Below are 72,089 nucleotides of genomic sequence, written 5' to 3' on the forward strand. Positions count from 1 at the left end.
ATTTTTTTTAACTTCCTTATTTTATTAATTTACAACATTAACCTTATTAAAATCTTATAATTTAATAAATTAAAAGACCTTTAACCATCCATTTACAATTAATATGGTCAAATTTCTATATAAGTCCTCCTTCTTTTAATAATTAAACCACTTAATCATTGTAATTCAATAGTGACTATATTTTACACCTTTTACGATTTAGTCCTTTTTATTTAATTAACTATCTAAACATTAAAATTTCTTAACGAAACTTTAATACAACCTTAATAACACTCGTAAATATTTATAAAAATATTTACGACTCGATTATAAACGAGGTCCCGATACCTCATTTTTTAAAACCACTTGACTTTAAAGTCATACCACTTGAACCTAACTATTTATTCAAATAGCATAACTTGTCAATTCAAAGTTAATTTTAATACCATATATGACTCGTAAATATTAAATAATAATTTTTTCAAACTTACTCGTCAGATTTTTGGCCTCGAACCCACTATTTCCGACACCACTGAAAAACGGATTGTTACATATAATTACCATGTTTTGCATCTTTTACAATTTAGTCATTTTTCTTTAATTAACTATCTAAACGTTAAAATTTCCTAACAAAACTTTTAATACTACACTAATTACTATAAATATTCTAAAATAATATTTACGAGTCGACACGACAGAACTTTGTGGTCTTGAAACCACTATTCTGTCACCACTGAAAATCAGACTGTTACAAAAGTTCAAATAGATAAGGGATTGAAATTTGATACATTGGGTATACGACTTCTGTAGTATGTAGTATCATTCCACAATAGTGGAATTCATTGCCAAACTAAAGGGAAAATAATATCCCTTCATTGACATTACATGATGAATGAAAAATAAAACATAGTCATGGGTCATTTGTCTTTTTGATAAATGATATAATTACTATTTAATAGTAATTGTCTTTTCATGAAGGAAGATGTAATGGTTACCATGCGATAAAATAGGATCATATTGAGAGAATGGATTTATCCCAAAGAGATTAAGGATATCTTATGAGGGTAAAACACTTATGATAAGGTTATTGGAGAAGCACTCATTAAGTAACTTTCGTAATGGTATATATTAAGGGAGAGCTTAGTCACGATACTTTAGTGGAATGACTTCTTAACTAAATAATGTTATAATTAATAGACAAAAGATGGAATTTAACTATAAATAGTTTGATCTCTAATTGTACATGTTCAATTTATCTCTCCGCTAGCTCGAGATAATTGGAAACGATTTGCATGTAGAACCAATGAATAGAAATGAAAGGAAAACGATAAAGTAAGAGAAATAAATTACATGTATCACTATTCACATTGAATGCATTTTCTCGATAAGTACAAGAAATGACTTGTAATTAGTTTAAATTTCTTTGAATTATTATTTAATTAAAATTAATCCATTATGAATTTATTGAATAAGGAAATTAAATATATTTCCTCATAGATTCTATCACGGTAAAGTTGTTATGGCTTTAACAGAATTAGAATTGAGTTGAGAAAATTATTAAATTGAGAAATTAATTTAATTAATTGATTGAATAATATTTATTGGGTGATAGAAAATAAATATTGGGTTGGATAAATTATAAGTATTTGATCAAAAGTTTAGGAAACACATATAATTGGACTTAATACATGAGAGGCTCAAACTAGGCCTTATGTAACATTTGAGGGATGACAACCTTAGTATTATGCAAGGAGATGTCGCCAGCCCCTCAACTCTATTTAGTGTAGAATTGTATATTCTATTAAAATAATATTATTTATTTAGGACTTATTCAAGCAAAACTCTTGGACTTTTCTCTATAAATAGGGACCACTAGTTAAGCTATTTACACATCTTTTCATATGACGTTATTCTACCAGAAAGTAATGGTAATTTATTTACAAAGAATAAATTCTATTTTCCAGAAATATCGAATAATTGTTGATTTATAGAGAGAATTTACTTTCCTATTGAAAGTAAATAAATCATTTTCATACTGTGACTTGGTTTGTGTTGCTTGAGTCCATACTTGAGATAATTTGTGGTTCAAGAATAGCGGAGAAGGCCATTTGGTTGAAAGTTAAGATCATTGATTCACCCCCTCTTGGTGTTTATTAATCTTGACACATATCTAAAAATAAAAGAAAAAGATAAAAAATTCTTTAATATATACTACTATTAAGAATTTGACTGAATTGGTGTCACGTAACAATCGAGTCCTAATTCAATTATGAAGTTACCAAATGAGTCCTTTTACAAAGCAACAAATATTATTTTGAGGGTATTTATGTCTTTTTATATTTTAATAAATCTAGAAAAACACATACACATGTTAGGAATTAGAGGTGATCGGTCTGCCCGGCCCAATGGCCCGCCCAAAAAATGGGAGGGTTTGAGTAAAAATATAGGCTCGAAATATAGGTTTGGGTAAAACATGAGGCCCGTTTAAAAAACGGGCCGGGACTCAGGCAAAAATTTTTTTGCCCTAGCTTGGCCTGAATATATATTAAATATATAAATATATTTTATAGTTTTTAAAATATGCTACTTTTAAGTTTTAAGTTAAATGTTTTAAATTTTGTTTCACTCCCGTCTTCTACCAATCTTCCAAAATCCCTAACCTATCGTGCCCTTCTCCCTTTTTTTCCCAATTCCAAAATACCGATCCACCTCCGATCCTCCACCCAATTTAAGGTAAATGGAGCTCTATTTTGAAAATAATTTTGTCAAAATAAATCATTCACAATCGTTGTATTTTGCTTAATTTTTGCATCTGAATCTTTTAAGAAATCATTAACAATGGATCCCTCGATGATTCCCTTCCATTTTCTGTTTGTTTGTTTGTTTCTGGTTAATTCGGGTCATTTTCTGTTTGGCTGTTTGTTTCTGGTTAATCCGGGTAACTTCATTTTCTTCTTCTTCTTCTTCTTCTTCCATTTTCTGTTTGTTTATGTTTGTATTTTGCTTAATGTTTACTAATTAGTAATTACATTGATCTCTTTTACTGGAATTTGGTGCGAGTACCAGATGCGGGTATTTTGCCGAATTCTTTTTTTAAGTTTCTGTTTCTGTCTGTATTTTTGCGAGTACCACATTTCTACTTAATGTTTGTTTCTGACTTTCTATGTGTTTCTTTTTTTAACATAGACTTCAATAATTAATGAATTTGGCAACATGTGGTAGTGTTTTTCTTATGATGTTGATTTGGTATTTCATTTCCTATATATATAAAATCATTCATTATGTAAAGAAAATAATTGATAGAAATATGTAGGAAATTCTTATCTAATATTGTTGAAAAAGTAACTTAGTTAATTTCGAATAAATTGAATAGTTTAATTCTTATACTATTTAAAAATAAGCGGCATAAGAGTGATTGATGATAATGTTAACTATTTGCATTATATGTTAACTATAGCACTATTTAGTTGTTAGAGACTTGTTTGAAAAGTCGTTCCTTTCACACTTTGCATTGATTAATATATAAAATGTCTTTGGCCAAAACTTATATACAAAAATTGTTCTTAATTTTTTAAGTAAACAAACAATAAAGACTATTTTTTAGTGATACACTTAACACCTAGATTTATTTAAGAGTTAATTGGTATAACTTGTTAATCCGGTAACTACATTTTCATCATCTTCTTCTTCTTCCATTTTATGTTTGTTTCATGCGTATTTTGCTTAATGTTTACTAATTACATTGATCTCTTTTTTGGAATTTGGTGCGAGTACCGATACGGATATTTTGCTAAATTCTTTTTAAGTTTCATGCGTATTTTGCTTAATGTTTGTTCCTGTCATTTTTTTTAACATAGACTTCAATAGTGACATTAAGCTAGATTGTTTTAGATGATCTGTTATGTATGTTACTTGTAGTTTCTAGTTATTTTTAATTGAAAAGAGTTTAGTTGAGGAGTAGGAAGTAGGCATCACTTATTTGATCAGTGGTGTTAAAATACTTGAGTCATATTATGACAGTATACTTGTGCAAGCTCCAATATAGTGGCTGGAGTTGATATTGTCATATCACAATGAAGTTCTCAGAATTTTGAAATTGCATGGGATTCGAGTTTAATGAATTTATTATAATGTTTACTGAGATCACAAGCTTAGTTTCTTCATTTAATCTTATCTTTTTTCTTTTTGCTTTGTTTTATTGTAGAAACAAGCGACATTGAAATCGATTTGGCTTACCTTAGCTTCCTTTCCCGTAAGCTTTCATTTACATTTTCCTTTTAGAATTTAATTTAATTTGATTTTCTTTTATGTTACTTTGTACAACATTTTGGATTTAAATGCAGCATTAGCAGATTTTCTAGATGATAATTTGTGTCCTTATCTCAAAAGATTGTTATGATTATTGATTCCTCTGAAAAAAAGTGAACTTCAAAAATATTAGAGGAAAGAAAAATTTTATTTAATTATGGTAATGTTACTAGTAGGAAAATAATGGGATTGAGAAATAGAGATGCTTCTATTTATGAATTTGGATTGGATTTATGCGATTCGGATTGGAAAATAATTGTTCTTAGCAGATGAATGATCATAGAAATATTTTTTTGATTAAAATTGATTTATTTTTTATAGAGCATGTACTTTGTATTTAATTGAAGTCTATATGAAATTGATTTATTTTTTATGTACCACCTTTTATTAAAAAATGCCCATAATATATTTTTATATTTTTTGTGTACCATATTTTATTTAAAAATGGGTCGGGCCGGGCCAGGCTCGAGCTTAGTATTTTTTTCCCTAGACAGGGCCTGGACAAAATTTTAGGCCCATATTTCGGGCCGGACCCGGGCCTAGGAAGCGGGTCGAAATTTTTTTCTGGGCCCGGCCCGGCCCCGCCCATGAGCACCTCTATTAGGAATCATGGAATTTGAACCAAAATATCATACTTTTTAAGGTAAACTACTTGGATTATCGCTTGAGTTTTAGGGTCACTCAAATTTTTTTATTTCAGTCACTCTTGTTAGATTAATTGCACTTTTTAGTCAGTCCACCGTTCAAATTTATTTGACCATCAAATGGAATGGCAGTAGAATAACAAATTTCGGCCTCAACATTCACACATTTTGTTAATTAGTTCTAATTTTTTAAAAAATCAACAAATTTAACTGTCAACATTTATACATGTTGTCAAATTTATCTGATACTAAAAATTCAAAATTTATATAAATAAAGAATTTAAAATAAATATAAAAATTGAAAGTTATTAAAATTTATAAAAATAAAAATATTATAAAATATTCAAATAATCACTAAAATTACATTAAAAGTTTTAAATTTTAATATATTATTTTCAAAATATATAATTCCATTAAAATTTAAGAGATATTTAAAGTTTTTTTCATTTTTACTTTTATTTTTCTTTTCAAATTTTTGGACAATGTCCTTGCTCCTTTCTCATTGTCATTTCACATAATTGCTTCCAACTTGTAATAAGTCCATTGGAGGACTTGCATTTTCTAATGTAGTTTACCCACTTTATGTATATTTCATATTTATTTCTAAATTGTGCTAATTAATTTAATTATTCATAAACTTTTAGCCAAGATTCCAAAATCACATCAATTAACAATTATTCACTTATTATTTTATCAATTCGTTTAAACATTCTCATATGTATTAATCATTCCATCACTTATAACCAGTGGTATAGCAAGGGGGTTGGCAGGGGGACTGTCCCCCTTAAAATGGAAAATTTTTCATAACCCTTAAATTGTTTAAAATTGTAAATTAGTAAAGGTAAAAATGCACTTTGGCCCCCGTAAAAATGATAAAAATTGATTTAATCCTTTAAAATTTATAAAGATATAGGCTATTAAAATGGTGAAATTGCATTTTTACTATCATAAAAATTACAATTCAATTTCGGCCCCCTAAAAATATTTTATGGCTTCGCCCCTGCTTATAACCATTTCGTAACATTTCAAATTCATCTACTATTTTTTTTCTCCTCCTCTCCATTCCACATCCTTTATATATATATGTTAGAATCATTAGTGTTAAACCAAGCTTTATTAGATAAAATGTTTTGATATAAAAAATTGAAGTGTTTTTGAATAAAAGTTAAAATGAACAAAATTGACAAAATGATTTGTTAAAATTGAAGCCTAAGAGTTAAAACCTTGAATATCCACTTTGAACTCTTAGAAAAAATTTAAACATCTTTAAAATCAAATTAAAATGCTTTTCATTTAGTAAAATGACTTTTAACAAATCAAATAATTTTCAAACAAATCAAAATTGCTCCAGGCCAAAAATATAGATACCTTTTTGGTCAAGTATCGATATTTTATGAATTATCGATACCCTTCTTAAAAGCGATACCAAAATGGCATTCTATTATTCACAAACCCTATTAAGTATCGATATCTTTTAGTCAAGTATCAATATTTTTTGAAATACCGATACACCTTAAAAGTGATACTAAAATAGTACTATGTTTCTTACAAAACTTACAAAGGATTGATACGGTATCGATAGCTTTTTATAAAGTATCAATAAAACTGTTTTGGTATCGATAACAAATATCCAATGGTCACTGAATTTAACATTTATTGCGAAAATTATTGATACCCTTTTATATGGTATTGATACTCAATGTTACATGTGAATTAAATGCTCTAGTTTCTACATCCCAACGACTCTATTCATGACACCAACAACCTCAACGGTTGGAAATCAATTAAGGGGTATAAATACCAACTTTTAAAGTTCCTACAACAAGAAGAAAGCACTTTCAAGCTAAAATCATCAATTAAACGACCTTTGAGCTTACTATTTCCATATTCTTCTTACATACACTTGTGAGCTTTAGTTTTATTCTTTTTTCTCAAGCGTATTTCATTGTATTTGAGCTTGATTTGCAAACACTTTGATCTTGTAAGGGTCATTTCTTTGTTTGCTTATTTGTGTTTCCTTGAGAGGGTTTGTGTCTTAAGATTAGGGATAGAAATCTTAAAGGAGTTGTAAGGTTAAACCTTGTCCTCAAAGGTTATCAAATTAGTGAATTTGGGAAAATCCTTAGTTGTGGAAAGCTAAGGTAGTGGAGCAGGCAATTAGGGTCGAACCACTCTAAATCATGGTGTTCTTCTTTCAATTTTCCTTCTAGCTTTCACAAAATTTTTAAAAATTCAATTCACTCTGTCTTGGCAATTTTTGTTTGATTTATCGAGCTAACAATTGGTATTAGAGCTAGTCTCTAAAAACAGTTAACAACTAAGAGAAGATCCTCGAGGTAGCTCAAATCTCATCTCTTCAAACTGCACAAGATGACATCTTCTTCCAGCTCCATTTTGGTTGGTGAGTCTCAATCTATCTCCAAACCTCCTTCTTTCAATGGTACAAATTATTCATATTGGAAAACTAGAATGATGTTGTTCATCCAAGCCAATGATCTTGCCGTGTGGGATGTCATCATGGATGGTCCATCCATTCCTCAAAAGCAAGAAGAAGATAAATTAGTTCCAAAGAGCAAGAATAAATGGAATGAGGAAGATAGGAGAAACGTTCAACTCAACACAAAGGCCATGCACACTCTCTTTTGTGCACTTGGTTCAGATGAATATAGTTGAGTTACTTCATTTTCCAATGCCAAGGAAATTTGGGACAAATTGGAGGTCACTTATGAGGGTATCGATCAAGTTAAGAAATCAAATGTAGGAATTCTTACTTTCAATTATGAGAATTTCATGATGAAGCCCGTGGAGGACAACAAAGCTATGTTCGATAGATTCACCATCATCATCAATGAACTCAAATCATATGGGAAGACCTATCCCAATGAAGAAGTAATATGGAAGATGCTTAGAAGCTTACCTATGTCTTGAGATGCTAAAGTTACAACTATAGAGGAAGCTAAAAACCTAGAGACTCTTTCATTAGATGAGCTAATTTGTTTCTTGCTCACTCATGAAATTAGACTTAAGGGAATGAAAAAAGGAGAACAAAAATTTGAAAAGAAAAAGGTTGGTGTTGCTCTCAAGTCCACAATAGTAGAGAGTAATTCTAATGAAGATGTGGATGAGGATGAAGATATGGTCATGTTTGCAAGAAGATTCAAGAGATTTATGAGGTCCAACAAAGGAAGAATAATTCTAAAGAAGGAATGACTCAAAGTTGAATCAACCAAGGAGAAAGATCACATTTTTTGTTATGAGTACAAGAAATTGGGACACATCAAGTTTGACTGTCGTCAATGGAATAAGAAGGGGTCTAGCAAACAAAAACACAAGGCCAAGGTTGCTACTTGGAGTAATGAGGATTCATCCAATGAAGAAAATCAAGAAGTAGTCAAGCTATGTCTCGTGGTCATCAATGATTATAAGGTAACTTCTAACTCATTTATTTCAATTTATTATTCTTTTGATGAGTTGCAAGATGCCTATGATGAATTGGGTTTGGAATTTGAAGTCATGAATTCAAAATGAAAATGATTTGCTTTCCAAAACCAATCATGAACTTGAAGAGAAAGTAAACAAAATGTAAGAAATTGTTAATGATTTTGATAAGAAGAATTTAGATTTATATAATTTACTTTCTAAAGTTCATGATGATGACATACCCTTGTAACCCTAGGTATAAATGTTAATTTTACACAAAATAATTAGCTTTTATTCCATTTTTACTTACCCTAGTTGTTCCTCCCCTCCCCTCTCATCTCTTCCTTTCACTCTCTTTGGTTTTACTTTTTTTCCCTTTATCCATTGTTATCGTCGCCTACACCTAGTTTTACCATTTCTTTCTTTTTCTTTTTGCCTCAAGATTTGTTAACATATTCTCCACCATATTGTTGTCATTTTCTTTTTCATGGTTCTTTGCACCATCTTTCATTCAATCATGCATAATCATCATAATTTTGATTACTGTTCAATTTAATCACTTATGTTTATGTGTAGATTATATATTCATTTCTTAATCTTAGTACTTTTCACAATACAAATCATATTTTCTCTTACTTACTAATTTAGTGTTTTAAATCTCTATACTTCGTCAAATACTTTTTATTCCTAGTATTTATATTAAAATACATGTTTCATACATCTCATTCACAACATATTTAACTCAATCTATTGAAATACAAGTAAGGTTAGTATGGAACTTACCCCTTTTGTCAAGAATTTCTTCATTTCTTCTTCATTTCCCTTCCTTCCTCATCTTCACCACTTTCCTTCCCTTTTCTTCTCATTTTCTTTACTTTCATCTACTATTTTCTTGCTTTTAAATTGATGAACATTGAAAATTGATGTTAATGGTTCAGCAGTGGGTAGTGTCGTAGTGGTTGGTTCTGACCCTAGTGACGGAAGATTTGGAGCATAAAAACAAAATGAAGATGACTATGAGACCTAACAATGGAGGATCTTGTAACGCCCCAAAAAAATCCCTTGTATATCTATTTTTGTATGTTTGTGACATAAATACATGTCTGCTTCAGTGGTTAAGTGTTTTGGGAAGTGTCTAAGAGGTCCCAAGTTCTAGCCTTAGCTTGGGAAAAAAATTGTTTTTAATTGAATAAACCCCTATCATTAGCCAGTAGGTTTATAAATAAATGTTAGTGAAATATGTCAGAATGGGCCTGCTGGTCTAGTGGATAAGTAGAGTGGCAAAGTGCTGGTGGTCTTAAGTTTGAGTACTGGTATGCGCAGGGAGTGTTTTATTTTGCTGCTAGTGTCGTGTGGGTGTTTTAGTCTAATCGAACTACTGAAGAGTTAGAGTGGAATTTGAATTAGGTGGTTGAGAGAGGGGTGGACAGTTTTTGGGGAGTGGATTGAGGGATTTTGGGAGAAAAGTAAGGAGTAGAGGCGTTTGAGTTGGACTGGGATGCTGAGTGTTTGGAATGGATGTGGTTTAGTGGAGTAAATCAAGGAGTTTGGGGAGTTACCCTTTGACTCTGAAAATCTCTGCCGAACTCTCCTCTACCATCTCTCATTTTTTATTTTTTTATTTCGAGTGTTTTCCCTCTACCTGTCGAATTTTTCCCTCTCCACCTTTTCTTTTTCTTTTGTTTTCAGCCAAAATCCCCTATTGCTGCCATTTTCCCCTTCAATTCTCTTTCTTTTTTGTTTTGTTTTGTTGCCGAAATTTCAAGTGTTTCTCCTTATCTTTCATTTCGGTCTATCTGGCTCCTCGACTTTTGTTTCCATGCAATAGTGGTAAGTAGTGTTGTTGTGTTCTTTTAGTTTTGGTTTCGGAAGATTTTGATTCTGTTATTTGTATATAGGGGACGATCGTGAAGTGGTTTTTCTTCCCAACGAATTGATTAGCGCGAGTAGTCGGGGGTGATTGCGGTAAGTGAGTGCATTTCACTCGTTTTGGTATTTATTAATTTTTGTTTTAGTTGTTAAATTCGAGATTGGGTATGCTGCTTGCAGGTTGCAGAAGGTTAGGAAGTGCTTAAGCATCGAGAACGACTCAAGTGTGTAAAAATGACTTTGAAAACGGGAATCGATGAAAACCCAAAAATGTGATTGTTGATGCCACACCGGCATGCGGTCGCCCGTGTGGTAGGCCGTGTGACCGAACATGGGCGTGTGATCGATGAGGTCGGCCATGCGCGATACATGGGCCGAGCTGAATTGGACTCGTGGGCCCTACACGTGCATGTGGTAAGATTGGGCCAGGCTGTGAGATCCATACGGCCAAGGCCATTTTGGGTCGTGTGGGCCACACAGGTGTCTGGGCCCACATGGGCATACAACAAGGGCCTGTGGGCCCATTTTCACTGTTTGACTACTAAGGTTGCACGAGTTGCCTGAGTCGACTGTGGACCTACTATAGGGTCGGTAAGTTTACCTAGACCCCTTATTAATTGAAATAACTGAAAGACTGTTATATGCCTATATGAGATAGATATGTATGTTTGTATGTTGAGCATGTTATTCGCACTATACTGATTATACATGGTACCATGACATGACTGTATGATGCATTGCAGTGGGTTGGGGATTGATATTGATTAGAGGAAGTGTACTGAAAGGCCTCGAGCCTAACTTACTAGCAACTCAGCTGTAACTACTGCCTAGTGTCGCATTCGGTACTTTTTGGAGTGTAGAGATGGGTGGGTTAATTATATCCCCACATGGAGTGTAGGGTTGGACGGAGATGGGTGGGCTGGTTAGGTAGGACCTGTATACTGTATAATCTATTACTATACTAATTATTGTTACTGTAATGGGCCAAGGCCCAAACACATGATTGCTTTTGTGCTGAGATGGACTAAAGCCCAAACTGATATTGTCTCTGACACTGAAAAGGGCCTAGGCCCAGACCATGATTGCTTTCTGTTTGTTTGCTTTATATGGGATTACACACTGAGTTTTTGTAAATTCACCCTTCTGATTTGACTATACAGGAAATCCCTAAACATAGGCAAATTGGTGCGACGGAGGACTCAGCGGTGGCCACACGACCTATTTAATTCGATTTAGTACTTAATTATAATTTTAGTTTTATTTTGGGGGTATTTTACTGTAATAATGGTCTTTCTGGATTTTTATGTTTAATTTGGGGTTTCTAATGTTTTGACTTACAATTACTAGTAGTAGGGATAATCGAGTTTTCAAAACGAAACAAACATTTTAACAAAATACATACAAATTGGCAAACTGTTTTAAAAAGTTTCCGCGATAAATAACGTTTTGAAAATTTATAACGTTTTGAAAAAGAATAACTTATGAATATGAATCACGTTTGAAATTGATCGACACGCCTTGGTATTAAGTAAAAGAGAGTGTAAAGAAGTGATAAAGAAATGAGGTTTTTAACGACAACTCACTTTACGAAAAACACTTCCATGTGACACTGCCAGATTCAACCATAACTTCTGGGCTGGGTTTGGGTGTTACAAATCTAATTTCAGTATTGTGAAAACATGTGATGAATTCTTAATAAAAAAACATCTAATTTAAATTTGAATGAGGTCTAACTTGAGACGATTGATTAATTTATTTATACCTAATTTGAATCTAAGAATTGCAAAAAATTAAACGAAAGCCTATAATGATAGAAGAAAATATTATATAAAAGTTCATATGATTCCCATGTAAATATTAATCAAAACTAGGGGTGCTCAGTCAGTTAACCGATCGGTTAACTGACCCAAAATAATATTAATCGAATTAACCGACCTTTCAAAATTTTTAACTGTTAACCGAACTGAATTTTTTCAAAAATTAACGAACGAAATTTTTGATTAATTGATTGATTAACCGAATTAACGAAAATTATATTTTTTTATTTTGGTTAAAATTAACTAAATTAACCGAATTAACGAATTGAATCACTACATAATTAAAAACATTACATAAGTCTTTGAATCACTAACATAAGTCTTGAAATTAACACATAATTGAAATGTAAGTCTTTAATATTCTCCATTTGTATCCTTTTCTTCTCTCCAAAAGATCTCTATTTGCATTAAACCTACAAAAAAAACATGTGCAAAAATTTAGCATATAATAGAAATATACGCATTTAAAAAAATCAAATAATATAAACAAACAAATAGATTATAAGTTAACAAGAATAAGATAGTAATCATATCCTTCAACTCACGAAAGCTCATGAATTTAGGGTAGGCTCTGATGCATTCCAAGAAAAGTCTAAACATTGAATCAATTAAATAAGTAGGAGTGATATGGTAAAAAAATTGAAACCATTAAAATAAAACAATAAATATACCCTTTTCAATCTTGTCAAGCTCTTGGATTTGTTCTTCAATCTTTTTGATGTCTTCTTGTGATGATGATTTTCGAATCCAATCTTGAGTACACATAAGAGCTTGGACAATTTTAGGAGTTAAATAACTTCTATATTGATCAAGCACACATCCCCCGGTGCTAAATGCAGACTCTGAAGAAACCGTAAAAATCAGCATAGCTAACACATCTCTGGCCATTTTTGGAAGAGTGGGAAATCTAGGGCTGCTCTGTAACACCCCGAATTTTGGGCCTAGAAGAAATATGTTTTGAACAAGGGAATAGTTAGGAGATTGCACATAAAAATTTAGTTGTGCAAGGAAGAGACATATATGAATGTCTACTTCAGTGGTTAAGTGATTTAGGAGTGTTTGGAAGTGTCTGAGAAGTCAAGGGTTCAAGCTTAGCTTATGCAAAATTTTTATTTTAAGTGAATAAAATCCTTGGATCTAGATAGTAGGTTCTTAAATTATTGTGGTTAAAATATGATACAAAGGAGTTGTTGGTCTAGTGGTAAGGGGCGTGTGGAATGTACATGGGGTCTAAGGTTCGAGTGGTGGCGCATCAAAAAGGGAGTATTTATTTTGCTACCTAATTCATTTGAGTGGTAGAGTTGGATCGAAATACTGCTAAATGGAGTTTGAATTGGTCATAGAGAGAATTGAGGAGGGATATTTGGAGAGATTTGAGGAGAGAATATTGGGATTTGGGGAGGTTGTTGTTGTGGAGAGATATATATCATCTCATTTGTTCCTTGTTCTGGAGGGGAGAACAACAAGGTTTTCAAGGTTTTCGTCACTTTCTCCAACTTGCATTGCTTCCATTCCTAACTGGTGGTGGTTGAGGTTGATTGGCACATTGCCTGGGAACCAAGGGTGCGGTGATCATTGATTTTCGGAATAAGAGTGTTCGAAACAAAGGGAATCCGCAAATCGCATCAGGTGTGTAACCACCCTACTGTAACTGTAGAACGATAAAAGTCGAAAAGCCAAAATACTGTGTTGAGACCACATGAGTGTGCGATTGCTCGTGTGGAAAGGCAAACCTGCGAATCATGGGCGATAAACTGTAGAGGCCTCTATGAGCATTTCCATGGGCTTAGGCTGTAATGGGCCACGTTGGGTCGTGTGGGCTCAATGGTCTTGTGGGCCCCCACGGATGAAATCCACGATTTGTGGAAAATTCTAGACTGGGCTATGTGGATCCCATAACCGTGGCAAAATCTGGGCTGAACGGGCCGCACGAGCATGTAGACCCACTTGGGCCGAGTATTGAGCCTTGGGCCCATTTACACGGTTATAACCATTTAGGTTACTTGAGTCGCTCGAGGAAATTGTGGACCTTTCGAGAGGTTAATAAAATGATCGAAATACCCCCCATAGGGTAAAATGACCAAAATACCCCCATAGGGTAAAATGACCGAAATACCCCCATAGGGTAAAATAACCGAAATACCCCCATAAGGTAAAATGATCGAAATACCCCTATAGGGTAAAATGACTGAAATACCCCCATAGGCTAGAATGACCGAAATACCCTCATAGGGTAAAATGACCAAATACCCCTATTGGGTAAAATGACTGTTATACCCCTGGGAGATAAAATGATTATTATGGCTTTATATTATGTATGTCTGATTTGCTCTATGATATGTATGACTATGATTGAGCATGACATTTTGCATACATGTATGATATTATACCACGATATATTACATGGGGATGTGTTGTTATATTTGGAGGAAGTGTACCGTACTGATAAGGTTGCACGGGTCACCCAAGACGACTGTGGACCTACTGATGGCTATATGCCGTTTAATTTACTGGCAGTTTTACTACAATATTGTTTAGTGCCGCAACCGGTGCTAATCTTGGTGTGTCTGGCTGGATGGGTCGATTTTATCACAACATGGTGTGTTTGGCGGGACGGAGTGGTGTGTAGAGGCTGGATTGGGTAGGATTTCTAATCGCATATCGCTGCGATTAATGATTTTGTCTTTATTACCGCATCGATTAATGATATTACATACTGTTCACTACATGACTGATATTTGTTACAGTTATGGGCCAAGGCCCCACTGATAATATTACTGAAGTTGGGCAAAAGCCTTACTGATTACTGGCATTGTGATGGGTTCAATCCCAATCTTTTACTGTTACGAGAAAGGGCTTAGGCCTACCCGAATCGGATCATTCATGTGAAGGCTCAGCCCAAAGCGCATTTATCTACTACTTAATTGATTGTTTCCTTGTTAGGGGATTACACACTGAGTTTTTGTAAACTCACCCTTTCCTTTTAACTGTACAGGTAGTTTTCAGCCATAAGCGATTTGGTGCTGCGAGGGACTCGATGATGGTCACACAACCATATCAGCTTTTTTCTTTTAGCTTCTAATTTATAAGTAACTGAATTTGGGTATTTTTATGTAAAAAGGCCTCTTTAAAGTTATAAACTTTAAATTGGGGTTTTTATTTATTTAGTTTGATATAAACTGCTAGTTTACCAGAAGACGAATTTTTAAAATAATTATTGTTTTCAAAGACACGAAATTTAAACATTAGAGTTTTCAAAAGCTTCCGCGATTTAGATAAACCTTTTATAACAATAGAAGATAACAAGGTAAACGTTTTTGACTAGATGATTTGTTAAATAATAATAAAGGGGTTTTTAAACCTAGAAACAAATGTTTACAACGAGTTCAATTTTAGCTAAACACCTCAATATGATACCGCCAGATTCGGCCATAACTCCTAGGCTGGGTTTGGGGTGTTACATGTTCACTTTCCACCACAATAAATATCAAAATCTTCAACAAATTCCTTATTAGCCTCAGCTAGATATTTATCCAACTCAGATGTTTTATCCTCACTACAAATTTCCAACTCACGCTTTTTATACAAAGCTTGTATTCGCCTTTTCATTTTTTGTTATGGTTCACCAAGGGAAACATGTGTTGGCACACTCGATTGGCTAAAGTACTATGAAGTGGAGGCTTATACTCATCAAACAATTCATACAAAGATTCCTTCAATTTTTGCATCATTTCACAAGCTTTTTCAGAACTAGACATTTCACTAAGGGCATTTTCAAGATACTTTAGTTTTTGTCTAGGATCTAAAATACAAGCAACAAACATAAGCAAATTCATCTTATCAATATCACCCCAATACTTATCATACTTATCTTTCATCTTGGTGACCATAATATTGAAATCAACATTACTATTTAACTGAACATCTCGTAAAAGAATATCAATTTTAGAAAGCTCATCAAAAAAATTATTGGATGTGACATATGAAGTGCCAGATATACGTAAAATGACTTCATAAAAGTGTTCCAAGAAATCCCTCAAGTTTCTAACATTATCCCAATCATCCACACTTGGCCAACCCTCTCCCCTTTCAAGTTCAGCCCTAAAGTTTGTATCTTGCTCCTCAAATCTATCAAAAGCTCCCTCAAAGTCCTGAGCAGTGTCCAACATTAAGTAGGTCGAGCTCCACGTAGTACAAACATCAAGACACAACATCTTCTTGCACTCTATCTTTTCCATCACAACACACTCCTTAAACTTTTGTAATCTAGTTGGAGATTGTCTCACATATCTAACAGCCCCCTAACACGTTCAACAGATTTATTCATTCTCTTTAAGCCTTCAACAACAATCAAATTCACAATGTGTGTCATGCATCTTATATGAAGATATTTACCATTTTGAACTAAACCCCCTCGATGGTTAAATTTCTTTCTCAAATAACCAATAACAACATCATTTGAACTTGCATTATCAACAGTAACAATAAACAACTTATTAAACCCCCAACTCAACAAGCATTTCTCAATCACCATCCCAATGGACTCATCCTTATGACTAGAAATTAGACATAAGTTTAAAATCTTTTTATTCAATTTCCAATCGTTATCAATAAAGTGAGCAGTGATACACAAATAATTAACTCCTTACAAAGAAGTCCATGTGTCAGTAATTAAGTAAACTCTAGAACAAGAACTTCTCAAAAGTTTTTTTATCTTGACCCTTTCATCTAAATATAATTGATAAACATCCCTAGTCACAGTAGTTCGTGAAGGAATATGAAACCTAAGACATGCCACAAACATAAATTTCTTAAAACCTTCACTTTCAACAAACTTGAAAGGTAATTCATTAATCACAGTCATTTGTGCTAATCCTTTCCTACATGCTTCTTGATCAAATCTCCAAGTTGAAAGATTCCCTTCCCCCCTTCAACTCCCTTTCTAGGTAAAACTAGTTATCCTTGACTAGTGTCAATAATATTACTAGGATTTTTCTTACATGAACCAATATGATATTTCAATGACCCTGTACCATTTTTTTCATATCACAACAAAATTCCTTTTGACAATAATTACATTTAGCCTTACTTGCACCCTCACTATTAATAATCTTAGTGATGTGAGACCAAACTTCTGACCTTTGAGGAGTGGCTTTTCTTTTCCTGGTAGTCCCCTTTGTTTGGCTTGAAGCTCCAACTCCCGAATTTTCAGAATCTATCAAAGTAGGAGGTGTAACACTACCCTCAATAGATGTTGGGTCGGTTGACAGTCTGCAAGAAAAAAAGTATATAATAAATTAAAGTACATTTATAATATTAAACATATTTTGATGTTGAGTTTTAGAAAAAACATAGTTGAGTTGGATTATGTTAAAAATGTGAGAGATTAATATAATCTTTTGAACCGCCATAGTTTGCACACTTTAAAACACAGTTAAACAGAATATTTACACATTTTAAACAACATAACATGAGCAATATATGACATTAATTAAGGCGGTAAATATACTTAAATTTTGGAATGAAATGAAATATCCTTTACAAGTAGCATCATTAACAATTTTTCAATAGCATAATAATGCTTACTTTGAGACACTGAAGCAACACTTTAATTTAATTTAGGACAGCATAATAATACTCAATTTGAAACATTAAATAGCAGCTTAATTTAATTTAAGACAGCATGAAAATGGTCAATTTGATAAACTAAAACACCAGCTTTAATTCAATTTATGACAACATGAAAATGCTCAATTTGAAACACTAAAACAACAGCTTGATTCAATTTAAGACAGTATGAAAATGCTAAATTTGAAACACTTAAACAACAACTTTAATTCAATCTATGACAGCATGCAAACAGTAACAACACATAGCATTAAAATCAATAAACAACAACTCAAGGCTTTTTAAACAAGGGAGTATGTATGCTAATTTTCCAGCATTTGGTCAACATATAAACTTTATAAATAGTAGCCAAATTGTAAAAAAAAAATGTCAACCAAATTTCCCTTCATTTAAAAGAACAGTTTATGGCTTTTAAATCAAGGAATTTATATGCTGAATTTTCAACATTTGGACAACGACTCCTAGCCATAACTATGAGAATCATTTATTTTTTCAATTAAAATATTCAATAAAAATCATTTATTTTCATTTTTTGGTTTATTAATTATGTTTTTTTTGGACAGTTTGCAAATCTCAACCATGCAAGAAAAGAACACTGCTATTACATGAAGCAATCAAAGGGTTGTTACATAAGGATGAAACAGGTTCGGGTTCAAGTGCGGAGATGAAAATGAAGCAGTTCGTAAATACAAATACTAGCTGATATCTATTGGGATTATGAATATCGAGCTAGTTTCATTCTTAAAAAAGAATTTGCAAAAATGGAGGCTTTAGTTGGTGAAAGGACTCTTGAGCTAGTAAAAGCCTACCACAACTCGCCGGTGATGGATGGTGACCTGGTAGACGCCGGAGTGCCGGACGGAAGGTGGCTAGCCTGGTAGAGATTTTGGGAGTTTTCAATTAGGGATTTGAAGTTGAAGGTTAGGTTTTTTTTTTGTCATCTGTTCACTGTTGAGTTTAGACTTTTAGACTTTAGTTTTACTTTTACTTTTAGAATTTTATTTTTATTTATTAAATTATTTGTAATTTTTATGATTGGGTTGGGTAATTGGGTTTGGTTGGATACTTGGGTTTAGGTGAATAGTGGGCCTATTTATATTACAATTTTATTTATTAGTTTTTTCGGTTAAACTAAAAAAATTCGATTAACTAACCGGTTTCGAACTGAATTAACCGTTAATCAAAAAATCAAAAAATAATTAATCGACCCCAGACCAAAAAAATTTGGTTAACCGACCGATTAACCGAATTCGGTCGATTAACCAATTTTTTTCAGTTTTACCCGAATTTCGCACACCCCTAATCAAAACTACGTTGACATTATATATATTTTGAATTATCTCTTGAATTTTAATGGCATTATGTATTTTTAAATAATATATTAAAATTTAAAAATTATGTATTTTTTTGAATTTTTAATAAATTTTAATAACTTTTGATTTTTATTTAGAATTAGGACCAAATTGATAGAATGTATAAATGCTCAAGGTTAAATTTGCTGAATTTTAAAAAGGAATAATGATAAATTAGTCCTTAAAGCTTTTATCTTTTGTCAATTTCGCCCTTGTTCTTTTTTGGAGCTAAATTTGATACTCAATCTTTTACAAAGAGTCGAATTGTTGTTTTCTTATCATCAAAATTGATTAAAACATTTAATTTTTAAACATGGCAACTCACATGGTAATCCACGTATACTTCATATTATCTATTTATATTTTTTTAATTTTAATTTTTTATTCTTTAAATATTTTTATAATTTTAAATTATTTATTGACATGACACATATAAAACAAATAATGTCATATTAGCATGAAGTACAAGTAAATTGTCACACGGGTTGCCACATCAATATCATTAAAATTAATATTTTAGTTAGCATTTTCAAGAAAAAAATAATTTTACTCTTTTAAAAGGTTAATGGTCAAATTTATTTAAAAATAATAAGGGCCAAATTGAGAAAAGATGCAAACATTGAGAGTTAAAATTGTCATCATGCCTTTTAAAATCTAGACTAAATTAATAAAAGGTTAAATTTATTATAATACCAACATTCCATCCGGTGACCAAAAATCTTTTAACATTGGAGTGACTACAAGTTGCAATGAGTGATTAAAATAACCAAAAAAATAAAATAACATTGGTGACCAAAACAAGAATGCCCTAAAACTTCGGTGATTATTGGGTAGTTTACCTTAATCTTTATTATTTTAACTTTATCATTTCAACCAAAGCTATATTTGGATGAAAATGAAAATTTTCATCATTTTAACATTTAAAATGTGTTTCATAATCAATTTAACTTTTACTTAATATAAAATCTTCAACAAAAAGTGTTGAATAGGATAAGTAGGTAGCTGGCTACTTGTCACTTAATGTAAAAATATTAAGTTGATTATATTTTATTAAAATTTGAAATAAATTATCCTTTTGTTAAAGAAAATAGATATTCAAATTACCATATTTATTTTTCATCCAAAATTATCCAAAATAATATAAAATATTATATTAATAAGAATAAAATTAAAAATAAATAATCTTTTAAAATCAATATTTACTTTTATCAAATAACATAATTATATTCAATACTTTCTTTTAATATAAATCCAACACTTATAAAATTTAGCAATAAAATTTAACATTTAAAATTTCAGTTTATCAAACACACCTAAATTTATATATATATATATATATATATATGCACCCATGAATAGAGAAATAATTATATGAAACAGGGATATTACTCATTTCCAAATAGTTTAATACCACATCAATAATTTCATCGTGAATTTAATATTTTCATTTGGATTTGATTTTTTTCAAGTTAAAATAGTAATGTAACATTAAACTATTGAAAAAATACAGATTATGTGAGATTGTTGTTTCATATAATCATTTCCCATCTAATTCAAATTAAAAGTTTTAATAGACAATTCATAAATAAGGGATTATTTAATTACAAGACAAGAATAAGCATTTATATAAATATGAAATAGTTTGAGCTTTGACGTTTTGACTATTATATTTCAAAATCCTTATAAGGATGTTACTCTTTTTAACAAATCAAATGATGAATATTAAATTAGAGCAATGATAAATGACCAAATCAAAGAGGCTGAACATCAGAGTAGATCAGAACACAAATAAATAATACAAGATAAAATCATGAAATTTATAGAGAAATGTTACAAAATTTATATTATATAATTATTTCATGCCTCATTATTTACTTCTTGAAAGAATACTCGCTGAAGAAAATATAAGTGCAAATACTAGTGAAAAGTGAAACCAGGAAACACGGGAAAAAAAAACTTTAGATTTTAGAAATTAAAAAAGAAAATGAAAAACAGAAAGTGACAAAAACATACACACAGAAAATGAGAAGGAAATAAAAGAGGAGCAGCTTTTTCCTTTTTCTTTTTTCCAATTTTTCTTCATTTTAGAGCTTAAAAGCCTTCTTTCTTCTAGCTTTCTCCGAATTCCCAGAAATAAATTGCAGTTTGAGAAAAATAACCCCTTTAGCTTAAAAATCCCCTCAGAACAGATCCCTTTGTCTTTGAAAAGAAATTACTGTTTTTGTTTTGTTTTGGAAGAGAGAAGTTCTTGGTTGACTAAAGTTTAAAGCTTTTATGGGGTCCATAAAGATTTCTGGGACATCTTTATTTGCCTCTCTCTCATGTTCTTTTCTCTGATACAACAAGCTAAAAAGCTTCTAGTTTTGGCTCTTCTTTTTTTCTTTTTTCTTTTTGTTTCTTCAAAGGTTGTATTTTGCTCAAACCCAAATCTTTTGGCGTTTTGTTGTGTTCTAGATTTTCCTTTTCCCTTGTTGCTAGCTGTTTCAATTGGTTTTATTACAAAGGAGATGCAATCGGGTCGGCCACAATCCGTGGTAAGTCCGATTCCCCAGCGGATTCACTCTTTTCAAGCAGCTGATACCAGAGGGAAGCATAGGATACAAGCTGAACTCAAAAGGCTAGAGCAAGAAGCTAGATTCTTAGAGGTTTGTAAAACATCATCGTTTTTAGTTCTTTTAGCTTCTAAAATGTGTCCTTTTCTTGTTTGGAGTGTTGATTTTCATTTGTTTTCAAGGATTGGGTTTGGATTATCTGATTGTCTCTTTGAATTTCAAATTATAAGTCTCCTGAATTTTGGCCCTTGATTTGATGAAGCACCTTGAATTATTTCCACTTTATTTGTTCTAGACAGGCAGGGATACCCTGGATTTAGTTATTAGTTTATTAATGAAGGGTGTTAAATAAATCTGGAAAAACTGGAAGTACTTAGTATTGATTTACATCACCTTCACTGGATAAGGGCTAGTTTTTTCTTTTTTTTTTCTTTTCTTTTCTTATTGTTCAATAGGACTAAGGTTAGTTTACCGTTGAAGATGAAAAGTGTGCTGTGAAAAAGAGTTTTTAAAAAGTGCTTTTCAAAAGTTTAGACATGATATTGTACTTAAACATGATTATGTAAAGTAGAAGATTTAACGGAGATAAAATGTTTAACTTCATTGAAAAAAACTTTTTCAAAAGTTCAAAGCTAAAAATTTGATATTTTAGCTTGGGTTAAAATTGAAAGTATAAAATCAAGGTTTGAGTTGAAAAGTGCTTTTCAACCCCAATTATTAACAAAGCCTAGGTAGGTTGGCATTGTGCTATCAAAAGAATGTCTGTTAACTGCAGTAGCTCTTTTCTTCATTTGCTTCTATTCAACTTGGTCCATTGGCTCTGTATCGACTAATCCGGTCTTGCTATCTTTGGTATTGTCCTCAGCGGCAAAGTCATATGTGTCCTGATGTCTAAAGCATCTTTGTGATGACACCTAATTTGGACTTAAAGAACTTGCTGTTCATCTTTTTTATGCTCACTTTCAATTATTTATTTATACCTCATCCCCTTTCAGATTTTGTTTGTTCTATTCGGATACATGCTGACTGTATGTCATAAATTGTTACATTTGATTTGTCAAAATCTCTTCCATTACAGTGTTTACTTCTTAAGAATTCTTTTTGGACCAAACAATGGTACTGCACTTGTAATCTAATAGGATAAATTATTCATTCAGCTGCGAGCTTACCTCATTGTCGATATTGTAATATGAATGTTATTGTTTCATCTGTGAAGCTTAATAATATATATGCTATTCACCAAAATGGTGGAGAGGCTATTTCCAAAAGTTGTTATCTGTTTACTTGTTAGTTTCTGTCCATTTGCAGGAGGGAGAGAATTTATTTATACTGGGTTAGAATTGGGAATCAAATAGACTACACATCCCATTAAGTGCACATCTTATGATTACTGAAAGATAGAGTGTGTGTTAATGTTGTAATCACAAGTTTAAGTTTAAGTTTGCTTACCAGAAGATTTTGTCATTATAAAGCAGCTCCTGAAAATTGCAGTAGACATTGTTTGGTTGGTTCAAATCCATGGAAACTTGTGTGGTAAAATATTTTCCAAGGAAGCTGCTTCTAAAATATAAAGTTGCTCTCGATTCCTGTCTTTTATATTCCCTATATACAAGTTCTTTGTTTGCCTACTCCTAGCGTGTTGGGAATGAAGTGCAATTGTACTAATTGTTTTTCATGTTTTGTGTGAACTTAATTAGTTGTAATTTTCCTAGTTTATCGCAAATGTAATCACTGCCACTTCTTTCTATGACTTGTGTTCCTTTAGCTGTACCTCGCATCTTTCCTTCTGCTGTCTATGTGCCTCCTCTTTTCTTTTATAACTGCTGTCTTTTACTTCTGTTGGAAATTGTATGTTCTGTAAGTTGGAGCGAGGACAGAATGATTTTGACTGCAACAAGTGAAACCATCTCTTTCAGTTAGTTTTAACTACTAAATTCTCTGTTTTCATGCTTTATGCGGAGAACCAGTTCCAAAAGCTGCAACTTTATGCAGTCTTGTATGTTGAATACGAAGGTGGGAAATGGTGATGCAGCCATCAATTTGAGAAGGTCCTTCAGTTGATGTCTCATAGATGCTCAAGATTCTAACACAAAATGTTAATTTTGCCAATGAGCATTTCATCATTTAATTGAATCTTACTACAGAACTTTGAGTAATTATATTGACCTCTCATAATGTTCCTTTTATGCAGGAAGAACTGGAGCTGATAGAAAGGATGGAGAAGGCATCAGCTGCATGCAAAGAGTAAGTACGAAAAATACATGGTATTCATTTGCTATTTTAGCATGAACATTAAGGGCAAAGCTGATGATTTAGATTTTACTTTTCTTATGCATGGCAGGATGTTTAGTAATGTCGAAAGTAGACCCGATCCACTACTTCCCATGTACGTCAGTACACACATTCATGAATACGTACGTGCATGTGTACATGCACACATTCTTTCTTTCAGAATTTTTCTTACAATTCCAAAAAATTGTTTTCATCAATTTTTGACAGCACAAATGGCCCTATAAATCCCATGTGGGATCAATGGTTTGAAGGTCCCCAGGAAGCTCAAGGTTGCAAATGTTGGATACTGTGACAGTTTTTGCTGATTTGAAGATTTAACTGTTATACATCTTTAGTTTGGAGAGGCTTTGATTTACGGAGTTGTTACAAAATATTAGAGCTGTTTTACAGCATTTTTTTCTCACATACTATTTATACCAACACTTTCTTCATTGTCAAATGTTATAAGAAAAGCTTCATTGTGCAGAAAATGTTAATTTCTTAATGCAAATTGAAATGTTAAAACAACCTACAAAATTTAATAACAGCTGCAGATGGTACAAAAAGAGTAGACTTTGCTTCGGTCATCTGAATCCATAATATACGAAAAAATGACCGATCTTCCTGTCATACCCTTTTCAACTTGTTGTTGGGCTGTCCACCCTAGACCATCGTACAATGTGTATCCGGTAAGTGCACAGCAGGCTTGGATGTGCCAATCATGGGTTTTTATGCAGCGAAGTGAAAGGGCATCAGTGGTCTCGGCTGTCTTTGCATCTTTTATGTCTTGTTTATTTGCAAAGACAAGTATAACAAAATGTTGTCGATCCTCGTGTCGAAGCAACCTGAAGAGCTCATCCTTTATAAGGGTAATCCTGGCTCTGTCTGTGCAGTCCATCACCACAATAACAGCATGAGTTCCATGATAGTATGTCTTTCTTGGCCACCAAGATTCCAAACCTAAGGCAATAACAAATATTGACTTAATATCCATACAATGCTGCTTTGACTCTTAATTTTTCTTCTAAGTACTAGTGTTCAGCAGTTATGTTTGGCACATTTTTTGGACACGGGTATTTGGAATATGATAATTTAATCAACACTCACATCCAAATTCAAGTAATAGTCTAATTAAAATTCAGCCAATCAACAGAGTGAACAAAAGCAACGATCTAGTTTATCGTATTTAACATGTCAATATCCCTTTAATATTACACATGACAACATATTCATGTGCCATTTCAATACAATCCGCTTACAACCAAAATGTCAGTTAAAAGAGGCATGCAAAAGGGATAAAATGAGGATTCAACACCTAATTGGTTCATTTCACAAGGTTGGTAAAAATTAATACATAGAAACATAACCAAAAAGTTGCATGCTTTAACCTAATTGATTCAACACCACACAACTTTTCTTGTAACACCCCTAACCCACGTCCGTCACCAGAATAGGTTTCGAAGCATTGCCGAAGCTTATCTGTAACACCCCAAACTCGGCCTAGAAGTTAGGCCCGAATCTGGCGTGCCACATTGAAGTGTCTTTCGAAAACCATGTTTTCATTGAAAACCCTTCTTAATTAAAAACTTGAGTAAAATCTCAATTACATTAGTTTATTCCCAAAAATTTTTTTCAGTTGCAGAAGCTAAGCTTAAAAGTAACCAGTTTACGAAAATGTGATGTTTCAAGATTAAGTTGTCAAAACATAGTGTTTTGAAGACAGTTATTAACTTGGAAAACCACGATATACTTTTAAGACAGATAGAAAACGTAATAAAACGACGATCCCAATTCAAAATCCAGAAATTAATGGAGGCCTTATTACAACCCAAATCAAAATATAAGTACTTATAAGTAGGCAACTTAAAAGAAAATCGGAATTAATAGCAGTTGTGTGCCCATCTCCGACTCCCTCGCAGCACCGATCCTCCTAATACTGGGGATTACCTGCACAGTTAATAAACGGGGTGAGTTTATGAAAACTCAATGTGTAATCCCCTTACTAAAGTAACAGTCAATATACAGAAACAGTCAGGGCCAGGGCCCTTTTACAGTAACGATACAGTCTAATTCAGAGCATACGTGGACTAAAACCCACTACAATATCATTTAGGTCATAGCCCATAACAGAATCAATTGGGCCTAGCCCATTCTCAATATCAGTATTAGTTGGGCCTAGCCCAAATCAGTAACAGAACAGAACAATGTGGGCTTTAGCCCAATACAGAAACAAGTTGGGCCTTAGCCTAATACAGAAACAGTATGTAGTATGGTGCAAGTATGCAAACCTACCCCAATCTAGCCAGCACACCACCCGTACCAACCCAACACACCATGTGGGGACAAAGTCGACCCACCCAGCCCACACACCATTATTACAGCATAGTTGCCAGTAATAATAATAACGCAGCTGAGCTGCCAGTACAGTATATGTGGCAAAGCCACCAGTAATAGTATATGTGGCAGAGCCACTCGTAATAGTACTTCCTCCATAACAGAATCCTATGCAATATGTCGTGTATGTCATGCTCAATCATCACACATGTATGCAAAATGGCCATGCACAGTAGCAGTCATTTACACACATATTAAAAGCATACCAGTCATACGACCACAATCAAGTTAGTCAAATTCGAAGACCAAGCCAGTCATCTACCCATAAGGGCAAAACAGTCATTTTAACCTATAAGGGTATTTCGATAATTTCACAAACTAGGGGTATTTCGGTAATTTCACAAATCAAGGGTATTTCGATAATTTTACAAATTGGGGGTATTTCAATAATTTTACACACTGAGGGTATTTTAATAAAACTAGGGGTATTTCGATAATTTCACAAATTAGGGGTGTTTCGGTAATTTTACAAACTGGAGGTATTTCAGTAATTTTACACACCGGGAGTATTTCAGTAATTTCACAAATCGGGGGTCTCGATGACCCAACAGAAGGCCTATTGTCGCCTCAAGTGACTTAAGTAACCTAAACAGTCACAACGGTGTAAATGGGCCTAAGGCCCATTATTCGGCCTAAGTGGATTAGCCCAGAAATAGCCACAGTTATGCCAATGTCATAATTCAAACAATACTTACCACATCACACACATTTTATCCGTGTGGGCCCTTAAGCCCATTGGGCCCACACGACCCATTTTGGCCCAATGAGCCCAGAACGGCCCAAGACCACGAGAGCGCTCGTGATGGCCTTTACAGACTAACGCCCATGTTCGTGGGCTCGGTTCACCACACGTATGATCGCACGCTCGTGTGGCATCATACGCCATATTTCTGGCTGTTCGGCATTTTGCTGATCTACAGTCATAGCAGTGTAAACGACACATACTTTTCGGCTTTTCAGCCGATTATCCAACATAGCATACGGTTACACACCTATTTGCGAAACTAGCTAAGATCCATGCTCTCCGAATCCTATAATCAACCAAAATATCGTATCAGATTTACAACCAATAAGGTTAATAATTGTCCAAGCCCAAAACGACAATCCATACTTACCTTGACTGATCGTTGATCGGTTTATTTCCCTTAGATCACAGGCTAGAGTTGATCACACTCCTCTTTGACGATTAATTGCATTACAAATACAGCCTATCAACTACGATGGTCTAAAGCCATGGCTTAGCACACATTAGTCTAGAGGAATTACACGCAACCCTTTCCCCCAAAATTCGACCAACCACTTGAGAAATTACAAGCCTTCAACTTTACCTTTAATCGCGAGATGGGCAAACGATTTGCACTCATTGTGGAATTCTATAAATAGAAGGCACTACCAAGCATAAGGGAGGAAGAAAATTGGCCAACAGAGAACATAAAAGAAAATAGCATATGTTTAAGAAAGAAGTTTGAACATATCAAAGGAATAGAAAAAAAAACAAGAAGAAATCTAGTAACTCACCCTTTGCTAAAGCCACTCCCAAACCAGAACTGATCAAAGAAGAAGATAGAAATCGGTAACAGAATCAAGACACTGAAGGGGAGGAGAGATCAAAACAACCGATCAAGAAAATCATTAACTAAAAGCCGACAAACAAAATGGAGATATGAGAGAAACAGAAAAGGTTTGGCAAGAAGGGAAGAAGAAGATCAACAGACCAAAACCGCAAAAGAAGAGGGGAAAAAGAGAATGATATATTCGGCAATAAAGGACAATTCCCCAAATGATCAATTACCCCAACCCAAAATAGTGCACTAAGACCCCCAATCCCGAAATTCTGAGTAGTCCCCACTCAAATTCGGCACAATACACCCATTACACACCAAATTCCTTCTTTTTCTCCCCAAAATCCCCAACTAACAACCCCCTTATCCAAGTCCCCCAAAACCCTCCTAAAAGCACTCCATAAATCCCTTTGCACCCCATGCTATTCAAACTCAAGATCCCCTTGCCACCAATATGACGCCACTACCACTGGATCATCAACCTTTCTTGTGACATGATTTCCCTAACAATATTCTTAAAGCCCACTTACTTACATCCAAGGTTTTATCCACCTAAAACCAAAATTTTTGCTAAAGCCTAGGTTTGAACCCAAGAATTCTCCAACACTCCCAAACACTCCTAAATCACTTAACCACTGAAGCAGACATTCATTTATGCACAGTTTCCTAACTGTTCCCTTACTCAAGGTCCAATACTTCTAGGCCCAAATTTCGAGGTGTTACATTATCGATCAAACAAACATAAATTTAAATATTGATAACATATAATATTCAGATCAAAAACTAATTAAATTCATACATAATGTCCCTTATTTTAGCCCTCTAGGCCCAAAAGACGTGTTAGAAACAAATCGAGACTAATTCGAAAACTCAGAGAATTTTTCAAAAAATAATAAAAATTTTCAAAGCTGCAGGGCTCACACGGCCATGTGGCCAAAATATACCTTAAATAACAAGTTTGCCATTCCCTGCAAGCTTAAACATTAAACAATTCAAAAATCATTCGTTTAACTTATTCAAAACACATTTAAACACATCCAAAACATGTCAAAACAACCATCCTAGGTGTCTAACCAATGTACCCTCATAGGTACCACAATTATATCATCAAAACATATAAATAAAACATCATTCAAATCCAATTTGTAAACATGCCAATTTCAATTTATTTTTACCTATTTCATGTTCATTTAAACATTAACTTAAATTTTCCATAATATGACCTCAAACATAAACACATATTTATATGTATATAACCATCCAATATTAACTTATAATATTATTTACAATTAATCCGCAAAATGATTAATATTTAGACACCTTAGGTACATGCCGACACAAAAGGAAAAACATCACCACGTTTGAGGTCGGGATCGTTGTTGGATGCTGAATCAACGATCAAAATTAAGTACCTAGCTTGTGCACGGAAAACAAAACTGTACGCTGAGTAAAAACTCAGTGGTATTTCTATAATCCGAATATTTAAAAATAAGAAATTACAAATATTCAATTGAAATATAAACACATATTAAAATTTAAATATTACAACAACCATATTATATTTTATTTGTTTCATAAATATCTCAATTCTCATACTTGCTATATAAATAGCTTTTCACAATTTATTTCACATTTCATTATACAATTGCATTATCCACTCCATAAACATTTCATGAGTATATAACTCATATATTCCATATATTTGCAACATATTCCACATTCTATTTTCAATTCACTATTTCACTTTCATTTCTCATACCATGCCATTTCAATATCAATTATAAAATTTTATTATTCATTTACCCCTATTAACACGAGTCAGACTCAGACGGATACGCGGATCCAACCAAAACACACCAGTTTGGCACCCAGTGCCTCATCGAATAATTCGAAGTAATAATTTGACACCAGTGTCTCATCGGCTAAACCGAAGTAAATTGGCACTCAGTGCCTCATCGAATTAATCCGAAGTAGTAAATTGACACCTAGTGTCTTATTGACTCGAAGTTGAAGAAATCCCTGAACTCTTCCAATCCTATGGCATGTCATCTATATCCGACTCAGCCTGATACAGTTAATAGGGTTTAATTTCACATTTTAGATATAATCAATATCCAATACTGATTTTTCATATAATCACATAATTACACATATAGTCATTTCAATTCAAAAATCAATTCAATCAATTTTCAATCAATTCAATAAATCAAAGTGCCATATACTCACCTTAACCACTTACCATATACATTAATTTAAAGTATAACAATTAACAACTAGGTTTGGATTATAGAAATACAAACTAGAAATTTTGAGCTATTCCTCGTCGACTTTATCTTTCCCCTTTTTAGTCAAGGGTTCCGGTACGACGTTAGCTACGGGATTAAAACAATTAAAATTCATCAATACAATACAATTCAATCTCATAATTAATATTTTAATTTTTACTCAATATTTACTTGAATTCCAATTTATTCCCTAAACCGAGACTAACTTTATTTCTTTACAATTAACCTTATATTTTCACACAAATTTCACTTTCAACTAAATTTAACTCCCTAATTTGACTTAAATCCCTAAATTTTGAAATTTTCACAATTTAGTCTCTGTTACTCAAAATTTACAATTTATTCTCCAATTCAATCATTTTCATTTCTAACTTAAAATCTATCAATTTAATCCCTAATACTAAAATTATTCAACATAGACAATACTTAAAAACTCAATAATTTCTAAAATTTTGACATGGGTAGGGTAGTATTTAATACCAGGATTCCAAAAACATAAAAATTAGAAGAAAATGGACTAAATTGACTCACCAATTGAGCTTTGAACTTTGAAACCCTAATTTCTCCTTTCTTTCTTTCTCTTTCTCTTTTTCTTTCTTTCCCTTTCTGTTTTCGTTTCTATCTCTGTTTCTTTTTTTATTTTCTTTATCTATTTATTCTTTATTTTTATTATATATTATTATATTATTATAATATATATACTTAAATGTTAAGTAAATATATTTTATTATAATAGATATTAAATTTTACACTTGTTTTAATATTATCTTTGCCTCATTAATGGCATAATTGCTTCTTTAGTCCCTTTAATTTTCTTTAATCCATAATTCAACTTTCACCCTTTATGCAATTTAGTTCTTTATACCTAATTACTCTTATTTCATGCAAATTCACCTAACCAAAACCTAATTAACTATAAAAATATACGAGTTCGTTTTTCAAAAATAGAGTCTCGAAAATACACTTTCTGACACCCGTGACTATCGGGTCGTTACATTTCCTAACTACCAAAGAGGTATCAAAAAATTTCAAACAATTGAACTAGTTTCAGCACTAGAAAAGCCTGGAATGAACTAAAAGAAATAATAATAATAATAATAATAATAATAATAATAATAATAATAATGAATAGCAGAAATTAAATCATTGAGGAATTGGGAAAAAAAATAAGAAAAGTACCTTGAAGTGAATGTTTTTCTAAACAAGCCCTTCAACATTACTACCAATAGGAGGATGGGTAGTAATAACATCACCAAGGTGAAGCTTGTAAAGCGACTTCGTTTTGCATGTATTATCCAACCCCATTACCACAATCTTATATTCCTTTACCGAAAATAACATGAACTAACTTGAAATTGATAATTCTAGGTGAACACATACATACGTGAGACCGAAAGGAAACTTTATCGCGTATAGATTCGATTGTCCGTATTTATTCTAAGTGAGATTGAGAGATTAATTGGACTAAATAGTAATTGGATGATTTATTGACTAAGAGGTAAAAAATAAGCTAATTAGATTCAATCCAATTCCTTAATCCAAGAATTAAATTTTAACATGGATGCTAATCAACTACTATTGTCTTTGTTATCTTTATTACAAGTTTGGAATTTTTACAGTTTAGTCCTTTAACTATTATTGTAGTTCAATATTCAAATTTATGATTTGTTGTACTATATCTTGTTAGACATTGTAGTTTGCATGCTTGTTGCTAGTAATTCATTTTTATCAACCTATCTCTTGTGTTCTATTGTACACTAAAAAAATATTACAACTAGATCTATCAAACTTGCGGAACACCGCATGTTTTATTCTTTGTTTGCAATTTTCTCTGCTTGGTGTACGTACGTCGAGGTGCAATCATCAATCTTTCGATCGTAAACCCATAACACCCTGATCCACTTTTTGAAGGTCTACAATCCTTGTATGTCATTCTTTTGTTAAAAATTGTTTGTGTTTAATTTTCTTTTATGCTATCGTGTGAAATTTGTAGTTTTACTCGTTTATTTTGTTTATTATTTTTATTATTTTATTGTGTTCATTGGTTTTGGACGTGGTAGTTGTGGATAGCTAGGATTGCTAGTTGTGATAATTAGGACTATATGTGTGCATCGTGCTTTATTTACTTGTAGGATAACATTTTTACTTGATGCAATGTTGTTTGACCAAAACTGGTTGCGCTCCAGTATTACGATGCCACAGAGTAGTATTTCGTATTTCGAGCTCAACCTTTCATTGGTAACATGGATAGCTTCTAATTTACAATTTTGTGAAGCCAAAGCTAAAGACCTAGTGGGATTTCTTTATCAGTTCGAGTATATATGTAATACTTTAGTCTATATGGGATTTCTAAATGAGAAAATACATTTGTTACTGATTCTATTCGCTTTAGGATGAAAAGTGAAGGAATGGTTTGTAACACCCTAAACCCGACTTAGACGTTATGGCCAAATCTGGCGATGTCACATGGAATGAGATTTGAAGACAAGATTGTCGAGTTAAAACCGTTACAGTTAGTTAGCTTTTATTTAATTCAAAAAAATAAGTACTAGTTGATTTGCTTTAAAACTTGTCTCTTAGCAGAAGCTTTTGTAACCAATTAATTTAGGAAAAATCATTTCTATTTATGAAAACCTTAGTTTTTAGAAAAATCGTGTTTTGTGAGCAGTTTTTAAAAAAATCCATAAAAAATAGTATAAAGTCCAAAATTTAAAGCCAACTAGTCCATAGTCCAGAAGATACATCAAAAACCCCAAATAAGTAATAAATTCTAGGCATTAACAAAAAATAGTCTAAAATTTACGTGTGGCAACCGTCGAGTCCTCTGCTGTACTGACCCGTCAAGTCTGGGGATTACCTGTACAGATTAAACAGAGAAAGGATGAGTTTTTGCAAACTTAGTGTGTAATCCCCACAGAAAACATGCATACAAATAATCAACAGAATTCAGTTAGATACAGTCTGGGGCCTGTGCCCATCACAGAATCAGTTTGGGCTTTAGCCTATTCAGATATAGTCTTAGAAATACATTAGGGCCTTGGCCCATATTAGATACAGTGTAACAACCCGATTTCGACCCTAATTGGATATAGTGGTTTCGGGACCACAAATCTGAGTCAAAAAATATTTTAATATTATTTTGTGTGTTTATTATGTGTGAATTTGATTGTGTAAAATTTTCATATTTAAATTTTATCGTTTGAATGACCGATTAAATAAAATGACTTAATAGCGTAAAATGAAAATTTAGGGGTCAGATCTAAAATCACCTAATTGTTGTTGTCTTTTAAAATGGGAGATTTAAATGTGCAATAAGACAAAAACTAAGATAGTGGGTGGCAATAGTCAACATTACCCTTATATTATATGTTTATTAAATTAATTAATAAAGGTTAAATAAGTAAAACAACAAATAAATAATATATGTTAAATTAAAACATAAAAAAATGGCCATTTCATCACCTTCCTTAGTCAAAATCAACAAAGAAGAAAACCATTAAACCTTATTAGGGTTCGACACTTTACTAGCTTGATTAAGGTATGAAATTGCTTCGATTTTTGATAATTTTTACGTTTTTTGAGATCGTTGCTTCGAATATTATCCGATCCATGTTTGAATTTTTGATTTTGATGAATATTTTGAGTTGTGCCATTGATGAAAATTTTTGTTATGTGATGTTTGATGATGAATAATGAAAGATATGTTTTAGATTAATATGTTTCGTATTGGAATTTTTGATGAAATTGAGTAAATAAGGTTAAATTGCAAAAATAATATTTTGAGGGGTTAAAATGTGAAATAAATGAAATGTGTGGACTTGTATAAAGACAAGGAACAATCGGCCCTAGCATAGTGTGTGTAAATTTTGTGTATTTTGTGTTTTATGCAATAGGGACTAAATTGCTAAAAGTGTAAAATATCAGGTGCAAAATGATAATTTTTCCATTTATGTGTTTTTGGACCAAATTGAATGGAATAATATTTAAACTAGTTTATTTTGAATATTTAGATCAAGAACAAAAGAAATCGGAGTTGGATCGAGGATAAACCAAAATCATCGATTAACCGCCCTAATCCGATTTTCACCGTCCAAGGTAAGTCTAATTGCAAATACACATCATTAAATTAGTATATATATATATATGTTCTATAAGAAAAAATATAATGGTATGAGTATGTATATATGTGTTTTAAATTCTATAAGTTGAAATAAAATGTATGAATTGTATATATATGTGTGTTAGCCAATGTATGTTTTGAGTTCTATAAATTGAAACAAATTGTATAAATTATATATATTTAGCCGAATATATGTGTTGAGTTTCATAGGTTGAATGTAATTATATGAATTATATATCTGTTAGTCGAATGTACGTTTGCTACGAATATTTGTGTATGAATTTGATTCTTTGCTGAGATACAATATTTGAGAAGCTTTATACAAATCTTAAAGAACATTTAGAAATTTCTTATAAAGAATTATGTGAGAGATCAACTTCGTCTCCGAGATATTCAGGCTCAGTGCCTAGCAGGCTTAATGCCGGTGAAATATTTCAGACTTTATGTCTAGCAGGCTTCATGCCGGTGTACTGAATCAGGCTTCAGGCCTAGCAGGCTTCGTGCCAGTGTATCATTTCAAGATATGTGCTTAGTAAGATCTATGTCAATGTGATATCAAATGGGATTACGAAGTTATAATAATCAGGTATGTGATATGTCATATTTATTTGATGCTTAGGTAAGAACATTGGTTGATTATTTATAACAAAAAGATACTTATGCGTGCATATGTATAAGGTAAGTATATTCGACCTTATGCTAATGATAAGTATAAGTTTGGAAGTATATAATGTTAATTAGTTATGACTAAAATGTCTTGAGATTAATGAATGTTCTGGTGATGTTGTGTAATGCATATTCGGTTTTAATAAAAAATTACCTAAGGAATTAAATGATTCAAACATATATATGTGTTTTGCTAATGACTTACTAAACTAAGTTAGCTTACTTTGTGTTTTTACTTGTCTTTGTTTTATAGATTTTTTTAGAGGTTGTTACGTGCTCGGGGATCGTCAGCAACCCTATCACACTATCGATTGTTTTCTTCGATATTTTACTAAGTTGAGTTTTGAGCTTATGGCATGTATAGTCTAGATGAAATAATTGATTTGGGACTTGTATATATAGAGCCATGCGAAAAATGGCTTGTCTTTGATCATTAGTATTTGTTTCGGTTTTTGTTTTATGGGTTCTTGATCAAGTTTTTGATTTTATAATTTCGGCTATGGCTTATTTATATGTAGTATACGGTAGCTATGTTTTGTTGATAAGGTGGTGAATGAGTTGATATATATATAATATGTGTGGAATGTATGGATTTGGTAATTAATTGAGTTGAATGATTATAGTTTTGGAAGTGTAGGTTAAGTTGATTCGGGTTGTATTGATAATATATTTGGGTGTATCTTGGTTTTACAGGTTCGGTTTGGTTTAAGAATGAGTTGTCCATGATCATTTTGTTTAAGTTGAGTTTATGTGATTTTGAATGGATGTTTGATGTGTCTAATTTTTATGTTTGAATTCGATTATATTGGAGCATGAATTGAGCTTGCAATCGAATGAAATATTAAAGTTACACGTATATGACATTTTTGGTTTAAGCTAGGTATTAAAATCTTGAGACATGAGTTGAATATTAAGGTGATATTTAATTATGAGTTTCGCAATAAGATTAATATGGATGTTAGTTGAATTTTAATTATGCTATGTAATAATTAGGTATTTAGAAATATCGTATATTCATGTGGTGCATTTAAAATATGTTTGATTTGAAAATATAAGTGATTATATGATTCGGTTTTGGTGCTCATATTTATAATGGTAAGTATTTGAATTGATGAATGTCAATAAAGTATAAATATGTTATGGATAATGTGTTATAATGGTGAACATGTATTACTTAGCTTGGTAATGATATTGAAATATGGTTATTTGGAAATGGCTCATTAGGAGTTCATGCATAAGCTTGAAATAGGTAAATAAGCATGTTATGGTCTTATATAATGATGTATATTTGTCTTTTAAATGAGCATAAGGTTAGTAAGTAATGTACTTGATAAATTTAGGTAATGTTAATTAATTGGAAGATGCATGATTTAGACCTAACTTTATATACTTAAATAGGTTAGTCGAATTGAGTACATGGTAGCGGCAAGGTATGAGTATAAATTGATGTGAATAACTATGCATAAGGATTTTAATTACTCGAGGATTTTTGATTGAATTGATGTGATAATACATAATTCTTGCTCAATATTTTAATGTACATTTTCTTTGTATGGCTTTGTGACATGTTTGTTTAAATATAATTATGATTATATGCAAGTGAAATGTATGTATTTTTTATGATTAATAATGTATGTTAAATTTTAATCCATCATTAGTTTTATTTATGCAAATATGACATGTATGCATTCAGAATTGTTTGAAAGTTGTATCTTATTTGGTAATGCATCATAACCCCAATCCGACGATGGATACGGGTTAGAGGTGTTACATACAGAATGCAGATACAGTAAATCGAAATCCTACCCACCAGCCTCTACACACCATCTCCTTCCAAACCTACACACCATGTGGGGATTAAATCAACCCACCCATCACTACACACCATGCTGTACCAAAATGCGGCACATAATCAAAATGTTGCAGCTGAGCTGCTAGATAACAGGCTTAATAGCCTTTCAGACACCTCCTCCAAATATCATCAACCCACCCCGATACAATGCAACATACAAAATATGTCATGCCATTATGCAATTAATAGTACATACATTCAAATATCATAATTCATGCTTGGTATAGAAATCAGACAGACAGATCACACATATAGGGGTCTAAGTAAAACTTATCGACCCTACAGTAGTCCACAGTCGACTTGGGCGACCCGTGCAACCTTACAGAATTTTTCAGAAAAATGGGCTCACATGAACATATGGCCCACTTGGCCTAAATTGGCCTTGGCCACGTAATCCATTTTAATGTAACCCGTGCTAGTTAATTACTCATATATATTTTCACTATTTACTTATATGTTCCTTCAAAGCTGTCTACTTGAGTTACTATTACTAAATTATTTATATCTTGAGCTACAGAATTTTGAATTAAGATTCACTTGATGTCTTTGAAACTAGGCTCAAATACCTTTCTAACATAAAATTTTTATAATTTTTGGTTCATCCAATAAGTACAGTAAAATCTTCAAACTTACCCCTGTTCTGCTGTCTGACAGCTTCATCCCTTCTTTGCTAAAAATAAATTATCTCTTAGTAAAAAAATTGGATGATGTTTCAATTTGTTTTTATTGAAAATAGATTCATTAGTAATTTAAACATGTAAATTATAACCCCTGATTATTTTTCTCCAATTTTTGATGATTTTCCAAAGTCAGAGTAGGGGAACTCGAATTCATTCTGACCTTGTCTCACAAAGTTTATTATTCCTCACGATTTACAATTCCATTACTTACATCGTTTCTTCTATGAGAAACTAGACTCAATAAGCTTTAATTCAATATTTTATTAATCCTCTAATTTGATTTACACAATTAATGGCAAGTTTTCAAAGTTACCCTACTGTTGCTGTCTAAACAACAAGTATTTTCGGCTTTTCGCCGAATCCTGTTTTTTTTTGCGTTACGGGTACACACCTTGTTTTGTTTGATGCTAAAATAGTCCTCGAGAACTCCAAAGCCTATAATCAAGATACTGAACATCAATTTAATGGATCTACAAGCGAATTGATAACCAAGAATGAATAAAAACCCAACTTACCACTAACGATAACCCTTCGTTTAACTATTGTTAAGACGAGAACACTGAATTCACCAGTCCGAGCCTCCCCCTATGCCCAAATTGCAAAGAAAAAAATTACCACTTTAGTTGTTAAGAGATTCATGACAGAAACGAAGAGAAACACCTACCGAAACTAAGAGAGCACTAACCGAGTGCGAAAACGAAGGAAAATAAATGGATTGGGGAAAAATGAAGAAGAAGAAAAAGAAGCGAAAGATGGAAAAACTCAGAGAATTTTGGCAAGAGGAGAGGGAGAAGAATAGACGGCAGATTTTTTTTTGGAAAAGAGAGTCAAATTTTGATTATGGGAAAAAAATAAAATAAAATCCCGATAACCCCTAAAATCTCTTAATCTTCTCCCCTAATTCCCACTACACATCCACTACTCAGAATCCCCCTATTACACAACTCTATCCCGAAATTTAAGCAAAAAAATAATACCCTTGCCTGCATAAGGATTCAAACACAAGACCTCCACCATAATAACACACCATTTAACCACCAGACCAGCAGGTCTATTCTGATGTAGTTTACCCAACAATCAAATAAAATCCTATTAACAAGAGTAAGACCTAATTCATTCAAAATACCAAAATTTGCCGAAGCGAAGGTTTGAACTTGGGATCTCCCAAACATGGTTAGATTGTTGGAACAAATATGGTTCTGGAAATAAATTTCTTACGTTCAGTAGGAAAGTAAATTTCTCTCTCACTCTCTCTTATTAAAATCGATAGAATTTTTATTCTTGGAAAATATATTTTATACTTAAAAAATAAATTCATACTATTTTCGGGAAAAATAATAATATCTCAAAGTTGTGTAAAACTTATTGTGTTTTTAGCCCTACCGATTCCATCTATTTATAGGGAGAAGAAGTGAAACTTTTTTTGAATTAGTAGAAGTCTATTTAATAGAAAAATAACTTCCTAGTTGAACTAGGAGAGAGAAGGGGCAATAGGGTGTGGTTCTCCTCATATGTATTATGATGGGGATTCGAACCATTCTTGTATTGGGTTCAATTATATGTGTTTCTTAAACTTTTAACTCAACACTTTATACTTTAATCCAGCCTAGTACATGTTTTTCTATTTATTATTTATTAATTTAAATAAATTAATTTTTCAATTAAATAATTTTCTCAACCCAATTCTAATTCTGTTAAAATCATGACAACTTTTGTAATGCCCAAACCTGACCTGATTCACTGGGCCTGAATTTCAAGTGTTACTACACAAAACTTAATCAATAACAAAAAATAATTTCCTATTTATTTAAACATGTTCTTTAGCATTCTAAATTAAAAAAAATATTACAAGAAAACAAGGGAAGTATTTAAAATACATTTGGTTACATCAATCTTGATACAAATCTTTACAAGTTAAAATTTTATTACATACAAACTCAAAAGGCGAATTCCAAGACTACACCACATATTCATTAGATGCAGAATAGCCCACTCCGCCACCGCCTTGGCATAAACAAGTCTTGTAAGTACATGGGGTACTTATTGAGCTCATTAACTAAACCTTGATGGATACTTTTCAATCTTGCTCGAATTACTATGCAACCAACGTTTTGCATCATTTAGTCCAGCGGATACCACCACAGTTTCTCATTCTCTTATACACCAGTTGTCATGCTCTTATCATACTAAATCTTCCTTATCTATCTAACTGAGGAATCCTTCCAATCATTTTATAAACCTCTTTTCCTATAATAATTTCTCAACAGTACATACTCTCATAAACCACTTATAATAATCCTTGCCTTAACTCATACTCTTATCTCAAAGAGTTGTTCACTGATATTTATCATGGGTGGTACATATATATATTTGGTGAATACTTACGTAGAATATAATACTATCAATTCATACTCAGTCATATCCTGATTTAGTAACACACATATCCATATTGATAAATCATTGCATAGACCACTTTGACGAATTTCATGTCGGTATATATCAGAATCCCATAATTCAAGATAACAATACCCCTCACTTTTCATATTTATAGATCATCATAATGAATACCCTTCTTGAGATAAAAATACACATATCTTTTTCATAACCCAGAACATATCAATACTTCACCTTAGACTTTGTAACAACTCGTTTTTAGTGAAATCGGAACAGTAGTTTTGGGACAACAAATCTGACTAGAAAATTTTTATTTTATTATTATTTAATGTCTATGGAATATTAGAAAGGTCTTTTAAAAATTTTGTTAAGAAATTTTGACGTTTGCATGCTTAATTAAGTAAAAAGGACTAAATCGTAAAAGGTAAAAAAGTAGAGTTCTATAAGTTAAAGGTATCAATTAGCTATGAAATTTTAAAGTAAGGGGACTTAGATGGTGATTCGACCATTTATCATGTTAGTGGACTTTTATGGACACAAATTAAGTTAATTGTAAGTTAAAATGAAAGGTTAATAAAGTAAATTAATAAATAAGTTAAAGAAAAACAAAGAAACAAAAGGTATCATCTTCCAAAAACATTTCTCCCCACCGAAAATTAGAGAGAAAGGACTCTGCTATTGCACCTTGAACATTTGGCTAGCTCCTTCCTTGCATGTAAGTGTTATTGTGTCCCCTTTTTATAATTTTTTTTGTTTTCGGAATCGTTGTAGCTTAGTCTAAGTAGCCCAGGGATTAAATTGCAAAAATTTTAAAGATTTATGGTTTTTCCATGAATATAATTGTATGTTTTTTAATGTTTGATGGAATATTATGAGTCTTTGTTGTTAAATAAACAAGTTTTGTAAAGGGATTTTTGAGGAAATTGTCATTTGGGGACTTATTTATAAAACGAGTAAAATTCTATGGTAAAATTGTAAAATTATAATTTTTATGGGTTAGTGTAGGTCCCTAGTGAATTCGGCTAGCATGAAATGCAGATGAAATTGCTCAAATTTCAATTTACGAGCCTAAGGACTGAATTGTAAAGAAGTTAAAATATTAGAGGTAAAATAGTAATTTTGCAAAAAGTATGAATTTTGGACTAAATTGAATAGTTTAAGTATTAAATGGATTGAATTTGCCTATTTAGATCAAGATAGACCTTGTACGAATCTAGATCAAGGAAAAGCTAAAGCCTCGGATTAGTTGATCTCGTTTCTACGTCTTTGTCATCGAGGTAAGTTCATATGATTAAATAACGTTTTAATTTTATATTGATCTATATATTCATGTATTATTGCAAGGAAATAAAATGGTGGAAATCCAACGATGTTACGACGATTATCGAGTCCCGTTTGAACCGAATACGTAGGATACAAATAACATGTCATTAGAGCTACCATGTTTCGGGTGCTAGTCTTGAATGTCCTACCGATGGCTGAGGTCCTGTATTTGTTGCGGATACTCCTTAGCTTGTGTGAGTAGTATTGTGTAGCTTACATTCTGACTAATAGCTCGTGTGAGCAGACCCATTTCATAGCTCGTGTGAGCAACGAGGTAAAGGAAAAGGAAATGTTACGATTATATGTTTAACGTACTTCGTGTGAGCTTTCTCGCGTAACCGGTGTTATTCTAAATGGTTCAACGGGCATGAAAAAGAAAGGAACGGTAATTGTTCAAATGAATTTTGACATGAATCTATGAAAAGGAAATGTTCAATGAAAGTATATCAACGTTTATGAAAATGATGATATTAAATGAAGTTGGTCATGAATAATGACTTACCTTATTTTAATTCAAGTGAATTATGAGTTGATGCACTAACATGTGTTGTTGTTAATGATGCTTAGGCTTGTGCCAAGCTTATGGTTGGATTGTATCATGCTTAATTTTAATGTTATGCATTGAAATGGTAGGTTATGTTCATGTTTTACAAACTTACTAGGCATTATATGCTTACGTAGTTTTCTTTCCTATGTTTTATAGATAATCGGGAGCTCGATCGGTTTGGAAGTTCATTAGAGATATATCACACTATCCAGTGATTACATCGATAGTTTTTGATGTTATGGCCAAGGTTATAATGGCATGTATAGGTGGACTTATGTTTAATGTTTAGTTGAATGCTTACATGTTGATTTTGGTATGTATATATGTTGGCTGTTTGGTACCATTTTGATAATGGTTAAATTCTGTCATTTAAGTGCTTGTGATGCATGAGAGAAATGGTTCAAATGGTAAGTTTATGTTGATTTGGTATAGGTCAAGTTATGGTATATTTTGAGATGGTAAAAATGTGATCAAGTATATGCATGTTTGGTAAGTTTATATGTTTGCTTTTGAGGTGCCTTACATGGCATATTGGTTGAATAATTATAGACTATTGAATTGGTCATGTTATGTTGGTTTTGATCATGTTATAATGCCTCGATCATATGTACTAAAATGCTTGTAGGTACATATTTGTGTTGGTGATTGAAATGGCTTGATTTTGGCCTCTTTCATGTCCACACGACCTAAGACATAGGTTTGTGTCTCAGCTGTGTGTGACACACAGCCATGCGATACGACTGTGTGTCCCCTATAGGTTTCAATGTTTACAAGTTAGGTAGTTACACGGCCCAGCACACTGCCTGGCACATGGGTGTGTGAGGCCATTTCGAGAGTTACACGGGCTGCAACATGGCTGTGTGTCTCTATTTCGAATGTTACACAGCCCGAGACACAGACGTGTGTCTCATCCGTGTGACCTCTGCAGTTCAAAGTTACTAAATTTTTCCTAAACTTTTCGAATGATTCCCATTTAGTCCCGAATTATTTCTAACGTATTTCTAGGGCCCCGAAGGCTCAGTTAAGGGACAATATGCATGTGTATGAACTAATTATGCAATGTTTATATTGATGTATGAAATGCATGTTTTTATGTTACGTTTATACGGTAATGCTCCGTAACCTTATTCTGGCGACGGATACGGGTTAGGGGTGTTATAGAATCACTTAGTATAAAACTAATAGAACTTACTCATATCTTACCATAATGACAAACTTTCAGTTTCAACTATTATCATACATTTCTAATAGTTCATGCCATAAAGGTCTAACATAACACACTATACAAGTAGTCATACACAGTCTCGCTTTTTACTATCTTGGTGAACTTCACCTGTAACACCCTTGACCGGACCCGATCTACCGGATTCGAATCTCAGGTGTTACGTCCTTCTTACATATGTAACTTCTAAATTTTTCTTTCTCATTCATTGATGTAAACGTCTATCTATGATTATAACAGAATCTTTTATGGCGTACTATACTTAACATCTCTTTACTTTATATATCCTTTCTTAAATCTTATCTTATTAACAGACTTAATATCTTTTTCCATACTTACTAGTCTTATCATTTTCTTCGAGCGAGGTAGACTACCCCAATACTTAACTCAGAATTCGCCCAGATCTTACTTACTTCAGTGCACTCTCTATACATACTTTCAACACATAGCTTTGCCCTGTCACGTACCCTAACGCACACTAGTCTAGTCCCTTGTAACTATACTGGGTTCGTTGATCACCTTCAGACGTACCAACATACATAGTAGAAATCTTGCACAAAAGATGTGAAAAAGTAGTATCTGCAAGTATACGGGTCAGGTTGTAATATAGTTACAACGGAGTAGATGAGTACTTCGAGGATTATACCCAAGGGAGACGAACACTAAATTAATTCTAATTTAAGCATAAATAGATCTAACTTGTACTTTAATCGAATTATAGTATGAAGAATTAAAAGAAAGGTTTTTGATAAATTATAAAAAATAATAAGAAAGGAAATAAATGAAAATTAAATAAATGAAAAATAAGAAATAAAATAATCGAATATGTATCAAATCTGGGCATGGGTGATTATCTTTCTTTGGTATTCATAATCAACTGTCACTTCGGGTTTTATTATTCAATCAACTTGTCAATACTCTAGCAGGATCTTCTGATACGTCCATTGAAATACTAAGTTGGCAAGAACTACTTATCTTTCGACCTTACAGTCCATACCAGTTCAAGGTTAAGGTGTTCATGGATAGACAATACCAAATTTGGGTTAATTCCCACCTGGATTACTTTTTAGGGTTGTCATACATTCACTCGCTAATCCCCCACAAGAGGATTAGTTCCTCATGGATCTAATAAACAATATAAACTTGAATGAAAGAATGAACATCAAGAACAATTCAAGAGGAGAGTTTAGAAGAAGGTTGATTTGAATTAAGCGTAGAATCCTTACAGAGTTTGGCAGTAATTCTAGAATATGATTTCTTCTCAAAAGTAAATAACAAGAAAATAAATCTAAAACCTAAGAAAAGAGAAAATCTAAAGAGCAAAATGTACATTATCAGAAAGTGTTTGTTGTTGGAAAAATGGGTTTGGAAAATGCAATGGAAATTAAATTTAGGGAAAAACCAAAATTTTAAAAACAATTTCAAAATAAGATCTTGGTTGTGATATCTAAAGTAATAAACACTTAATCAAAATTGTACCTTTTCGATTTGTCTAGGATGAACGCTTCGACCAAGTAGCCTTCTTCTCTATCCTCAAGCTCACGTCTGCCGAGTGTGGCCTCGCTTCGAATCAGAAAATTTTTCACAAAAATTACCAGTGGGGTAGTTTTACAATTTCTCTAAACTTTTGAGTTAAGTTGTAAATCAGAAAAATATCTTTAGAAATTTTCTGGAATGATCTCTTTAGGGAATTTTCTCTCTACAACTTTGTCTTGAATTCAAGTGTGTGTAAATAATGACTTAAGGCTCTCTTTATATAGGAAGAGCTTAGAGAGTTCAACTATGATTAAACTTAATCACTTTAATTGTAACACCCCTAACCCGTATCTGTCGACAAAATAGGGTTACAGAGCATTATCAAAATTTACAGATCAAACAAATAGATATTCCAAACATTTCATATCATATAAATATTCATATCGAAATTAAAAAAAATTATACATACTATACCTTATACAAGCCCTCGAGGCCCTAAATACATGTTAGAAACAAGTCGAAACTAAATCAGAAATTCAGAATTTTTTAAAAAACATTGAAAATTTTCAAAGTTACAGAGGTCACACGACCGTGTGACTCACACGGCCAAGAGACATGCCCGTGTCTTAGGCCATGTGGGCGTTCAAAATGGGGACACACAGTTGTGTCCCAGCCAGTGTCCATGCCCGTGTAACTCATTGACTTGGGCCACATGAACAAGCCATATGCCCATGTGCTAGGCCATGTAACAAGCTGACTTGTAACCCTTTAAAACTACAGGGGACACACGGTCATGTCACCTGGCCGTGTGTCACACATGGCTGAGACACACGCCCGTGTCTCTACCCGAGTGGACGAAAATAAGCAATTTTACAAGCCATATTTCTCACCCAAATTGGCATCCACCTACACTCAAAAATGCACACATACATAAGCTATAATCAAGCATCCAAAACAAGCATGAACAAGCTTTAAACATGTGGTATAATCACATACAACCAATATGCCCTTAGGTACCTCAAATGACAAGTATAAATATGTGCAACCATGTGATCCATGTAACCAAGTAATCAACCAACTTTTATGTATAATTGCATCAATATACAACATGTAAATCATTTACCAAAACTTACAAATTGTACCACTTATTCAATAGCATCAAATACATATATGCTTACCATAGCATAGCACCAAATCACACCAAGTTATAAAACATACCTCATATATATATTCAACTACTATTTTACCTTTCATCATTCAAATCACAAATCCATCCACACATCAACGTTATAGGGAAAATTATGCACATACCAAAATACCAAAACACAAGCCAAATAAGTGGCTAATCTAAAAAAAAAGCACATATAGGCCAACATTTAGCCAAAATAACCTATACATGCCATTATAACCAAAATGTAACCAGCTAAAAGTACCAAAAGAGTCAATGGATAGTGTGATATAGCTCCAACAAGCTTCCAACCCGAATGAGCTTCCGAACTACTATAAAACATGAAAAATAACACAGAGTAAGCATTTAAGCTTAGTAAGTTTGTATGACATAGAATTTAACTTACCATTTAATCACAATTTAGGTAAGTAAACATAGCATATCCCAACTCAATTTGGCCAAATGCCTAAGCACATATTCATCAACATGTTAGTCATGTGAAACACATATAATAGCCAATATACATGGATGAACTCAACAAACATTCAAGTTCCATGAACATGTATCATCCATTTCATATATCAATGTATCATGTAACATCATTTCCATATACTTCTTGTAAATACCAATAGTAATTCGTATCGAACTCATATAATCACATAACAGAACCATTTAGAATATCGTTGGATACTCGGGTAGCACACACGAGGTGTACTAAACTGTAATATGTTAATTCCTTTACATGTATGCTCATACGAGCTCTAAATCGATATGCTCTTATGAGCTGTAATCAGTAAGATCATACGAACTGAATAACAACAAGCTCATGCTAGCTGAATAACGGTAAGATCGTACGAGCTGAGAATCTGTAAGCTCTCACGATCTGAAGTCGGTAACCCTAATGACATGTCATTTATATCGTACGTATTCTTAAGGTTCAAATGAGGCTCGATAGTCGTATGTAATTGGATATGCAACTGTGTATACATGTAGCAAATTTATAATTCATACATACTTCAAAATAAAACATATAATCACAATTTAATCACATGAACTTACCTCGATGAGTATATGTAGATACAGGGGAAATTATTTTGAGACTTTCTCTTTGCCCCGATCTAACTCCGTACGAGGTCTAGTTGGAACTATACTGATAAATTTAACTTATTTCAATATATAATTCATTCAATTAAATCCAAAACATATTTTTTGAAAAATTACCATTTTGCCCCTATACTTTTAATTTTTTTGCAATTTAGTCCTTAGGCTTGGAAAATGAAATTCATGCAAATTTTCCCTTACCCAAGCCTAGCTGATTTCTATACATACTAATAGCAGCCCATATATTTCACAAATTTAGAAATTTACCACATAGTATTTTCTATTTTTCAACTTAGTCCCTATTTGACAATTCCAATAAAAATTCTTTTACAAAAGTTTTTTTATCTAACCACAACCATTTATTTTATACCATTAAACTTCAAAAATCAAGCATACTCATCAATGAAAAAACCCTAATAGTTTAACAATTTTACAAATTAGTCCCTGGGCTAGCTAGGTTAAGCTACAACGATCCCGAAAATGTGAAATCATTAAAAACGGGACAAAAATCATACCTAATTGGGAAATATAAGCTTGGCCGAATGTTTCTCAACAAAAATAGCTTCTTTACTTAAGAAAAATCTGTGGAAAAAGATGATAGAAAATGATGATATATTTGTTTTGTTTTAATTTATCATTTATTACCTATTTACTAAATTAACATTAAAAACTAATCAAAATTTCAATAATAACAAACCATGATCATCCACTAACAACCTTAATGGGCTAATTTCCATATAATGACATCCACTTTAAAGTTCTATAGCTATTTAATACCTTTAGCTAATAAAACATAACTTTTGCACTTTACGCGATTTAGTCATTTTATCAAATTAAGCATGTAAACGGTAAAATTTCTTATCGAAATTTTATACGGTATTTCTATCAGGTTGTAGATTATGAAATAATAATAAAATAAAATTGTCAACCTCGAATTTGTGGCCCCGAAACCATTGTTTCGATTTCACTAAAAATGGGCTGTTACATTAATATTAAATTAATATATATTTATCAAGAAAAATATTATATTAAATTTAATATTAAATCTTATTAAAATAATAGAATGTTTATCTACAAGATAAAGATTAAATTAAATTTAATATTAAGATAATCACTTTAATGTTAAATTAATAAAATACTATTTAAAAAAATATTAAATTAAATTTAATATTAAACTATTAAAATAATATTATTTTTGGAATAATTAATCTGAAATCAAATTCTCTGGTGGAATTCCAGTAGGAATATAACTCTTCCACTACTCACCACCAATGACCAACTGCCGGTGGCCACCAGGACGTTACCGTCGCATCTACCGAAACTATCGTGTCTAGTGATACAGGTGCGACACCCTTATGGCACCCGAGTCTATTCTTCTGTTGCCGGTTCGATCCAGGCCAGTGATGATCTGGTCGGTTCGGTCTAGCCACTAGTTGGACCATCTACTTGGTTTCACATACCAGGCCTGGTTCAACCAGTTTTTAGGTATTGGTCTCGGTTTTGGTCTCCCGGGCCCAATTTACGATCTCAGGTCTAATTTTCAAGTTCATTACCCATTGGACCACTTGCCTGACTTGAAAATTAACTTTTAAAAATATCATATTAATTTTAATTGAATTGATTAATTGAATTTTGCTTGACTAGAATTAATATTTCCAAAAATCACTTAGATTTTCCAAATTATTTTTTCAAGAAATTTATTTAATCAAATTCTCTAGTTGAACAATTCTTACGACCATCTAATTTAATTCCTCATTGAATAAATCAACTCAATTAAATTATTCCCAAAGTCGTAGAATTTTCTTCTAATTCAAATGCAGTCTGATCGAGCGTTTGTTGAGCTAGCAGAGAGACCAATCTGACATATACAATTAGGCTCTAGTGATTGCAATTATGTCCAGAAGTATCGTTCCGATTATTCGCAATTACTTAATGATGGAGTCAGTCCACAAGAAGTACTATGATTGAATCTACTGATTGTATACTCTTGCGAAAGTAATTCATCCGTCCAATGACCTCGTCATGTGTGTGTTACCCTTATATGATATCCTTAATTCCTTTTAGTTAAATCCATTCACTCAATACAATTCTATTTTATCTCATTGTCACCATTGTGTCTTCTTAATGATTAATATGATCACTTTCAACAAATAACTGTGATGAATTACTCGTTCGAGAACAAGCAACCCTTGCCCACATTCCATATTTATCAATCCACTCAATGCCAATGAGAGGATATCATTAACTCTTTAATTGAGCAATGAATTCCACTGTTGCTAGTAAAGCCATGACATACACAAGTCACGTAGCGAACATACCGACTATGGGCTCGATAATCTTTAGAGCATAAGCCTCCACTTATATCAAAGTACATGAGTTACATATGCATGGTTAATGACTAACTCAGGATTTAGGTAAATCACACCGTAAACGTCACAAGTGAATTAAACAGATTCAGAATTAATTCATCTTGGGCCCAATCCAATTGGAATTGTAGATGACATAATAATCCATTTCAGTATTTTAATAAAATGGTCACTTTGATTCTTTTATGGAATTACAGACTCATTTAGATTATCTACTAAAGTAAGTCATCTTTCTCATAATGTAAATGTTCTTTACAATGCCACTTATCTTCAGTTTAAACTTTAGACGATCAGTGAGCTAATATTTGCTTGTCACAATTTCACTATGTATGCAAAATATAAAATACATAAAGACAAAAGATGTAATAGTGAAATGTGAAATTAACTTTATTTATTTATTCATCATTCAAGTAAATAGAAAACAGTTACATGCTTACTACAATATGGACACATTTCCCAACAATTTCCCACTTGCCCTATGAAGTAAATGTGTTATGTTTCACATTCCCATATCCTCGATGTGTTTGTTAAAACTCCTAATTACAAGAGTCTTAGTAAATGGAACCGTAAGGTTATTTTCAGAAGCTACTTTCATCACATCTACAATTCCTTCTGCTACTGCCTCTTGTATCAAGTGATACTTCTGATCAATGTGTTTTGTCCTCTTTTGACTTCTCATTTCCTTGGTATTTGCTATTGCAACACTGCTATCACAATACAGTGTTATAGCTTTTTCCATACCAGGAATAACTTTAATTTCGGTTAAGAATTTTCAAAACCATATTACTTCTTTCGTTGTCTTGAAAGCAGCCACATACTCGGCCTCCGTAGTAGAGTCAGCAGTGCAAGTTTGTTTTACACTTTTTCATATTATAGCTCCACGGCCTAGAACGAATACATTTTTTGACATAATTTCATTAAATCTTTACAGGTTTGAAAATCTGAGTCTCTGTATCTAACAGGAGTAAGGTCCTCCCTAGAATACACAAGCATATAATCCCTAGTTCTTTTAAGATACCTTAATATATGCTTTACAGCTTGCCAATGCCTGAGACCTGGATTCGCTTGATATCGGCTAACCATTCCTACTACAAAATAGATATCTGGACGTGTGCAAAGCACTATATACATGATGTTTCCAATTACCGAAGCATATGGAACCTTACTCATATCCTCTCTTTCTTTCGCTGTCTTAGGACAGTCATCTAAAGAAGAAAACCTTATGCAATCGGTTGAATGCTTGGCTTTGTATCGGTCCTTGCAAAACATTCCGGTACCTTATCAATGTATGGTATGACTGTAATTAGTTCCTTTGGGGATAGTGTGGTAATGAATATAGTTTATTGTAGATGCCCCCTTACGATTCAAGGGCATGTTTTCTTTATTGATCTTATGAAATTACCATTCTATTTTTTTGATGTGATTCTTGGTATAGACTGGTTGACTAAACATAGGGCTAAGGTAGATTTTGAAACGAAGCGAATTACATTGATGAATAGTGATGGGTTGGAAATTATTGTTATAGGTGAAAGATTAGGATTTTTGTCTAATGTGGTTTTGACCATGAAGGTTGAGAAGATGGTAGGGAAAGGTTGTGAAACTTATTTAGCTTATGTGATGAATTCAATTAGTAAGGAGTTGAAAGTTCAGGATATTTACACTATTAGGGATTTTCCTAATTGTTTCTTAAAAAGTTACCGGGTTTGTCACCGAATCATGAAGTTGAGTTTTGTATTGAGCTCTATCCTGGTACTATATCGGTGTCCATTGCACCCTATCGTATTGCACCAAAAGAGCTCAAAGAGTTAAAGATTTAGTTGCAAGAGTTACTTGACAGAGGGTTCATTCAACTGAGTGTATCCCCGAAGGGTGCACTAGTTTTGTTTGCAAAGAAGAAAGATTGTACATTGAGGATGTGTATTGATTATAGGCAGTTGAATAAGTTGACTACTAAGAACAAGTATCCTTTTCCTCGAATTGATGACTTTTTTGATCAATTCCATGGTGTAATAGTGTTTTTAAAGATTGATTTAAGATTTGGGTATTATTAATTGAAGGTGAAGGAATTTGATGTGTTGAAAATTGGTTTTAGGACTCGGTATGGGCATTATGAGTTTTTGTTCATGTCGTTTGGTTTAACTAACGCCCCTGCTGTGTTCATGGATTTGATGAACTGAGTATTCAATTCGTACTTAGATCAGTTTGTGGTTGTCTTTATAGATGACATTTTAGTGTATTCTCATTTTAAGGAGGATCACGATGAGCATTTAAAAGTTGTTTTGAGAATTCTTTGAGATAAACAGTTGTATGCGAAGTTGAGTAAGTGTGAATTTGGACTTAAAAAAGTGGTGTTTTTAGGTCATATTGTGTGGGCAAAAAGGATTCGAGTGGATCTAAAGAAAATTGAGGCGATCTTAGAGTGGAAGGCGTCTACGAGTGTTACTGAAGTTAGTAGTTTCTTGGGTTTGGCTGGCTATTATCATAGATTCATTGACGGGTTTTCTCTTATTGCTGCACCTTAACGAAACTACTTCAGAAAGATGTGGTGTTTAAATGGACCAGTGTTTATTTAACCAGAGCCTGGAAAAGATTTTTTGGTTTATAGTGATGCTTCTTATTCGGGTCTTCGTTGTATGTTAATGTAAGAGGGTAAAGTTATGGCTTATGCTTTGAGGCAGTTGAAGACGAATGAGCACAATTATCCTACTCATGATTTAAAATTAGCTGTTGTGGCATTCGCTCTTAAGATTTACGCCATTACTTGTATAGAGAGGTGTGTGATTTATACGGATCATAAGAGCCTTAAGTACCTCCTCACCCAAAAGGAGTTGAATTTAAGGCAAATATGTTTGATTGAACTTTTGAAGGATTGTGATTGTGTGATAGAGTATCATCCTGGCAAAGTAAATGTTATTACTAACGCTTTGAGTAGAAATTTGATGGTAAAATTGAGAGCTATGTTTGTGTTGGGTCACTGAGACGCCCTGTGGCACAGGAAAAAGTTATTCTGGCAATCTAAACCAAGAATCCATGTACGAGGAACGAATCAAGAAAGAAAGGTTTGAAAATATACCTTTTGAAATCTAAAAAATACAAAGGAACCACTACTGGTTTAATCCCCTTCGCACGTTGCCGATCCAAAGCGCAATAGAGTTATCCCGGCGTCTACGTAGTCCACCCAGTTGCGAATGAAAGAACAAAAATTCTCTCTAAACATTTCAAAGAGTTTTTCTAAAAAAAATGCAGCTGCTAGACCTAGGTGTCTTTTCCTTTTCATGGTTAATGTTGGTGACACACTCTCTTTACTTAGGGTTTTTATGATTCCCTTTTATTTTAATATCCATATTAAAACCGAAATTACCCGTTTTCGGTGCAAAAAAATATATAGAAAATATCAAAATGTAATATCCTTTCCAAAAAGATATTAATTTCCATATATTTTATGTTTGGCCAAAATTATTATAACACTTTATTTTAATAATTTCGGTAAACAATACATAATTAATATTTTATATGAATCATATTCATACATTTATTTTAACTCTGTTCTCTATTCTTGTACAACGAATTTGTACATATATTGTGTTTATTATTTCACTGTCAAATTAAATTAATTTAAAATTTAATATAATTCTTGTGACAGCTAAATTTAATACCAACCGTGTTTAGATTTTGCTCGTTTCAATCATAGGGTGTGACCCTGTAGGCTATTGTAACATTGGTAGTAATACTAGAACACTTCTAACATTACAAGCAATGAGTGACATTTAGCAATGCATCATCGCTACCCAAGTTACAAGAAGTCGTGGTTCGACATAACCTTTCTGTGATAAATTTTCACATATTATATCATTTTGTCCTTTATATCTCGATTGGACACAAGTCATGGAATAGTCACACTTGCACAGTCCAATCTCACGTTTCTTGATACCCGAAGTGGACTACAATAAACAATTAAGTGTAATATCCCTTATTAACTTATTTGATCCTGTTCATACATTTCTAGTCTCACTTCATCAAGTGGCCTAAGATATTTCTCCCATTATGTAGGAGGGACAAATCCTATCTTGATCAATCATATTCCACTGCGTAAATTTGTGGCATACCCAACATCAGTCTTTATAGTACAACCTGTTACAGTAGACGTTTAATTGTATCAAAATATACAACTCGCTATGTTGGGACAATGATGATCTCAAGACTAAGGATCGTATACATAGTTATCACTATGAGTAATGTTGTGATTATTATATAATAATCCAAGAAACATACTTATAATGGGTTAGTCCAATATGTCGTTCTCTAACAGATACTCATGTATTGATTTTGACATCTCTATGTCAATGACAACACTTTGTCATCAATCAACTACATATTAGTCTTAATGCATTATTGTTGTCCAAGCCCAAAATAATACTTGACTAAGGACCTTTTAAGAATAATCATATTATTCATGGGACATTATGTAATACCCCGAAAATTACTACAGTAAGAAAGTAAGATGATATCCTTGATATAGTAAAATAAGGAAATAAAGTGATAAAAAGGGTAATATTGAGTTATGTCAGCATTGAGAAGTATATTATGACATATTAATTCAAGAAAGGATTAAATTGCAAAAGTGAGAAATGTTTTGTTGCCCAAGAGTAAATACTCAAAATTTGAGGGGTTAAAGTGTAAATAAAAAAATTTGAAGGACCAATAGTGTAAATATTTAAGGTTGGAATAATCTAGAAACTAAGGAAAATGGATGAATTAGGACCAAATTGAAAAGGTGAAGAATCTTGAGGGACTAAATTATAATTTTACCAAATTAAGTGATGACTCAAGGATGGAATTTCAAAAGATTATAAAGGGAAAAATGGTCAAATAGAGAGAGAGAGAATTCTAGAAGGTAATGATGATGTTTGTGATATTTTTAATTAATTAATTAGATAAATGTTATTTAATTACTATTTTATTAAAATTTTTAGTATTATTTTATTATTAAATGATTAATATAAAAGGGAGGAAATATGATGAAAAATCATCATCTTTCCATGCAACCAACGTTAGAAGAGAAGAGAAGAAAGAAAGTTTTGCTTTCTTTACAATTTGGTCCTTTCACCAAAAATTCACAATTTTCACCTAGAAATCAAAAGAATTTCCATAGCTTCCAAGAGATAAAAATAATAAGGAGACAATGAGGAGCTAGAATATCAAGTTAGATTCAAGAAATAGAAGCTGGAGGAGAGAGAAAATCAAGTTAAAGATTGAAATCAATAGCATAAGGTAAGAACATCAAGATTTCAATATATTTTTAAGTTTGTTATTGTTGAAATAGTATGGAAATGATGTTATAGTAGAGTTTTATTAAATAAAATATTATGTTATTGATTTATTAGTGAAGGGACATAAGTGAAAATATGAGAAATATTATAGATAAAGGGAATAAGGAGTTATAAATTTAGTAATCAACATCTTGCACTAAAACAGTTTTGGACAAGAGAGAGGTTAAATTTGAAAAATCACCATAAATTGTGGAAATAAAATTAGAGGATAAAAAATTTGTAATTAAATCTTATTAAGTCTAGTTTCTCATAGAAGAAACGGTGTAAGTAATGGAATTGTAAATCATGAGATATAATAAATTTTGTGAGACAAGGTTAGAATGAATTTGGGTTCCCCTATTCTGAATTTGGAAAATCATAAAAAATGAATAAAAATAATTAGAGGCTTAAATTTATATGTTTAAAATCTTGAATTAGTTTATTTTCAATATAAACAAACGGGAAACATCATCCAAATTCTGTACAAAGAGATAATTAATTTTTAGTGAAGAGGGGTCGGAACTGTCAAACAGTGAAACAGGGAAAATTTTAAAGAATAAACTGTACTTATTGGCTAAAACCAAAATTCTGAAAATTTTATGGTAAGAATATTTCTGAGTCTAGTTTTTTAGTAATTTAACGGATCTTAATTGGAGTTTTGTAGCTCAAGATATAAATAATTTAGTAACTATGACTCAAGTGGACAACTTTGAATTAATATATATATAAATGATGGAATTATAGATAATGTTACATATAAGCATATTATACATTAAGGATGTGGAATGGAGAGGAGGAGGAAGAAAATAAATGATTATTCAACTAGCATGAGTTTTCATTAAAATGGCCAATTTACATGTTTTAGGTTCAAGGACTAAATTGAATAAAAGTAATATTTTAAGGGTAAATTGGTAAAATGTCAAAAAGTGACCAAATTGCATGAAATGAATTGCTTTATTATTTAAATTAATAAATTGAATGAAATATTAATTTAGATCATGATTGGGTGGAAATTGAGGAAAATAGAAAATTACCAAAATGTCCCTAAATTTTTGGTATTTACGCAATTTAGTTTGGTAAGTTTGTGTAACTTGAATTATATTCTTAAATGCTTGAAATGTATGTTATTGATGTGAATATGATTTGAATGTTCATTGTATGAAAATTGATGAAACATTGATATATTTGATAAAAGGTGAATAATGCATTGAATGGATGTATGAATGTTTATCACACTATCCATTAATTCTATCGGTAATTTTGGATGTTTTGATTCTGGTTATAATGACATGTATGAGTTAAATTGGCCAACGTTAGCTCATTAATGTATTGATTTTGATTGATTTTAAATATGAATGCTTGATGAAATGAAATGTCTGTAAATTAATTTGTAAACTTTGGTAATACTCTATAACCCTATTCTGGAGATGGATACGGGTTAGAGGTGTTACACATTATTATAAATCAGTTTATTTTACACACACAGAAAGTGAAATTGAAATAACAATGGCAATGCATTTTACTAATAAACAAGGTAGAATGAATATGTGATTACAATCATCTCATGATTGGTCTTTGGGCATACTTTAATAGTTTTTTTTTGCTTGAGTTTAGCTAGTTATTGTGGTTTGTTAGCTGAACTTCAAGTAAGACTAACTTTGTCACAATAGATTAATGAGAAGTAGTAATTAGATGGACAGTTGTTAAAAAGGATTCGTCAAGTTGAGCAAGGTGTTAAGGGAGATTTTGATGTTGACAGTGATGGTATATTGAATTTCCAAGGTAGATTGTGTGTGCCACAAGATGTGGATTTGAGGTAAGCGATCTTTATTGTAACACCCCTAACCCATATCCGTCACCGAATTAAGGTTATGGAGCATTACCATATAATCTGAACATTTAAACATTCATTTCATACATAATCATAAACATAAACATATTATAACCCAATTATTCACATACATATCATCCCTAAATCGAGCCTTCAAGGCCCTAAAAATACCTTAGAAATAATTTGGGACCAATTTGAAATCATTTGGAAAGTTTAGGAAAAAGTTACAAAATTTTGACTATAAGGGTCACATGGCCGTGTGGCCAACTCGTGTGCCTTACATGGCCGAGACACACGTCCGTGCCCCAGGCCGTCTAACCTTTGAATTAGGGACACACGGTCATGTCCTAGCCCATGTCCTCACCTGTGTAACTCTCTGAGGAAGGTCACACGGCTATGTCACACGCCCGTGTGTTAGGCCGTGTAACTCTCGAATTTGCCCCACACGCCTAAGTGCTAGGCAGTATACTCACTGACTTGCATGCAAAGGAACCGACAGGGGACACACGACCGTGTCGCCAGGCCGTGTGGACTAAAATTCACCTATAAAAAATCCCTTTCAAAACTATTACAAGGATAACCATTCAACCTATCTGAGCAAACTTAAAAAAGGGACCTTAAGCAACATCAAAACAAAATAAAACATGCTCAAAACATATGAAAACAAACATCTTAAGTGCCTAACCAATGTGTCCTCATTGACACCACATTTAAATCATCCATCAACAACCAATATACCACCCATAGGTACCTAAAATAAAATTCAAGCATTCAAATAATTGAATATGATAATTGCATAACCTAGACTAATCATTCTCAACCTATTGTCAACCAAAGAGGCTCAATGAATAAACTTTCCTTCATTTACTAATCAAGCATCACAAGTTTAATACCAAGATGACCAAATCATTTAAGCAACACTAATTGAAAGCATTTACATCATAACTCCAAACATGTATTTACAATCATTTTTAACTTATAAAACTATATTCCCTAGGATTTATTAAACAAAAGGACATTATCTTAATATTGACATCCTAGGTACATACCAAGACTCAAAAGAAATACATCACCAACATTGAGTACGGGATTTGTAGTGGATGTTGAGACGTAGAAAAATAGTAATACCTAACCTGCAACCAATTAAAAATTTAAAAAGTAAGCAACTCATGATCTCAATGTATCACACTTTCAACTATTAACCAAAATTTACATTTCACAGCACATAAATCATTTCATGAACTATTACACCTTACCAAAATATATAATCCAACAAATGGCACATGGTGCCTAACGGTTAGACCGTGATTAAGGTTTTGTGCCCAGTGATAGTCGTTTAACTCAACGAAATCACGTGTGTACCCAGCACTAGCCAAATGAGTCAACAATTTATTGCGCCCAGCGCTAGTCAGATAACTGACGATAATTGTGCCCAGCACTAGTCAGATAAACTGACAGAAGATTCGCACCCGGCGCTAGTCGGATAATCGACGGTAGTTACTCAACTGAAATTCCATAAAACATTAAATTTTATATGAATCCATAAACTTCCATAAACTTCCATTCACATATTAGAAATTACATTAGAGATATAAGAAAACATTAAATAGTAATTAGATTAATTAATTCAATTTATAAAGTTCGAGTTCAGGGAATACGAACTTACTTTGACAAAATAGTCGTAATAGTGAGGCCGATAACTACTCCGTTACTTTAGTTTTCCAAGGTTCACGTTTGGTCGGTTTGTTCCTTGATCTATGTTACAATTTCATTCAATTAATACTATTCCATCACTTTAATAAATACTTTTATATAATTAAATCCTTCCATTATTTATTATAAAAGTTATCCCAACATTTTATCACTTGCACAATCTAGTCACGAACACCAAACATATAATTTGACCACATTTCATCATTAACAACAACATTTAACTAAATCACATCTTCATTAAATTTCCATAGCTAACCAATAATTTCTAGCCAAAAATAATCTAAAAAAGTCCCTAAAATATTATGTTTCATAGATTAATACCATGCTATTTTCATAACTCAAATTTATCGAAACTAATGCTAATTAAAATCATTTAACCAAAAATGTCTATTTAATTACTAATATTAGTATCCAACAAATAGCACCAAAAAGTTAGTTTCCCTACAATGGCAATCTTCACAAACTTCACTAATTCTTAAAATTCCAACATGGGTAAGTGAGTTCATGATCCATAGATTTCAAAAATATAAAAAACAAGTAAAAAGGGTCAAAAACTACCAATTAAATTGAGCTTCAACTACACAACCATGGCCGAAAATGCTTCTCCCTTCACCCACTCGACATGCAAGAATAAAGCTTCATAAAATTATTTCTCCCCTTCACTAAGCTATTTGTTTCTTTTGTTTTATTTAATTATCTTTTCATTTTATTTTTATTTTATTATAACATAGTATATTAACTTAATGATAAAATATAATTAACATTTATATATATAACATATATCATACTCCCATAAATGTACACTATCAAAAACTCACATGATTAAAGGTTAATTTCTTTATTAAGTCCTCTTTATCAAATTCTATCACATATTAAATTCTTACATTTATTACTTGTTTGATTTAGTCATCTTACTTTAATTAAACAGTTAAAATTATCAACTATCATTCAATTCCCTCCTTGGGCAACTCCAACAAGTAATATTTAATGAAAATATTTAAAAACCTAATACATGGAAATAGGGTCTCAGAAGTACGTTCCCCGACACCCTTGACTTCTAGGTCATTACATTTATGGAGGCGCATAGTAGCCCTTATGATATGCATCCTGGTAGTGGTAAAATGTATCATGATCTTCAAGAGATTTATTAGTGGCCTGGTTTGAAGTGTGATGTTACGGATTTTGTGCCTTGATGTTTTTTCTGTCAGAAGGTTAAGGTAGAGCATCAATTTCCTCTAGGATTGTTGCAACCGATTGCGATTCCTAAATGGAAATTGGACAGGATCAATATGGACTTTGTTTTTGGGTTTACCTTTGACTCCGTCGAATAAGGATTCAGTGTGGGTAATAATTAATCAGTTTTCGTAGAGTGCACATTTCTTAGCAGTGTGTATTAACTATCCTTTGTAGAACTTAACAGAATTGTATATTGCTGAAATTGTTCGTCTTCATGGAGTTCCAGTTTCGATTATTTCTGATAGGGATCCGCTGTTTACTTGAAGGTCTTGAAAGAGTTTGCAAGAGGCTTTAGGGACGAAGCTTACCTTCAGTACGACTTATCACCCCAAACAGATGATCAATCTAAAAGGGTAATTAAAGTTTTGGGAGACATGTTACGAAGTTGTGTGATTGAGTTCAGTGGTAGTTGGGAGTGATATTTTCTGTTGGCAGAATTTGCTTACAACAATAGTTATCAAGTGAGTATTTGTATGGCACTGTTTGAAGCGTTGTATGGAAGGGAATGTAGAACTCCTTTGTGCTGGACAGAATTGGATTAGAAAGAAGTTCTTGGACCAGATTTAGTTCGTGAGACCGAAGAGAAGGTAAAGTTGATTTGTGATCGTTTTAAAGTAGCTTCTGATAAGAAAAAAAAATCCTATATGGATTTGAAATGTTAGGATATCAAGTTTCAAGTTAGAGATAAGGTGTTCTTGAAGGTTTCACCTTGGAAGAAGGTATTGAGATTTGATAGGAAGGGTAAATTGAGTCCAAGGTATGTTGGACCCTATGAAATTGTTAAGGGGATTGGTTTGATAGATTATCAACTCAATTTTCCACCAAAACTTGAGTGAATTCAAAATGCTTTCCATGTGCCTATGTTGCGGAAGTGTCGTTCAGGTCTGTCGCATATTGTGCTAATGGAGGAGATTGAGGTTCAAATCGATCTAACTTATCAAGAGGAACCAATTGAGGTCCTAGCTCATAAATAGAAGGTTTTGAAAAATAAGAGAGTTCCGTTGGTTAAGGTTTTATGGCACAACCACAATACTAAAGAGGCTACTTTAAAGCCAATGAGGCGATGAGATAACAATATCTGCATCTATTTAGCTCAGGTAAATTTCAAAGATGAAATTCTTTTTAGAGGGGGAGAATTCTAATACCCCAAAATAGGGTCTTAGAGTTTTAGGGATATTTTAGGGATTTTAGCTTTAAAGTGTTTAAAATTTTGTGACATGGTACACCATAGATGTTTTCGACAATGGCTTTTAGAAAATTAAATCAATTTTTGACAAAGATATTGAAAATGCTTTCAATTTTGGAATAAGGAATGATTTGTAAAAGGGTCAAATTTTTGTGTATTTATGAAATAGTTTTACCAATTTTAAAAACCAAACTAAAAAATCCCCACATACAACTTACTTTTCATGATAGCTTTTCCTCAATACATTGTTTTATCGTCCATTGTTCTCCCTTTCTCTCACAATCGATTTTTTATTTATAAACTATAATATTTTGATTTCCATCAACATTCAGTCCATAACCTCTATAAAATTTCAAGAAAACACCCCAAAATATCATTGACTTCATCATCTTCCTCACTTGTGGGTTTTTTTGGGTTTTCGACAAAACCTCTATTTTTCTTCCACTGAAGGTAACCATTCATTTCCCTATTAATTTTTAGTGTTATTGAATCCTTAAAACTATGTTTTTAACCATTAAATTGTGAATTTTGAATAAAAGCCAAAAAGTGGGTCATTAATGAAAAATTTCAAGGTTTTGAGTAAAAACGTGATTTTAAAGTGCTTTTCAATTATTTTTGATGTAATTAGAAGGTTTCTAAACTTACTTTGAGGTTTTGTCAAATAATTCTTGAGTTTTAATGATTTTTCATTAATTAGCCATAGCTTGTCGAAAAATGTCGATACTATGAATTGAGAGATTTTTTGTAGTTTAAAGGTTGGGAGTTAGTCGTAGATGAGTATGTAGATGAAGGAAATTCGTTTCATGCAAAATATTAAGTGTAGATCGAGATATTCAAATTCTAAGTTTTCTATGTCGAAAGCTTTAGTTACAAGAGAACTTAGCTTAGGCCTATGATTTTGACTGTTTATGGTAAGTCATTGGCTGATTGTTGGTTGTGTGTTTGTGTGGTCTGTCTTGTTGAAGCGTCGGAGTCGATAGGACCTTTAACGAGTAGAGATAAAGGTAAGAAAAAGCTTGTTTGAGCTTTTGACTTCTTGGCAAGAGTCCCTTTGGTGAGTGTTTTGGAATCGCTGCTCGTAGATGATTCATTGTGTTAATTGGGAGTTTAGAGGTAGCCTAAACCCCTACTTTAAATTCTGAGTGTAAGTGTTCTCGGACCTATGTTTATTATGTGATAAATGTGCTATGTGGTTGTGATAATGAGAACTAAAATGTGATGCTATGACATGTGTTATATGTTGTGGTGACTACTGTAAAACTGAATATGTTGGCATGTTATTCATACCATGTGACACTGAATATATTGCGCTAGTGATATGAATATGTAGTGAATATGTGCTAAAAATTGGTAAGTAAACATGTGGCAGTCTTGTGGATATTTTAGCCTTGTGACCTTCTGAGACCATTGGGTATAGTTGGCATGCCATAGGGTTATGAGTACTCACCTTTGTGTTGTGTTTTTGAGCATTGGGGCCCTATGACAGGTTCGAGAGATAAGGGAATGTGAGCTAAGCTCCAGTCAACAGGACATGTTTGGTGTGTTGGAGAGTGTTAGTTCTATACTTCACTTTTTGGGATATGTTCAACTCTATGAGTCATTTGGTGTGCTAGAGATCCATATATTCAATGGGTGGTGATAGAACCCACTTTTATGCTCCATAGCTCAAGTGGCAAATTATCATAAATTATGACTAATGTGTAGTATGATATATGCTTAAATGTTTATGTGACTATTATGTAAATAAACCCATGAATGATGTTTGAATGAATGTAATATGACACTAAGTTAGAAATATTGTAAATGTGCTGTATGACTACTTTGTTAATGCATAATGACTTGTTTCCATTGTGGTTGTTCAGAGCATTCACTGAGCTTCTTAGGCTCATCCACTGTTGCATGTGAATATGCTAAGCGGACTGTGCAAGTGTACACATCAGATCAAGTAATAAAGTGATAAGTGAGATCGTCTCCACAGGGATCAATTAGGTATAAATTGGTCAAGTTATTATAAAGAAGTGTGTTTAATGCTATGAAAAAAAAAGAATGTAGAGGTACTTAAGGGATACTAATGTGTGTAATATGTGAATTATAACAACTAAATAAAAATGCTATGGCAAGACAAGAGTAAGTATGTAATAGCAATTATGAGAATGATTACGTGAATAATAAACAAACAAGTAACAACTAAGGCTGTGAAAACAGAGATGCTATAGCAAAGATTAAAAGATCTCCGATGTTGAATCGCAAGGTTGGGATTACCAAGAATCTACCCTCATAACCAATAATGCTCGACAAGTTCAGTCTTATTCTACTGCTCGAAATAGTTCTACTATGGTTTGCATCTTTCAAGAGATAGGCTTTGACTTACCTCACCTAGGGCACTATATATCTATAGGCTTTGAGTTTAGTTCATGTTACTGTTCTTCTCTTTTCTGTATAGAACGATGCTCTATGTCTAGAGTCTATTACGAGTATTCTTTCGAGTATTTTCTCATATCATTCAATTTCGATCTAACTAACCTAACCTTGTCAGAATTAGATTAATTTTATAAACACGCTTCATATTCACCTATGTCTAGAGATTACATGCATGCTATTCATAAATACCATTGAATGAAACAGTAAATTAAAACTAATCTAAGCCGTGACCAATAATGGAAATAAAAGTTTCATCAAGTAATCCCAACCCTATGAGATTTAGCTTATGGGTAGGTGAATAATATCCAGATTCAAAATAGTAATCAACATTATTTCTTTAAATCAGATTACATAACAAAAAATAAAGGCTTAACGATAGAAATCAGGAAGATAGCTGTCACCTGTCCAGCCCACAACTCCGGCTACGAAATGTCTTCTGGTGACCAGGAGGAACTGCCTTCATCTTCCCCTTTGTGTCTTGGTCCTTGTCGCAACCACTACCCTCTATTTATGTCTAAGAGATTTCTCCTTCCAAAAATGACTCTCTAACTATTTACCCCTTTTCAGTTTGTACTTTTGGGTTTTATATCTCCTCCTTTAGGGTAGACCCATCATCCTATGATCCCATGATCTTTTCTTTTTTTTTTAGGTTGGTTTTTCTGGTACACGTACAGCAGGGCTGATAATGATTAAGTGTTGATTGGGTTTCCTCTTAGCATTGGCACAACATTCGTGATAGCAAACTGTCCAACTTGTTGCCATGACAAACTTTCACTCCTTTACTTCTTTTCCTCATTTTTCACTTGCCACTTAACAAACAAATCCTTCCCACAAACAATTAGACGTAACATGTAATAACATTTAAGCACAATCCAAGTCTTTTAGTGCAATTTCCTAAAAACACTAATAGGAAATCCTAAAATGCAACTAAACTTACCTAGGTCCAAGAAATTAATCAAGTCTAAAGGCATAAAATATAACTCTTTCCAAGAGTTATCACACCGCCAAACCTAAGTTATTACTTGTCCTCAAGCAAGATATGCATGAATGCATATATGCAAGACTTTGCCATTGCACATAACCACCTTGTACTACCAGTCTACTGAAAGAAAAATATATACATTAGTTCTCAGCAATCTTCTTTCTCCAAAAGATCGTTCAAGTATCAGAGGTTCACTCAACAAAGGAGTGTAGAAAATATCATCCAAAAGAAAAATTACCTAAGTGCTTATGTGTGCTTCCTGGCCATAACAAGCATCTCCTAATTCACTTAGTTAATTGTTACCTAAACTCAAGTTGCTCTATGCCTACTCAAAATCTATATATATTATTCATATTGTTTTTCATATTAATGTAGGGGATTTAGCATGTCAAAAAATTCTTTGACTCGATAATCACAATGGACTAAACATTGGATTACTGAGTACTCAATCATGTCACAATTTAAAAAATCACTCTTGAAGCTAAGGCTTTTAACTTAGAAGATGGATGGAGCAAAAAACTACCTCCTTAGCTACTCAACCTGTTACTACAGTTGAGTGCCCCTTAGTTTCTTTTCTTTATTACGCACTCTTACTTGGACTCGCCTTTCTAGTCAACAACATGTTGGAGCAAACAAAGTGGCACTGACTTACTTGGCAATTCTAAGCATTGGAGTGTATAAGTTCATGAAAAGACACTCGCTATAGTCCAAAACTAATTGAGGTTAGGACATCTCATATTAAGGAGCTAATTTTCAAGTAACTCTCCTAAGCTAAATTCACCTAATCCACTGTCACATGTTCTAGGTGTATTGAAGAATTCAAGCTCATCATCGAACATCATAAGTAAAGATTGTACTTATCATAGGCAAAAAAAACTGTGACAATTATGTGTGCCATGACAAAATGAATGACAAGTGAACCAAAAATTAAAACATGCTCAACTAACTATTTGATGCAATACTAAATGCTCAACACACCCGTAAACCTAAGGGATGCATTGTCTTCAATGCATGTAGAGATATAAAACAGAAAATGTGATGGAAAAATAAATGAAATGCATTTTGTATGGAAGGGAAAAGAACTTCCCTAACTTGGAACGGAGTGTACTTACTCCATTCTGTCCTACGAGTGGATTTATGTGCATTGTGTTTATAGCACATATTCCTTTTCAATGATTAGAGTGGCATGTCCTCTTGTTCATCATCGGATTTGGTGATTTCATCAATAATCTGATTGATCTCACGATCCTGTTCAGTCATAGGTTTAGTAAAGGGAGGTGGAACAGCTGTAGTGCTGTCCACTGGTGTTGCAGGTGTGGTATTTGCTTATTCTTCTTTCTCACATTCATTTGCAATACTGACTGATTCAGTTTTCTCTATTTCATCCTCTAGTTCTTTAGTTTCTTTCTCGATAGTGGTAGGGTCTGTCTCAACTAGCTGGGCTTCACCAACCTCTTCTGTTACAACTACCTGCGATTCCTTAGGAAAGTCAAGAAATCTAGGCATTGGCTTGGTGAAATCATTTTGAAGGGACCTTTTTAGAGCATCGTCCCTCCTCTCCATATAGACCTAGTTGAGAGCCAATTTGTCCTACACTTTTGCCAAATCCGCAGCAAACTGAAGCTGCTGAGTCTCGAAAAGATTATTTTGCTTCTGCAACTTCGTCAATGAAATGAGCTCTTGTTACGCAAATAAACTGTTATAAGTGGAGGTGGATACAGTGGAAATTGTTGGCATAGAGGATGTTGATGCTGAGCCAAGAGGCTTTTTCTGTGGCCAATCCTCCACAGGAATCTTTGCAACATTTATTTGGGATGACATCCTCATTGGCTTGGACTGAGACATTAACACACTGGCAAAGTGTGGTGATTAAAGAAGGAAAGTTATGGGTAGACTTCATTAAATATAATATTACCCACATTAATCTTCCTACCCAGTATGATGGAATGGAGCAGCAACATCCACTCCTTAGAAACTGTTGAGTTATGGGTAGAACGGAGTAGGTACGTCTTAAGGAAGGGATACCAAACCCTGAACTAGGGCTTCCAAGATGCCCTTTCCACAGTGTAAAAATCATGCCTCGACACCGTCCATTAGTTCCCATCACACATAGGTCTTGAAGAACCTGAGTTAACCAATCAGCAGTGATGGTTGCAAGAAACTTGGTATGCTCGTCTTGGATATCAAAAAGATCATACTTAGCATTAATCATGTCCTTATTAAATAGGACCGAGATTCCTCACACTTATATAAAATTAGTATTTGGGGAGGTAAGGTGAGCATAGAACTCTCGAACAATCTTGGTCAGAACATCCTCCGAATACAAACAAAAAATTTTCCATCCATGTTGCTCGACGATAGAAAAAATGGAAGCATCGTATGCCATGAAAGGCTCGGTTCGTCTTTAAAAAGAAAGCCTTTTCCCAAGCAAAAGAGTCACTTGGAGATGTTGTTCTAGTACCGCTTTCCTGCCGCAGCGTTAAAGAAAGTGCGAAGTGGCATAACAGATGATTAAGGGGTAAATCGTCTAGCCATTGTGGAAAGTTAAGGTAATAGTCTATGTACAAAATGAATAAGAAAATTTGCAGTGTCCAAAGAAAGCACAAATAAGCGTAGAAAGAAAGAAAGTTTAGGGTAACTGTAAAATAATTGAAGAGGTTAGGGTATAATAAAATGACGGTAAACTAAGGAGTAAATAGGGTATGACGTGAGTGTGGGAGGCCAGTAATTATGGCCTGACTTTGGTGTGATGGAAATTTGGAGGGGAAATGAAAAGGTTACAAGCCAAATATTTGGGAAACAAATTCTTAATAGGCAACGGGTATCATGTGACCCAACCTCAAAATTACCATTATGATATAGTGTTCAGAAAAATTAAATGTGCAGAGTAAGTTTTGTAGCATAGAGGAGGGAAAAACAAAGGGATTTGTGAGGGGAACTGTGAAGTGGCCTAGTCCTAAAACAAGAATTTTGGCTTTCCGACCATGGGCTACCCAAGTAACGTAATGAGCCTAACTTTCCAGAAATCTCTCCCTTAGACTTTTTTCTGACCAACCCATATTACCTCGTACCAAAACATCCATTTCCTAATTTGTCACGGCATAACTCTCTTTCACAATGCTGCAGCACACTCCTCTTAGTAGCACAACTAATAAGTTCACATTATTTATTCTACTCTAGAAATCATGAAAAGAACTACTTAAAGATAAAAACATAAATAGAAGCAACATGAAATAATTAAAGATAACTAATAATAAAAATTTTTTAAAGTAAAGTAGTTAAGGAAAAGAAAAGTAGAAAATATAATTATTAGCTCAAACATCTCAGAGATCAACGAATTAATCTACATGAGCACCCTAGTAGTGCTTCAAGTGTTGTCCGTTAAATTTAAATGTGACCCTCGTTTTTGTATCTTTGACATCAAAAACTCTATAAGGATAGACTTGAGCTATTTCAAAGGGACTTGACCAGTGAGATTTTAATTTTGTAGGGAACAAATTTAGTCTAAAGTTGAACAACAACACCTGTTATCTTAATTCAAATTACCTTGGCATAATCCTCTTATCATGCCACTGCTTAGTCTTCTCATTGTACAGTTTAGTGTTCTCATATGCTTGTGCTCAAAATTCTTCCATTTCATTCAATTCTAACAACCTGTTATGGCCAATAGCTTTCTAGTCCATATTCAGCTTTTTAATAGCCCAAAATGCTTTATGCTCTAACTCAATAGGTAAATGACATGACTTCACAAAAATAAGATTAAAATTTGACCCCCCAATGGTGTTTTGAATGTCATACGATAAGCCCACAAAGCTTCATCCAATTTGGAGGACCAGAGTTGGGTTCACCAGTTTTTCCAGAATTTGTTTAATTTCTCTGTTAGAAACCTCCGCTTGTCCATTTGTTTGGGGATGATATGACATGGAAATCTTATGTTTCACCCCATACCTGTGCAAAGCATTAGCAACTAATTTGCAATCAAAATGAGAACCTTCATCATTGATAATTGCCAAAGGTGTACTAAATCTTGTGAAAATGTTCTTATGGAAAAAACTTCAGCATTGACTTGGCATCATTCATAGGGAGGGGTATCGTTTTGACCCACTTAGAGACATAGTTCATTGCCACGAGTATGTAGAGATTTCCAGATGATGGTGGCAATGGACCCATAAAGTCGATTCCCAAAACATCAAACAACTCAACTCTAAAATATTTTGCAACGACATTTCATGTCTCTTAGATAAATTACCTATCCACTGACAATGATCGCATGGCTTATAAAATTCCTTGGCATCCTTGTACAAACTCGGCTAATTAAAACCAGATTGGAGTACCTTGGTAGTAGTTCTCATTCCTCCAAAGCATCCTCCGTAAGGCACTGAGTGACAATGTTGCAGGATGCTAAGTGCTTCGTCATCAAGAACACACTTCATAATTATCTAATCAACACATTGCTTGAACAAGAAGGGTTAATCCCAATAATAATGCTTGGCATCATGAAGGAACTTCTGTTTTCTTTGGCTATTGAGCTTAGGTGGCAGCAGCCCATTTACTAAGGAGTTAACTATATCAGCGTACCAAGGTAATGCCATGGCAACCAATAGTTGCTCGTCTAGGAAATCTTCCTTAATAAGTTTAACATTGCCATTTTCATTCCCAGCTTCTAACCTCTATAGGTGATCAGTCACTTGATTTTTAGTCCCCTTTCTATCTTGAATTTCTAAATCAAACTCCTATAGCAAAAGTATCCACCAAATTAATCTTGGCTTGACATCTCTCTTAGTCAGCAAATATTTAATAGCAGAATGGTCTATGTAGACCGTGACTTTGGTGCCAACTAAATAAGATCAAAATTTATCGAATGCGAAAACCACAGCCAATAACTCTTTTTCCATGTTGGTGTAGTTAAGCTGCGCATCCGTCAGGGTCTGTTCACATAATAATTGCATAAAATACCTTTTTTTCCTTTGTCCCAACATTGCTCCCACGACATAATCGCTGGCTTCACGCATGAGCTCAAATGACAGTGTCTATTCCAAAGCTATTACAATTGGTGCTGCTACCAGTCTTTTGTTCTATTCCTCGAAAGCAATTAAACAAGGTTCATCAAAATTGAAAGGTATATTCTGTTCTAGCAAGGTGCACAAGGGTTTATATATCTTTGAAAAGTCTTTAATGAATCTTCTTTAAAATCTCGCATGACCTAGAAAACTCCTAATAGCCTTGACACTGGTCAGAGGTGGCAAATTTTCCATCACCTCAATTTTTACTTTGTCAACTTCAATCTGTTGTTGTGATATCTTTTGACCTAGCACAATACCTTCATGAACCATGAAGTGGCATTTCTCCTCATTTAAAGTAAGATTTGTTTCTTCAAAGTGATGGAGTACCATTTCTAGATTTGTCAAACAGTCCTTAAAATTATTGCTAAGCACAGAGAAATTGTCCATAAAGACTTCAAAAAATTTTTCCACCATGTCCAAGAATATGGCCATCATAAAGGTACCATATGGACATAACCCGATTGGCATCCGTCTAAACGCAAAAGTACCATATGGACACGTGAAAGTTATCTTTTCTTGGTCATTTAAAGCTATGGCAATTTGATTAGATCTTGAATATCCATCTAAGAAACAATAGAAAACTTTCCCAGCTAGTCTATCCAATAATTGATCGATGAAAGGTAAGGGAAAATGGTCCTTCTGAGTTGCCTTATTGAGCTTGGGTAATCCATGCATACTCTCCATCCTGTGACAGTGCGAGTTGAAATAAGCTCGTTGTTGTCATTGTTGATAATTGTGATACCTCTTTTCTTGTATACTCATTGTACAGGGCTCACCCACGAGCTGTAGGGGATTAGGTAGATAGTATTAGCATCTAACCACTTGATAATAAATTTTTTAACAACTTCCTTCATGATTGGATTCAACCTCCTTTGTTGTTTAATAGAGTTGTTGTTGCAATCCTCCAGTAAAATTTTATGCATACAGATAGTAGGGCTTATTCCTTTGATGTTAGTAATTGTCAATCCCAATGCCTTCTTAGGCTGCTGGAGTACTCCAACAACCTCACCTCTTGATCGGGTATCAACTCGGTAGAAATAACTACTGGAAAAGTGTTGTTTTCTCCCAAATAAGTGTATTTTAAAAGTTACAGCAAAGGCTCAAACTCCAGTGTAGGAGGTTCTTCTATAGAAGGTTTAGGAGGCTTGAAAGAGAGATCTGATAAATCCAAGGATTCAAACTTTTTCCTTGGTCTATTTGCAAGCTACTTGGCTTCCGTAAGTTCACGAAGGTCCTCAAAAATTATTTTGTCACTCTGCTGAAGTGAGTCTTCATCACTATCAGAATTATTATGGAAAAATCTTGTGAACTCTTCATCCACTATTGTTTCTATCAAATCAATGGTATGGCATTCTTCATTCTCATCAGCACATTTCAAGGAATCAAATACATTGAATGTAATCTATTGTTTATTTACCCTCATGGTTAGTTTACCTTTCTGCACATCAATTAAAGTCTTGCCTATAGCAAGAAAAGGTCTTCCAAGAATAATTCGTACATTATGGTCAGCTTCACATTCTAAAATAAGAAAATCTATTGAAAAAATAAAGTTGTCTACTCTTAGCAACACGTCTTCAAATTTACCTTCCAAATGTGCGTAGGATCGATCAGCCAGTTGTAATGTAACCACAGTAGGTCTTGCTTTCCCAATTCCCAACTTCCTGGAAATTAACATAGGCATTAGATTTATATTTTCCCTTAAATCACATAATGCCTTACCAACATACTGATTTCCTATTGAACAAGGGATAGTGAAACCCCTGGGTCCTTCAACTTTAGAGATGATTTATTAGTCAACATCATTGTGCACCCTCCAGTGAGAGAAATAGTTTCAAATTCTCCCAATCTGCATTTATTTGACAGTATATCTTTCATAAATTTCACATAATTGGGCATCTGCTCCAAAGCTTCAACCAGTGGTATATTGATATGGAGTTGCTTAAGGACATCTAGAAATTTTGAACTGGGCCTCTTGTTTACAATTATGGAATTGTTGAGGAAATGGTGGAGGGGGTTGTCCTTCAGGTTGCTGCTGCTATTTTGCTATGGCATTTTTTCTGGCAACATGATCTGATTTTGTCGCAACATTCTTTTGTTTAACCTTTTCAGATGCAGTGTGAATTTTAGATGTTTCTGAAATCTTTCAATGGTTGCACTCTGAATTCCCCTCTTCTGCAATGGCATCTTAAAAAATTTATTTCAGCTAAGTCCCACTTCTGAGAGTGATTGCGTTACAATGATCCTTCCCTTGTGATCTTGAATTCTCAATATCACTTGGTAGTGCTCCTTGTGGTCTCAATTCAAAGCATTTGCTATCTACCCCACTTGATTCTCAAGAGCTCGAAGGGATGCAGCTTGACTCTAGATCACAACATCATTCTTGGCCATATACTCTTTCAACGAGGCTTAAATAGATGATGATGATGATGATGATGAAACTGACGCTTGACCTTACTGGACATTTTGCCTCAGCATAGGTTGAGTATAACCAGGTGGTGCACTGATGGCATTCTATCTTGCAGCATTGTTAAAATTCTCCGCACCTTGATTATTCCAACTAAAGTTTAGATGTTGTTTCCACCCTAGATTATACGTGTTGGAATAGGGGTTATTGTTTTGGTTGAAATTACCCATTTAGCACACGGATGTTGGATTCGATGGGAATTTATCAAACACATGGTCTTCACCACAATAAACATACGCTAGCTCGATTGATTTCATCTCCTAAACTGCAGTTGGCCTCTTCATTGTTTTGATCATATTAGTTAAAGATGATACCTGGGCAGTTTGTAACAACCCGATTTAGGGCTCAGTCGGAACAGTGGTTTCAAGACTACAAATCTGAAGGGGAAAATTTTATTTTAATATATTTTTATGGTCTACAGTTTCACAAAAAGATTTCGTGAAAATTTCATTCAAAAATTTTGACGTTTGGGCACTCAATTTAGTCAAAAGGACTAAATTGTAAAAAGTGAAAAAGTTGAGTTTTATTTGTTAAAGGTATTTAATTATTATGGAATTATAAATTAGGGGTCCTTACGTGGTAATTAGACCATTAGTTAGTGATGGAAATGGACAAGAAATAAGTGAAATAGGATTTTTTTAGGTAAGGGCATTTTGGTCATTTAGTAAATAAATAGAATTAAATGGAAAAAAGATGTAAAAAATGGTGTTATCATATTTGCTTGCTGCTGAAACTTGAATGAATCCATAGCTAGTGTTTTGGCCACTTTCAAGCTTGATTGTAAGTGCATTTTAGCCCCGTTTTTAATGTTCTTTGCATTTTTGAGATTCCCGTAGCTCGGTTTATCTATTTCTACTGTTATTTTGAGCTAGGGTTGAAATTTGAAAA

The 72,089-nt window shown here is 33.0% G+C and overlaps 1 protein-coding gene and 1 pseudogene across 3 annotated transcripts; one reads left to right on the forward strand and one right to left on the reverse strand.

The window, feature by feature from the left end:
* Nucleotides 1-20,975: 20,975 nt before the first annotated feature.
* LOC105777707 (guanine nucleotide-binding protein subunit gamma 2) lies at nt 20,976-24,331 on the forward strand. 3 transcript variants are annotated; one of them, XM_052621607.1, is made up of 4 exons: nt 20,976-21,662; nt 23,761-23,813; nt 23,911-23,983; nt 24,069-24,331. In XM_052621607.1, the coding sequence occupies exons 1-4, from the start codon at nt 21,339-21,341 to the stop codon at nt 24,108-24,110; spliced, it is 492 nt and encodes a 163-aa protein (XP_052477567.1). In that variant the 5' UTR covers nt 20,976-21,338; the 3' UTR covers nt 24,111-24,331. The 3 variants fall into 3 exon arrangements, with proteins under 3 accessions (XP_052477567.1, XP_052477566.1, XP_012456550.1); XM_012601096.2 differs by having other exon boundaries at nt 20,991-21,662; nt 23,911-23,955; XM_052621606.1 differs by having other exon boundaries at nt 20,977-21,662; nt 23,911-24,331.
* A 47-nt stretch (nt 24,332-24,378) lies between these two features.
* LOC128033948 (uncharacterized) lies at nt 24,379-49,735 on the reverse strand (annotated as a pseudogene).
* Nucleotides 49,736-72,089: the final 22,354 nt, after the last annotated feature.

Source organism: Gossypium raimondii, chromosome 10 (genome assembly GCF_025698545.1).
Source record: "Gossypium raimondii isolate GPD5lz chromosome 10, ASM2569854v1, whole genome shotgun sequence".
NCBI classification, from domain to species: domain Eukaryota; kingdom Viridiplantae; phylum Streptophyta; class Magnoliopsida; order Malvales; family Malvaceae; genus Gossypium; species Gossypium raimondii.

What these genes read in the sequence shown, in the direction of transcription:
- LOC105777707 (XM_052621606.1), top strand. Translation starts at nt 21,339, where the DNA reads ATGTTCTTTTCTCTGATACAACAAGCTAAAAAGCTTCTAGTTTTGGCT. An exon ending in AAGAAGCTAGATTCTTAGAG is followed by an intron (nt 21,663 to 23,760) that starts GTTTGTAAAACA and finishes CCTTTTATGCAG; the next exon opens with GAAGAACTGGAGCTGATAGA. An exon ending in GCATCAGCTGCATGCAAAGA is followed by an intron (nt 23,814 to 23,910) that starts GTAAGTACGAAA and finishes TATGCATGGCAG; the next exon opens with GATGTTTAGTAATGTCGAAA.